General features: G+C 40.7%; 3 protein-coding genes across 4 annotated transcripts; all 3 read right to left on the reverse strand.

Annotated features, from left to right (window-relative positions):
- Window positions 1–8,643: 8,643 nt before the first annotated feature.
- micall2a (mical-like 2a) lies at window positions 8,644–20,266 on the reverse strand. Its single transcript, XM_071925725.2, has 17 exons — window positions 20,124–20,266; window positions 19,453–19,501; window positions 18,000–18,141; window positions 17,660–17,826; window positions 17,281–17,411; window positions 16,699–17,196; window positions 16,364–16,548; window positions 15,346–15,406; window positions 14,257–14,465; window positions 13,447–13,569; window positions 13,192–13,256; window positions 12,888–13,011; window positions 9,854–9,956; window positions 9,282–9,355; window positions 9,075–9,189; window positions 8,832–8,878; window positions 8,644–8,723 (listed from the first exon to the last, which is right to left on the reverse strand). The coding sequence occupies exons 1-17, from the start codon at window positions 20,264–20,266 to the stop codon at window positions 8,644–8,646; spliced, it is 2,316 nt and encodes a 771-aa protein (XP_071781826.2).
- A 4,457-nt stretch (window positions 20,267–24,723) lies between these two features.
- Window positions 24,724–26,025, reverse strand: LOC139932052 (visual system homeobox 2). Its single transcript, XM_071925726.2, has 3 exons — window positions 25,770–26,025; window positions 25,288–25,445; window positions 24,724–25,149 (listed from the first exon to the last, which is right to left on the reverse strand). The coding sequence occupies exons 1-3, from the start codon at window positions 26,008–26,010 to the stop codon at window positions 24,724–24,726; spliced, it is 825 nt and encodes a 274-aa protein (XP_071781827.1). The 5' UTR covers window positions 26,011–26,025.
- Window positions 26,026–34,437: 8,412 nt separating this feature from the next.
- Window positions 34,438–58,546, reverse strand: ints1 (integrator complex subunit 1). 2 transcript variants are annotated; one of them, XM_071925714.2, is made up of 47 exons: window positions 58,415–58,546; window positions 58,002–58,292; window positions 57,584–57,780; window positions 56,826–56,963; window positions 56,542–56,701; window positions 56,338–56,443; window positions 55,573–55,759; window positions 54,927–55,072; window positions 54,675–54,816; window positions 54,264–54,440; window positions 54,061–54,169; window positions 53,849–53,969; window positions 53,654–53,731; window positions 53,380–53,537; window positions 52,924–53,020; window positions 52,744–52,835; window positions 52,576–52,636; window positions 52,292–52,489; window positions 51,576–51,705; window positions 50,618–50,797; window positions 50,044–50,193; window positions 49,785–49,964; window positions 49,544–49,648; window positions 48,724–48,891; window positions 48,121–48,232; window positions 47,866–48,024; window positions 47,602–47,748; window positions 47,421–47,519; window positions 46,969–47,093; window positions 45,385–45,639; window positions 45,094–45,253; window positions 44,877–45,008; window positions 44,335–44,503; window positions 42,730–42,853; window positions 42,492–42,607; window positions 42,239–42,326; window positions 41,853–42,100; window positions 40,170–40,299; window positions 37,235–37,368; window positions 36,894–37,086; window positions 36,628–36,752; window positions 36,365–36,474; window positions 36,025–36,138; window positions 35,864–35,934; window positions 35,680–35,771; window positions 35,094–35,203; window positions 34,438–34,827 (listed from the first exon to the last, which is right to left on the reverse strand). In XM_071925714.2, the coding sequence occupies exons 1-47, from the start codon at window positions 58,467–58,469 to the stop codon at window positions 34,712–34,714; spliced, it is 6,555 nt and encodes a 2,184-aa protein (XP_071781815.1). In that variant the 5' UTR covers window positions 58,470–58,546; the 3' UTR covers window positions 34,438–34,711. The 2 variants fall into 2 exon arrangements, with proteins under 2 accessions (XP_071781815.1, XP_071781814.1); XM_071925713.2 differs by having other exon boundaries at window positions 42,730–42,856.
- Window positions 58,547–60,948: the final 2,402 nt, after the last annotated feature.

A 60,948-nucleotide genomic window follows, 5' to 3' on the forward strand; every position in this document is an offset into this window, starting at 1 on the left:
ACTTATGATTTCAAGTTCATCAATTCTAACTGGCAGAATATTGGGTTTTGGTGAGTTAGTGAACATTAATTGACCGATCAAGATTACTTCCAAGGTGATCTGGCTGGAATATGACAGTTACTTTTTCATATAATGCAAAGTTAATTGCAGAGTCACATTTCTAGACAAGTGTAATATTTTCAAATCAAATCAAGCTTATGCTGTACATTATTTCCTGTCTTTGCCATGACAAAGAAACAAGAAAGAGAACAGCAGTGACATGACATTACTTAATGTTTTCCTTTTGGGAAGTATATAATGTTACTGGAAGTGAATTGTGGGGAAACAACACTAAAATAACTAAAAAAAACAAAAACATTTTAGTCAAATGTCCCCTACTTCTCCAAATGATGCCAACATGCCACACACTCACACTCACACGGTTTCAGACTTGAAACACTTTTAACACCAGTAGTACAATGCACATTTTTCCTCTTAAGCCATGAGATTGTTAAGTCAGTTGTTAAAGTCAGCTCTCCCACTTGAGTCTTGCGCACTTTGCCCAATACATGTTAGTCTTTTTGAAGTCAGACACATACTGTATTGTTTGATTCTGCGTTTACTGGGAAGTGGGTCATATTATAGGCATCGCCGTGCTTATGCGGTAAAGCCTTCTTGATATTCAAATAGAAGATTATGTCACTGCATGTGATAAATGTCAAGTTACTACATCATTATGTATTTAGACTGATTGTTGAGGACCCAGGGGATCTCTCTCACACACACACACACACACACACACACCTCCGTTCAACACTCGTCACAAGTTGCAGGTAGAAAGCTTGATCCCAGATTCAGCTTAATGAATTACAGCATCAGTTTAACAGTGATCACTATTTGGCGATATAAAGTTTATTTACCCAATGAGTCTACTGTAAACTAAAGAAGATGTAGTGGCTGAGCCAAATATCATCCGTACTGCTAGAGCAGATTTTCCCACTAGCTCTGAAACTTATGTCTCTCTTGCACTGTTGATGCAGATATTCATCCATTACAAGACGGCCACTCTTATGGACTTCTTACAGTCAGTAAAGATGACCGACAAGCACTGGGAACATTAGTTCTGTGCCACAAGTCCCATACATCAACTGTCTAGTGCCGAGTAAGGGAGGGGATCAACATACTCTAAATGAGCAGACATAATCCCACTGAATGTGGAGTTAAGCCATTTCATAATTAGCAGATTTTCTAATGTATGCCAGGCTTTAATGACCTTTGCAAATGAGAATGGTTGTTTGAATTTCCATCCTTCACATCGTTTTATCCCTGCCATATCTGCCTGATAGAATGAGTGCACCAGCTGATGATATGCATAAGCTTAATGAACAAGTGCACACGCTTCTGAATGGAAACTGATGGGCTCAAGCCAGCGAGATTGGGAATGCATTTCCACACCTTGCATATCATCATGACCATAAGTGGTGTTGCTCTGACCCATTAACAATGCATTTCAAGCCTTTTCCTTCAATTAGGCACACTTCTCACTCAGATTTCTCTCATCAAATGGTTATTACCACACTGAAGCATATAGCATATAGGCTGCTATTGCACAGCATGGTAACTATGGCAAATTACTAAAAATGTGTATTCTTTCAACAGTGCAGATGGCAATCCAGGAACAGCAGATGAGAGTATTGCCTAGCCAGCTCATTATGTTACAGGAAAGTTTCAGAGATGTGTTACTTCAAATCAGCTGAAACTATCATACAAAACCAGTGCAAGCTCCGACTGGGAACAAATTGCCACTAACTATTAACAGTGAATATACCTGTTAACCCTGGTTTGAGAAGTGAATTTGAGTTTGGTATAAGATACACAGCCAGTAAGTGTGTCAGGAAGAGTAACACTGGTTTCTTCTGGAAGTTTTACAGTATGCGTCTCTGCGGCTGACTAAAAAGAAAGTTTCAATAATTGACAACATGGATGGATTTAATGTTCCGCAGTCACGCTGCCTAAGTCTGCCGTCGTCAGATGCCTGGTAAGAAGCCACGTGGTGGGCTCTGCTAAAAGCCATAGACATTCATCGTGGCTTTAATGCTATCAAACTCTAATCTGTCTGGGATTTCATGTGTGTTAACACAGCTACAAATGCAGAGAGCAAACACTTCAACAGCACTACATAAATGTCTCAATATATTAACTAGACAATAAACAACCTATTCAATTCCAGGGATTTGCATGAGAAATGTGAGCATTAGCGAACAGAGACAAGTCTTCTCTCTTTCTGAATCTACTTTGAGGGGAAGGATGGCTTCAAACATGATCCTTTGTGAGAGGGGATAGGGAAGAGGAGTACAGCCCAACACAGACAGACAAGCCTCTCCGTTTTGGCATATCTGGGCTCACAATGCCATAGATTAGTAACAGCCTGACCACAGAGCTGAAATAAGCTAATTGCTTAATTAGCTGACCCAATTCGATAAGCTTCTTTTAGCATATTAACAAGAGCTATGTAACAAATAGTTGTGATTCACGGAGACAGTGTTTATTTATGGAATTACAATAATGAGGATCAAATACAAAACATACGGTCAATGATGCTCCTTTTATGGAACCTCCGCTTTAGAAAATGAAAGCTTTCTTTTATTTCAGCAATATTTTGTGGTCCACAAATTTTGTATTCATTTAAAACGGCATGCAGTCTTTGTCCGATCCACATGCAAATGATCCCGGTGCTTATTTGTAATTGACATCAATTTTACGTCCGCTATTCTTCCATGTTTTTGTAGTTCTTTTAAACAATTAGGCTGCTTCGGGGAATGGTTTGACCGCCCTCTCAATAATTCTGGACATTTGAGCAACGAGGGACAAACGAGAGAAGGGAAAAAAAAATCTTATTAGATTGAATGATGATTGAAATGGATTAATTTACATTTTCTGCATGCATACTTTACATACATGATCTTTGCTCAGCACAGGGAGTTCTGGGCAAAAGAGCACTATTTGTATGAGATGAACTCATCTATATGCTAATTCATTGGCATGTAGACCTGCTTCATTTCTTCCATTCAGGACTGTTTACCTATTAGCTCTTATAGATGCAAAGGGAATTGGAATATTAAAACCAAAAAGCTAAGGAATACAGAGCATTAGCAGTACATCACCTGTTATTATATTTATATTAGGGTGGCATTCCTGCCCTTTGTTTAAGCTGTAACCAAAAGCCAACTTCCAAGACACTTATTACAAATAAAATAAGCCATCTCTTTCACTTAAGTGAGACTTGTTGCCCCTGACAAAGGCATAGCAGGTTTTCAGAAGTCCTTTAAAGGACCGGGCTAGACTGTTCCCTGCTGAAAACCATCTCAGGTTTAAATGAGGAGCAATCTGAGGCTGAAAGACTGAAAACAACTTTCATTTTTAGGCATTTCGCATGCATTTCCCAGGTTTTTAAAGCACTATAATATTCTTTTGTACCATACGCTACACAGAGTACGATTCATAACATTGCCGAGTAAAAAAAGAAATGAGTGAAATGTTGCACGGAAACACTAACATGACCTTATAAGGAGATGTTTGACAGATCGCATTACAAGTGAGGCCTAAATGCTAATGTAATTTCATATGAACCAGGCTGAAAGAGATGCAATCGACCATTCCTGATTCAGACGACTGTTGTGTTTAAGAGGATGACAACCCCTTTCTTATTGTCTATGTAATTCACCAAAATTGCCACTTACAGCCGCTAAGAGTAGGACGTTTCATCTCCAAGCTTCCTCTGGTCTTTGCTACTCATCCCATTTCTACTTCCTCCAAAAGTGCCACCACTTCATTAACCTTGCCAGGCATGAGATAAGAGAGGCAGTGCATCAAAGCTGCCTGCCCACAGAGAGAACAGAGCCCAGTCTCCACTACACAGCAGCCATCAGACACACTGGCAGACACACAGTCCACAACCCATCCAACACTCAGAAAGGACCTTTTGTGTTCCAAAACTGTCATTCATAAACGGATTTGTGAGCAGTAGATCATTATGTTTTAAATATGATTCGAAGTGGGGCGAAAACATTTAGTTGTTCCCAAGGTTTTTTATGGGAGGGCTTGATTGGGAAAGAATGCAGAATAATTGGTTTGGGTCAGACTAATGCAGAACTGTGATGTACGTGTATGTGGTTTCTCATGACACTGTTGTAAGGGGAGTTCAGGTATATAGCTTTGTCATCACTGTGACCTATACACTTAATACCTCGCATAAAAAAAACACTCAAGAAGAAAAGCATCAGAGACAACTTCAGCCAGATGAGTAACAACTTCTGACTTTCTCAAAGCACGAAAGTAGATGGTAGGAAATGTATTAACTGAGTCACAATATTGTTTTACTTGCACCACATACAAATCTCTCTGGTGCATTTAATCCCTCTACCCACAGTTTCTCAGAAAGGAGGATATAAATTATTTTCCTTTGGTGGAAACTGCAAATCCCTGTCTGGATTCTGTTAAAAGGCTTAAAATGTCACTAAATGCCAAGGCTGAGACTCCTGCTAACACGTAGGTCTTTAAGACAAGATGTTAAAGCGTTGAAAGTTACCTGAAATTGATGAGGTTAATATTCTTATCGCAAACTGAGGCTTCTGTGAAAGTGGATATTGAAAATAGCCAGGTAACCCTTCATATTAGAGGCTATCACAGGGATTAACAGTATAAACACCAATTACACATTTAATTGTTTATTGTCATAGTATTTAGAAAACATGCTACAATGCATAAATTAAAAGGATTGGAACACGCAGAGGGAGGCTTGCCACAATGTAGTATCACGATAAGTATACATATCAATGAAGAAACGCCTCGGAAACTGTAAAATACCACCGAATGAGAAAACGTCCCCAAAAATAACAAGTCAAACTGCTGAATGCTGTGCTGTAAATGAGTAATTTACCATGAATATCCCTCTCTATCCCTTTACCGCCATATGAATTTCCAAACGACGTTATAGTAGCATGGAGGGGTCTGTCACTGAAATTTGAAATAGAGGACAAAGGGCCACCAAGCAAATAGGTTTTTTAGACGCCAGCCTCTGAGTTCTCTGCCAATGTGAATCAGAGGTAAAATACAGTGCATTAAGTCGACCTCTGAGGCAGCACAGAGGAGGGTAGAGTGAGACATTCTGCTATCTATTAAGACTTGCGTTATGTATATATTGTGTTTGGAAGGAATTTTACTGATCCACAAAACCAGCAGGAACGGATAAGAGTGAGTCCCTAAGACCATGTGGTAAGCAACTGCAGTGCAGAATCTCAGGCAAGTTAAAAGTTGCTGTGCCGTTAAGGAGAAAGTCTGGCAGAATCCTGCATGCCCGCTGATAACATGGTTGGATTAAGGATGTTTAAGGGAAGTGAAAATTATTCATTTGAGATGGATGAAAGCTGCACTTGTCAAGTCTACCAGTCATGCACTTTATACATTTCATTTCCACTAGCCAGCATGCATAATTTCTCCTCAATGCAAATTTCTACACACTGAAATTGTGAGCATATTTACCCCGCTCCCTTAACACATTCTCTGACACAGAAAATGGATCATCTCTATTGAACAGGGAACAAAACAATGCAATTTTGTTTGCAGAGGTGTGAGAATCTAATTTTGTGCAGCGAGATAAAGTCACAAGACTTGGTAGAATACAAACAATAATAACTTTCATTTGAAATCATGCTTAAATCAAAGATCAGAATAAAGGGGCGTCGCTTCGTGCCCTGCTCATCAGAATGACATCTATGGAAATAATTTTAGCACATGCCCAATTATCTGTACAGTCTCCATGTCAGTCCACTATTAGGAGGGTAATTACTGGATTTAAGTCACAAAAGTCTCCTCTTGGCCTCAGTGTTGGTCTAAGAGCCTAGTAACTGAGTATATATATCTGTCTCTCTATACAAATATTATGATCTCTCTGATGAGAATTAAGTCTCCAGCCTGGATGGCCAATAAATTAGAGGCACGCTTCTCGTTTACTCATCAGAGCTAATGAGCCTGATAAAATTACCTCGAGGATCATAATTACAGGCTAGTGGCAGAGAGACTCTGGCACTCGGAATAAGACGACACACACACACACACACACACACACACACACACACAGAATTTAGATTGTGCAGCAAGTTTCAACACACAACAGCTAACCTACAAGATCACCAAGCGCTCCTGATGTCTTAATAGAATAACAGAAACAATATCAATGTGTACAAGCAAAGATGCATTGTACATTTTCATTTAGATATAAACAATAACAATTTATTCATTTAATCAGACATATAGGTTCTATATTTTTTGGCGTCATTACATAAAAAAAATAAAAAAAAATGACCAGAAATGTTATACTGTGAGGTGCTGAACGATATTACAATTTCCACCTTTCTGTCAGAGCAGTTCAAACAGATTTTTACCACCCTTTCATAAAGATTAAGCACTTCATGGGTAATGGCATATTTTAATGAACGATGGCAGCCTGGACACAAGAGCTCACCTCAGAGGATTCCATTTCATCACACATTCACAGGATGAATTGTTTTACTTATGAATATTAATGTCCCTCTAATTTGAGGCTGTTGTTAATGCTTGTCGCTAGGAGCTTGGCAAATCAGGTCCCATTCCTGTTAAAACCATGTATTAGACACCCCCCTGACACTAAGCCCTCGCCTTTGATTCTTAATTGCAGAAGTGCAAGCATTTGCAGTAGATGGGGCGCAAAGCTTTAATTAACTCTAATATCACACATATTCAGTCTTGACTGTCACCCACATCACGCATGGCATTCTGTACCAATATCATCCCCAGCTCTGCTCAGCTAGAAAGATTGTGTTCCAAGTTCATGATCACAATTTCATGCATCTCAAAATGAGGGATATGTAGTTTATAAGTAGCTGCAATATATTGACGCGAGTAAATTATCTTGATGCCGTCCTTAAAAACCCATATTAAATGCATATACTGATGCAGCTCCGTGAATGATCACTACACGGCTTTGATGCTACGGAGTCCCAACATTGTTGGTCTCCTGCTCAAAGTAAAGTCTGATCTCGGCTGTTGTTGCATCAACAGTCATTGGTGAAGCTTGTAATGTGGTTTATGCAATGATAAAAAGTTCAGAGGCATGTTTAAATTGAAGGAAGTGTGTCAAATGAAACCGTTATTAAGTAAATAATTCAACCTCTCAAACGTACTAATCTTCAAAGGATTTATTGGACAACAGAGTATAAGTTTAAAAATATTATAAATAGATACATTAAGTACACACCATTCATTATCACTTCTAAAACGCTATTACAGTACATTCCTTACAAATAGTGGGAATACCACTTTCACAGATGAGTGACTACGCACGTCAACAATGTTAAATTTAAACATTATAATAGCCCAGGTATGGAGCAATTCTTTAGCAGATATTAGTAAAGAGTAATGTTTAATTAAACCAGGTTCGAAGATAAAGAGCTCAATACAACCTATAGTTTATAAGCCTTCCCTGGCCATAAGCTACTGCTCTACCTAATCCTCTTTCACATAACATTATTGCATCAGCACAGCTGAACATTTTGCAGCATTTATAAAATTAGCAAAGAAATTAACTGTCTGTACTGTGGCAAATTGGATTTTCAAGTTCTCGCCTTCTGATACTGCATACCCAGGCTGCCACCTACAGTACAGCAGGAGAGGAACTACAGTCTGCAACAAGGGAGCTCAACATGTGTGGCTCTGGTATCCATTTTACACTAAAGCTATTCAAACTTAATTGTCAAGGTTTTTTCTCCTGTTAATATCCTTCAAGTAATTTTGTTAAAATCCATTAAATAAATATTGAAATAATTTCATTTTGGATCAACAGTATCAAAGAATTACATTTTTGTTCTTATATTTGCATGTGTAACAGCTAGCGTTTCCCCTGTATATTTTTATGACAGTGGTGGTCGAGGGTACGTTCAGATTTTGGCTCCACATCCTTTCTGTTTTTTGACCCAGTGCATGTTGGTTTGCTCAAACTATTAATTCGATACGTCACTACGATGAAGACAATTCTTCTAAATATTCGCCCCACAATCTGTAACAAACATTTCTATCAGTGGTGGCAATTTTTCTTGTGGCACGAGCCCACTGCTGTCTAATGAATAAAAGGGAAACGCTTGCAGATGCATTTCATTTCTATAATTTTAACCCTAACCCTTTTTTTAAACAGTGAAAAACCATGATGTGAAGAAAAAAAAAAAAGGACCTCTGCCAAAAAAAGAAATAAAATTAAACATAAGCACAGATGATTGAATCACAACTCCCCATATAACAAATTCTCACTTCACTTAAATAACACCAAACTAAGAATTCAAGGTGAATCTTTAAACCATAACATATTTTACCTAAACATTTATTCAGTCTGAAACATTCAGAAACAATAACCAGAAACAAAGATTTTAAATGAAACACGTGATTTGATCCATTACAGTTTGCTTTCTAATTTGACATCTCTCTCCTTGCCATAAAAAGACTTTTCTCGTTAGCACAATATGTACTGCTGTCCTTCCAGATAAAAAGCATTAAAAATAAGATCCACTGTGAATGAGAACATGATTCTCAGGTCCTGCAGCGAGGTGCGGCAGCTCAGTCAAATTCCCCCGAGGATCATTCCACTAGTCTTTTACTTCTTCGCCTGAACAGTTTTGAGATGGAGGATTTCCTCTTATTTTTGGCTCTCTTTACTCCTATTCATAACAAAAAAAAAAAAAAAAAGGTTTTTAACAAAGTATTAGAACGGTGCATCTAATGGGAAAAACTCATCTCAAAAGAAAAGCATTTTAAACAATACTTACCAAGATTCCTCATCATTTCATTCAACTGCTGATCCTCCTCCACCTCCCTGAAATTGATAAAAAAATAAAATAAACGGTACTCTCACTACAATTAAGCCTTTAGTCTCGTTTTCATCTCAAACTGTTCAAGTGAATAGAGTTAATTGTGCAATCCAAAACTATAGGCTACACATGAATGACTGTTTTGCATTAGCTATCACTCTAGTAATGTAAAAAATGAATTATGAAACGGCACTGTGTTACCTTAACCTGTCTTCATCCAACCCCTCCACAATGGCATTTCTACCATCCACAATCTCCACCAGTCTCTCCATCAGCCTCTTCTCCCGCTGCTGCTCCTCTCTGGACTTTAAATGATCTGTCGCACCAAGTTGACACAGTGACTTCAGTGTGGGACAAGGAAGTAATGGAGCTGATGGTGCAGGAGCAGGAGAGCCTGTGATCCCTTACCTGGCGTCTCCAGCAGCCTGCGAAGTTCCCCCTCCACACCTGGCTGCTGCTGCTCCAGGTCCTGAGTCCTGGCTCTGCATTCATTAATCATTCATTAATCATTCATTAATCACGGCTACTTTATGCACTTAAAAACCAGGCACAAAAAAAAGCAAGACCCGATTTATTATGTGCATCACGTCACACATATCCCAAAACTGTAAACAGTCTTGCACGAATCGATTTGGTTTGAGAGTTAATGAGTTTGAATTTGTCCCAAGTGATGTCACGCCGAGGACAATTGCGTGCTGTTAAATACAGTTTATTGGAATAATGACAATTGATAGAATGGCCTCCATTCTACTATTGGAAAACAGTTCAAGGTAGGAAGTTGTTTATTGTCTATTTTTAACGTTAGGAATAAAAAATCTATCCAATCTAAAGACCATAGTAAAAATCTTTCTGGGAGAATCGATTTACGCTGGAGGAAGAAACAAAAGAAGTTCAGATGTATTACAGATGAAGTGCCCATTTAATAATCTCATTATATATCTGGCATTCAGGTAATAAGCTATAGAGCAAGTAGAACTCACATGTAGACAAGCTCCGATTCCTTCCTAACGTACATCTGCTTCTTTTGGATGAGGTTGAACCAGTCAACCATCAGTGGGTCCATCAAAACGTCCCCTTCTCCCTCTGAAACACACACCGCCAAGTTTTAAAAAGCAATTAGTGATACATTATTAATGAGATAAGTGACTGCACATAAGGTTTTATTATGGTCAAGTTTGAACATGTGAGCATTGATGTACAGTACACACACTGGATGCTCTGATGGAGATTTAATGAATCAATTGTGATCAGTTTATTTATATTATTATATATATTTATATATTTTAGCCAATAACCCTCTGATACCTGTAGATTTTCTACAATCTGAATAAAAGTGCCATTATTAACCTTACGATGGTTTCTACTCTCTAATGCGACTCAAAAAAATAGACTAACTGCTTTGACTTGTGAGTATATCAGATCCTGTAGTGACACATTAAGCTCCAAGAATGTATTTGGATAGCAATAAAAAAAAAACATAAAAACAAATATTTTGGCTCTGTGCTCTTAGGACTGTGGATGATGTTAAATAACAAGTTGTAGAATAATTTTCAGGATACGTTAGATAAGGTTAGTTAAGAAAAACAAAATCTCAATTCATTTTACTTTCACAAGATTTTTGTCATCACCAGACTGCATTACTTACATGATGATGAAGTTGAATGTGATATCAAATGAAGTTGTTGGCTGACTGGGCTTGTACTGTATGCAGCAAGTTGATGGCAGCCCAGGTTTGTTGAGACAGAGGGTGTGCTCACCTCCTGGGACCCTGTCAAGACTTCACCTAGAGCGCTGCACTTTAATGTAGCCCCAAAACTACTCATCTAAATGATTAACTTTGGGGTAACTTTAACCAGATGGTAAAGCAGCGGTTTAATCCATCTTATTATAAATCACAGAGCCAACATATTGTAGATGGAGACTGTAGCTTATCATAAACCCAGTGCTTTAAACAGCAGGTCAGCATGAATGTTATAAATGTTGAAAAATATTGCCTCTTCATTGATAAGTCTGGTTAATTATTAGTTTCACTCACTGCTGAGGAATGTTCAAATAATGTTGCATGCATTTCTAATAGAGAACATGGCAACATTCCTTTATTTTCCCTGAAAGCTCCTGACAATATTTTATTTTGCCCTGGGTTCAGTTCAGCACAAGACATTTTATTACAGAGAAAACAGAGGAGCGCCAGTATCCATTCCTCATCTAGGGGAGAACAAATTAAGATCAAACCTTTTGACGAGTTAAATGGCCCCCCATTAACCAGGACAGAGGCTGTAGAGCAGCTCAGACGGGCTTCAGAACAAAGTGCAGATTGTCATCACAACTTATTTGACGACGACTTAGAGAAAATCCAACAGGGGTTAACTTTACCCTTAATACTTCTTGCACTCTGAAAGGGGAAAGACCATGTCCAAAAAGTGCTGTCATTTTTCACCTAATATTGAACACCCAAAGCACAGTGAAGCCGTCTGTACTTTATTTGACACCCAAAGTGACTAATATATAGATTTAAAATATCAAAAGAGGGCTGCTGTGTAAATATTTTCCTAACTCAGTGTAGATGGTAGTGATTTTTTTGCCCACTACTATGGTATGCACTGCAACACAGCGCTCGTCAGACCCAGGACTCGCATGGGTAGTCATGCCAACGGCTTTATTTTCTGCTTCACCAAGTCAGCTCAGAATACCTGAGTAGGTGGATCAATTGATTTTTAGAGTGAATACTTGCCGATACCAATTAGCGGCCAATTGATAAAAACATCAATAAACACTAACACACCCCAAAACACACTTGCAGTGAAGAATGGGCTGGACAGGGACTCAGGACGGGACTGTCCCATCACCAGAAGAAACATGCTTTCATTCTGAATTGAACCTGAGTGCCAAGGTTTAGTTTTACCGCTGCAAACTCCAGCTCAGAAGCATTTGATCTCCTAGGTGGTGTGGAATTGATGTCAAATTCTTGGCCAAAACGACGGCGCGCTCAGGCTTCCAGGGCAGCGCGTGGAAAAGGAGTAAGCAATCGAGCAGAATATATATTACTACGCCCAAGCCATGTTGACCTTGAGCAAAGCAATCAGAACCCCGACTCCCACTTCCTCAAAAGAGGAAGCAGCATCCCTGTGGGTTGTCTATGCCTCTCACCTCATTTGGTGATAGAAACAGTAATAGAAATAGCTGGTCAACCCCCCCACTCCCCTACCCACCCACCCACCCACCCAACCTCAGGCTGTAGTTGACTGTGTGTATGTGTGTGTGTGTGTGTGTGTCCAAGTGAAGTAACCATTTCACCATGAGAACAACTCGACACCAGAGATACACACAGAAAAATAAAAGGTGCGAACTGGAACTGAAAATGCTTCTTAGGAGTGATGCCATAGAAGAACCTTTTCTGGTTCCACAAAGAACCTTTCGGACCAAGGTTCTTCATGCTTGATGTTTTGCCCTCTAGTCTTGTTTACCTGCATTGTGTTTTTGTTTATCTGCCCTGGTATAGCCTCATTTGCAATTGCACAATATATACTATGGAGGCGTTTGGACATTTATGCCATCATCCACCATCCAATAACTAAGAATTAAGAACCTTTTAATATCCCAAAGAACCATATATTCTTTAAAAGGTTCCTGAAAGGTTCTTTGTGGAGCCAGAAATGGTTCTTCTATGGCGTCACTCCAAAGATGGTTCAAGTTCACACCTTTATTTTTCTGTGTGTGCTCACACTAAAGTAGTAGAGGGATTCAGCTGTTTACACAAATACAGTAAAATACTGACAAAGAAGTTTGTGTGGAAGTTGTTGCATGTCGCCAGGCGCAGAGATGGAAAATTAACCATCAAACTCATATTCTGCCTCAGCATCAGTCAGGTTCATTTTCAAAATAGCACGACTTGTTTTTGACACGTTACGATTCATTTTCTTTGCCCGCTTGAACGAGGAGGAGGGAGGAAGAGAGGGGAAGACGGGGAGTTGCGGGGGAGGAGCGATGATGACGCAGAGAGTGCAGGGAAAGTACCTTCCTCACAGCTGCGAAGTTTCTTCTCCAGCTCCACGCCTTCTTTTTCCAAGTCGCTCAAGTTTGTCTCAATATCGCTCAGCTCCTTCACAATCTGATCCGCTGGGATGTGATGAGCCTTAATCTGATTTAAAACAAAAAGAACTGAAGAGTCACAACACATGATAGAGAACTTTTTTTAAAAATTTTTTTAACTCCACTCTGACTTCGGCCACCGAAAAACGTAAAGAAGGTCGAATGTAATGAAAGCATATTTGTATAGCTGTTAATTAATCTCTTAAGAGACTTAATGGAGGGAACTTACAGAGGGTGACCTCATTTCAGTCCTGGAGGCGTTGGTGGGTGACAAATACTTTCCCTTTTTAGCACCTAAGAGGTAGATAAAATAGGATTAGATAGACCTTTTATGGCAGCTTTTCAGCACAGCATTGTCACATATGACTTCACCTGATTTATTTTCAGTTAACGCATTGCTCATAGGAAGAAACTAAAATATCAACAAGAAGGCTGAGGCCGCGTATCCGGCTTCGGTGATAAATGTAAAAAGCTGAGACCCAACCTGAGGGGCCGCCAGTCAACGGATTCCCATGATTGGCTGGAGCAGTTGTCGACGGGCCAATAGGCTCCACAGCTGGCCGTCTGGGTGGGGATTTTATAGGCGTGCAACCCCCAGGCTTCAAACCTAAAACAAGACAAGCAAAGTTAACATGCTCTAGGTCTGGAATACGTTTAATCTACAAAGCCCTCTTTGTTTTTTCCCAGTAAAAACAGAATTCAGATAATCACAGAAACACATTTATCACCATTGTGACCTGTCAGAGCAGCATGTGAACCTATATATATGTGTGTGTGTGTGAGACAAGTTAACACCATCATGTTTGTGTGGCCCTTTCCTTTGAAACAGCTGCATGATGCTGCTTCATATATTTCTGGTGTTTAAAATGTTTTGGCATAGATGTAGATTTGGCTGGACAAAATTCAGGACTTGATATTTGCTATATTCTTAATTATTTCCTCCTCCTCTTGTCATAGTGGAGGTTTGGTTCCAGTGTAGTCATTCAACATATAGATATGTATAGAGTTCAAGATGTTGACTTTTACGAGGTTTGGTTGCCTAGACAAGATCACAGGGCAAGTTCAAAAAAATTATTTTAAGCACAATAAGCACTATAATATGCACTATACTGGCTAGATCCAACAGTAATGAGGAGTGTAAACCCCAAACACCGGGCTCTTTGGTACCTAAAATGTGTTAAGGAATCACTGATGGGTACATTATAGCAATGAAATGCACAGTCAACATTTGACTGATACAAACTGACTGTATTGGTATAAAAATGTCTCTTTACCATGTAGAGAAAGAACTCACCCAGGTTTCCAGAGGCAGGGAGAGGTTTCTGGGGAGAGACTTCCCTGAACTGTGCAGGATCAAACGGAGGAGAGCCAACTGGAGATGCTACAGGTGTTGGAGCCGAGGGAGACTTTGTTGTACTGAAGGAGACATTAGAGGAAGGCGTGGAGATGAACTCAGGTTTATGCTGCTCAGTAGTGGCTGGTCCATCTCCAGCTTCAGGGTTTCTGTAACAATGACATAATCGAACATAAAGACATAATCAAAGAATGATATAATAAAATTGTTTTTAAAGGTGACCATTTAAAAACAGTCTGTATGAATGTTTAGTGTACATCTGACATAATGCACCATTAAGCTGAACATACTACACTACCAGTCAAAAGGACACACCTGATTGAATGCACTATGTTTTTCATTATCTTAAAGCCATTTTTGATCTAAAGGCTTCTGCTTAAATGCTTGAAATTTGTTTTTTAGACAAATATAAATAGTGAAGTTGATGCCTATGTATGGATTTCTTTCCAAAGCCTTTGCCTTTCCATCATGGCAGAGGGCGGCTACTTTAAAGAATCTAAAATATAAGATAGTTTTGATTTGTTTAACACTTTTTTGGTCACTGCATAATTCCATTTGTGTTATTTCATAGTTTTGATGTCTTTGCTATTATTCTAAAATGTGGAAAATAGTAAAGTAAGAAAAATGTGGTGTGTCCAAACTTTGTTAACTATGTTAATAGAATGCAAATGTACGAAAAGGCCTCACCTTATATTTTGCAATGATAAAAAGGTGGTGAAAACAATGGAGGAATCATCAGGAGGGATTAGAAATTAAGAATCTAGAGTAGGACTAGCTCAGGCGTGGCACTCCTTGGGACTTGTTAAGATGGGGGACAGAGACAGCGGCTGCACTCTGAGCCAGTCAACAATAACACAGATGGGCGAAGCAGGATGAAGCGGCATTCTGGAGAGTGAATAAGCTGAATGGTCAGGGTCTTAAAAAGGCAAACGTTTCAAGCCATTTTCTCCACCTGTGTGACTTTGCCCGCTTCCAGTTTAGTGAGTCAGAAAGTGATGGTGATTATAAAGATGGCTGAGCAGACTTTACCTCAGGCCCGGTGCAGTTTGGACAGGTTTGAGCTTCGATCTCCAGTCGTGACGGACTGGATCTGCAACCAAGGACAAACACATTTAGACAAGCGCTCCAAACAGCTGACTGCATGACTAACGAAAATTAAAAGCATGATGGCAACGCTGACTCATTACCATTTAATCTCCTTTACATGCATTCCCCAATTTAAAACCAATGGGAAGCGAGTGCATTCATTTTTATGTCTTGTCCTCTTTAGGGATGAGCTGTGCACTCAAAGCAGTTCCAGGCAGATCAGAAATCTGACTGCATGCTAAACACAAAATAGACTCCCTTGACTCTTCTCCTTGCCAATTCCACATACTCACACGAACAGCTGATAATGTGTCCAACTATTGGTTCTGCTGAGACCGTTGTTCATTATTTAACGTCACTCATAACGCTTCACTGTGTAACTCAATTTGAGCTCCACAACTGCATAAAAGACCCAGAATGATGGCCTAATCCAAGCACTAGACAAACATTTCCTTCAACCCCACAAATGCATAACTCCATCTGGATTGATAAGAAGTGATTCTGTTTTCAAAGACATGATGGGTCATGTCTATATTATAGGTAAAACATTCTGCAACAGAACGCTTGCATAAAAATGGTGCTCACATGGTGATAGATTTCTTTCAGAGCCGCTAATGAAGCGGTTTAACACTATTTTTTTAAACCAACAGTGTAGCAGAATTTGTTTCTGTCTGCAAAGCTGCAGCCTGACAGGACATTACACCCACTGCATGCACATCACTCCCCAAGAAGGTGACAGAAGTGAAACTACGAAAGTTTGAAGGGGAAATTAAAATGTCAGTTGCAAGTACAATATCCAACCACTGGCTAACTGCATGCTAGATGCTTTGACAGTAGAAATAGGGCCAACATGACAAAAGGGCTCCGCTTTCTATGAATGCTTGTTAAGGAGAGAAAAAAAAGAAATAAAAATGATAACAAATGGATTAAGAAAAACTGAAATCAATTCAATCACGCTTGCCTTTGGCATCTGTGTATACAGTTGTTGGCCTTGTGCCGTCTTTGTTGATGGCCTTCTGACATGGCGGTTCCGTATTGTTGGTCTGGCCGGTGGAGGGCCGTCCTGCCCGGCTTCCTGCTGGGCCTTGGCTGCATTTATCCTGTCTCAAACTGGGGCTGCCAGCTGAATTTGGCTCGTCTCCAAACCTGGGGAGAGAGAAAACCCTCACCATCAGCCTTAATAATGTAATCAACAAAAGTCATTCCAAACCTCTCAGACAGTTGTTAAGACTAGGTATATGAAAAAAGGACAAATCTATTCAAGGCCACAAAAAGTAGACAACGTGCTACGCTCACCTTCTCTCTGCTGATCGGATGGTGAACGGGCGGCTGTTGTTATTGTTGCAGTTTTCCTCTGCTAGTCTCTTGCCAGTCGTCGCCCTGGCGCTGCTCTTCTCTTCAGGACGCGGCCTCCCAGACACATCCGAGGGCTCAGAGGGCTTCCTGTTGCCGGTCGGGGCCGGTGCGACCGGAGCAGCGGCCTGGAAGAACCTCTGCCGGGCCGCCTGCGTCTTCTGGGCCGAGGTCGTCCAGGACTTGGAGGTTGGGGTGGGACTGACCGGCTTCAGGACAATATTCAGCGGGGTCAACAGTGCAGAAGAGGGGAGTAGAGGCGCAGGTTGGGTTTGGCTGGCACCATTTGGCCGCACAACCAAACTGCCAGGTCCGTTTTTGATCACAGCCTCAGAGGAGGAAGGTTTGCAGCCGTTCTGGTGGCCGTTACAGATGAAAGTGTCCGGCTCCTTCCCGGCTTTATAGGCTCCAGCGTGGAGCGCACCGGAGCATTCACTGCATCTGGTAGTCAAGTTTTAACATGCAATTACTAGCACTGTATATAACCTGAAAGGAGGACTCATCAAGAGAAGATTAAACTCTTACTTGAAGCAGCTTCTGTGATAGAGCTTCCCATCCACAAAATGCCTCTGAACCAGATGAACGTGGTTCTTGCATGCAACACATTTACTGTTGAGAGTCCCACTTTTATTGGAGTTTTCAGCCAGAACCGCCTTCTGCGAATGGAAGAAAACTCAAACTCAGGTGACCCTCTGTATGAAGGCATATTCTTACATTTTCTTAACCTACTAAAAATGAGCCAAAACCTGCTCAGTCTTAAAAAACAACAACAATTCAGCCACAAATATTGATCAGATGTTACAGTGCAAGACAACTGGGATGTATTGTAAACACAGCCACAGCTATACCTTCAGATGCTGTGATAATATGTGTGATAATATGTTCCCTGACATCTAATACTAACCTGAACTGCAGCTCTGGCCAGTTTGGGTGAGGTCTGAGCTCTGAGCGTGGGAGGTAAACGATTCTCAATGGCTGTTTTAGACACAAAGGTTTTGGCAACCACCGGGAGATTCTTCTTCTCTGATGGCTCCTCCTTGGAGCCCTCTGCTGGCCTTTTTACACCTCCCACTGAGGGGGGAAAGTAATATTACTATCAAAACATCACACAGCAGCACAAGAGAGAAACAATAGAACTTCCCTAAACCAGAAATACTTAAGGAAATCACTGAGTAAAATAAGGACGAGGGACTCAGACTAATCTACAAAGTAGCTTAAGACATTTGAGCCAGCCATATTCTCACTGGGAGAGCGTCCGTTGAAGTAATTGTAGTACTGGGAGACGTAGGTAAGAATGCTCAGTCTGTCTGGGATCCTCAAAGCGACCATGTCTTCTGCATCTAGTAAGGCTGGTATCCCCAACTTCTCCTCTGCAACCCGAAACGCCTGGGCAGAAGAAGAAAACAAGACATTTAATAGCAGCGCATGATGGACCAAGTAAGCCCATTTCAAAGTCGTTTCACTCTAAATAAATATGGAATTCACTGGCCACAGTAACGTCTGCTCCTACAATTACAGTATGTGTAAAAACGTCAGACAATACGATTTCCTATAAATAGAAAAGCAGCACAGCAGTAAGTCTGGACGGCTGTATAATGAATAGCATGTTTCCTGTGCTCTCACACTCAGGGATAAGAAAGAGGATGGAGGGAGCAGGATATCGGGGCATTGTTTAGGATCAGCCTGGACATGCTCATTAAAATCACCAGCAAAGCCTTGCTGAATACCAAGTCTGCCAATGTGACAGAAGAGGACAAAAAATAAAGAAGTGTCTGGATTTGTGAGGTGGGACCCTGTCTGAAAGCTAAAGAGGGTTTTTGCTGCAAACATACAAAGACACAAATTCTTATTTGACAACAACTGAAAGAACCACCTGTAAGAAATATGACACCGTTCATGAAATATAGATGGGTGGGATTGTGGATAATATTACTGCTCACCGCTCACACATGTCTCAATATAGGGAACATAACAGTTGATTAAAAGTTAAACCCAATCAAACACACTATGCCCTTATGTGTTCTCTTACGACACAAATGAGGTGTAAAATTCCTCTTCTTACATAACCTTCCACATGTATACCATGACACCATCTAAAAGTGAACCTTTATCGTGAGGATCGAGTGGCCGATGACAGTAAGCCTCATTCAAAATGAATAGCCTGGAGAGCCTCTCCTGAGCTCAGGTTCGTCGCCGGCACTGTCAGGATCATCCAGACAACTGGCAAGTACAGGCCCTTCATAGCACTGTGCTGCAGCACGCTGTGGGGCCTGTAATCCTCAGAGGAAGCCAGGGAAATGGAGGACTAAATAATGGAAAGGTCCCAGCTGTGCTGTTTGGGTCATTTCGGGGTTAACAAAATAAATTAGGTCAAATGGACAGGGGCGGTGTGAAGATTATGAATATTTCAATTTGAAGAGTCTAGAATTCATTGTGTGAGATGGAGTTTCTACCAGTTGGCTTCTGCATAGACTGCTGTGCTATTAATAATTCAACCAGTCTAGCCTACTGTATAAAAGCAAGAAAACTTTGACTTCTTAACAGCAAGTTATCCTGTCCTGAGTTTGCCTTCATGCGTCAGTGGTTAATGGACAGGATGTGTTATGCTACATCATTATTTACAGGTGGAGGCTGTTGGCGCTCCACTCAAAATACAAGAAGGGTGAAGGTGAAGGGTTCAACAACTTTCCATCTTACCAAACTGTTGTTCTCAAACACATCCTCTTTACTGAGTGAGTCATAGTCTCTGGGAAGACAAAGAAACACAACAGACATTAGAGAGAATAAGTCATATATATATATATTTATAGGTGAAAATTGAATCCCCAAACTGTGTAGATCAGAACTCTTCTGGTGATTCCAACTATCTAGAAAAAGGTTCAGCTGGCATTAACCAAAACCAGCTACATTTCCTTAGGCATCATTTTTTTTTTTTTTTTACATATTTTGCATAAGAAGATGGCAATTAATTTTTTAATTAACTACAGATGCTTGCCACCCTACTACACAGAAATAACTACAGTAGGTAATCCTGAAATTGAATTAGAAGGATACTAACTACACACATAACAGTAAAACTTTAAAATATCATGCTGCTTTTATACGTCAAAAACGATACCACAGAAACACGTATAGTAATACTATAGGAGATTAGAAAACACAACACAACAAAAATACGATGAGATCACTATTGTGCATCACTATAAATCCGAGTAGCCTATTATAGGAATATTATAGTCATTTTTCGTTCGGGACAGCCTGCTGCAACACATTTCACTGTTCATCCGCGATGCCAATCACGTACTAAATCCCAGCAGAACCCCCCAGACAGCTACACTGTAACCAGTCCTCTACGGTTAAATGCTCACATCAGGTCCGGTCTGTACTTGTGGATCAGCGCGCAGAAAGCCAGTCCGCTCCTGAATGAAGTAGTCATGTTGGTGACGGCGACGTCTCGGTAGCCCTCGCACTGCAGTTTGCACCACTGCTCCAAAGCCTTGATGGCAGCCATGCTCCTTCTTCCCGGTGCGACAAATACACACAGCGACCGCCAGCAGACCTACAGTGTGGACGAGCCGGAGGAAAGAGTGATAAAAAAATAAAAAAAAACCGTCCGTCTGTCTTCTGGGTTTGACCGTGAACTGCGGCGCTGCCTGCAGCTGCGTCCTGTTTCCTCCTTCCACCTGAAAATGACCAGTGGGCTGCAGGACGCGTTAGCTGCTGGTGTCGTGTGGGTTTCTCGGCTCATTAGACTAATTGACAGTGAGTGCCGATTCGTCATTCACAACAGTTGATTAAAAGTCACCGAGCAGCGAGGCGAATGATGTTGGCGGTGTTCAAAGTTCAGTGTTTAATCCCATAAAGTGAATCCTGCAAAGTTACATCAGCCCAGTCCAGAGTTTCAGTGGGGATGGATAGGGTCAAATAATACTCCATGGTGTTGAGTTTACTGTTACAGTTTGTCTGTGGGAAATAGGCAGCAGGGGTGTAATCCACCTCAACTCAGTTTAAACTCAGTTTGTAGATTGATATGAACCTTTATGATGTGAAATTCAGAGTATGCATGATAGTAGCCTAACTGGTATCAGACTGGTGTAATTTATAAGAGTATACAGTCCTGAAAAGAAAGAAAAAATGCTTTTCTGAAAATATAATTGATTTCTGTGGTTGGTGGTTGTTTGCCTTATAATGATCAGGGACTGGAGGTCATATAGTTTACCCGCCTTTTTATTCACCACATCACTGGAAAGAGGCCTATGCTTTAAGCTTACAGCTTTTAGATCTCATCATCTTGAAGTATAAGCATACTCTATTGTACAAATATGTGAAATTGGGATGAACACCCTTCCAAGGATCATAGGCTATGCGAATGCTCATCTTGCATTTTAGATCTTATTTGAATTTTTGATCCGTTTCTGTTTGCATTCCGTTAGCAAACATGAAAGATCTATGGAGCAGAAATGACACGACTGGAGTAAAGTAGACTTTAATTGGTCAGAGTTTGGGATTGAAGCTCTGGTCATATATAAATGAGACTAATGTGACCATTATTCTGTATCAAAAACAAAAACCCATGGCAAAACCCTTCACAGGCCTCAAACTGCACACAGTGCCACAAGTGTGTGGGTTTCTCACTCAACAGCCCCACTATGAAATGTTAATGTCTCTTTAAAGTCTCCCTGATTGATTTGATTGATTGATTTGATTGCTCCTTAATTTTTGCTTCTGATTATTAATCACCCCCTCCCACACACACACACACACACCCCTCCATGCACACCGCTTTAACCTAGAGCCATCTGGATTTCCTGAAAATGAAATGTAAGTGACTTGTGGCATCCATATGGCCACAGTCAATCAATTTGAGAGTGAAAAATGTCTCTATAATCCTATGTTTTGTTTGGGTTTTTTTTTTTTACCTCTTTGTTCATGTTGGGATTCCAGACTAGGGCTTATTTGATAGAATAGATAGGCTATAGGCCGCTAATGAGCCGCTGTATTGTATTCTGACAAAGGATGCTGCTGTCCTTTTTTTCTCTCATTTGCATTCTGTGTTGGAATCTCATCTCAGGACAAAAGCTCCAACCACCATTTCCATCGGTTATGGAACATTTACAATAATGTTTCATTAAAAGCCTCATGTAGCTCATCTGCTTGGGGTACACAGCAACCAAACTGAAGATGTTCTCACTAAAGATGGAAGACACTTAAGTTGTCTGATAGTTTATTGGTAGCTTAGTCTGTTTATTGATGTAACTAAACACCAAAGTTGTCGTCCCAGCCACTGTATCAAGGTCAGTGTGCTCCAGGAAGGATATGCGAACATATGACAGAATCTATGACATCCGTTTTCACCTCACTCTTCTTTGTGTGGGGCCTAATTGAGGCCTAATTGAGGCCAACTATTGTGAAATAAAGTCTTTGACCTAATTAGCCCCAATTAGGCTGTCCCGCAAAATTTTTTGAAGAAACTTGTACCACTGTTTTTGTCAGCAACTTTTATAGTAACCTGATCATGAAGAATTAGACAACTTTGCTAAATTAGTTCAAGAAATCCGTCAGAAAACTTAGAGTCCCTTCCACCTTAACAGGAAACACCGCTAATCTTCAAAAGTGCTTCAATGACCCATTTCGAAAAGCAGTTTCAAATTTGACCCACAGACCCAATCAGCGAGCTTTCAAACCCCTGACATGGGGAATGTAATTAGTGCGAGACTGGAGTTGAACTTGATCGTCTCTCTGAAATGTGAGTGTGACCCGCGCTGACCTCATTCACTGAAATGGGGCACAAATAAGACATGAATTGTTTATTTGTCACCGCCAGTGGGCCTGAGAGAAATGACACAAAGCAACATCATTCTGAAAGTTTCACACAACAAATGAGTGATGTGTGTTCATACATTGGAATAAGAAATGAAACGTGCATTAGAAAACTCATATATTGTCCTCTCTGAACTTTGGGAGGGCGTCTTCATGTCCAGAGGGGGGCACTGTCAGACTGCACTGCTAAAAGTCTGTCTCACCACTCCATGTCTGGGGTCAAATTCATAAACAATGCAAGCACACAAGCAATATTAGTATATCCTTATTTTCCATGCAGAACGTCAGGGAAAAAAAACTTGATTTAGAACTTTACAACTAAATGAAATCAGTCATTTTGTATGGAATTTGGACAAAGTAGAGATTGAAGATGTTGTCCTGGAAATAAGCAATTTTCATGAGAATTTTCATCAGAAAACTGATTTGTTGCCATTATTTCTATTTCCTTATGATGAGATGATTTGTATTGTTTGTTGTTATATTTGTATATGAATAAAGATTTCAGTGAATTGTTGGCGATTCCCTTTTCTACTCTGATTTTCTTTTCACTATTTTCAGAGACACAAAAACTGAAAACTGCTTTTGTTTTTTTGTAAAACACCAATTTGCAGCTAAGAGTTCTGTGTGTTGAATTATGTTAATGGGGTAAAACTCTTAAAAACTAAATATTGTAAAATACTGTGTACAGTATTTTGAGACACAAACATGGGGTTTTGAAACGCTTCCACAATCCAAGTTTAAAGTTTAAACTCGATTAACCTCTAGACCTGAAGTATGTTTTTGAGACCAATTTTCACCTGTCAGGGAGCACTGACTGTGCGTTCTGAATGATAAAAGTAAACTTTAACACTTGAAAATCACTAAGCATTTACTTCCAAATTAGTTCTTATTCATGGTGTCTGGTGTTTCAAGACCTAGAGGATAAAGTAGAGTATTTTAAAGAGTTTTCATACCCCAAATTCAGTATAGTTACTGTGATTGATGGGCTTCGGTGCGCTACCTTTGTTTTTTCAGAATCAGATAAAGGGTGTTTCGAAACACTTTACTGTATATCTAAGTAACATTTCCTTTCCTCCCCATTTATATACCCAGGTATACAACAGTACCATGGCTAATTTGCTGTATTTGCAGATAATTTAAGTCACTTCAGCCATAAAAATCACAACTCAAAATTTCTTGTCTTTAGCTTTACAACTTTCTTTATGGAATCCACGTCAATATCAATTGGGCAAATTTATTCTTTTTCAATAAGTAATATGGTTTCTTTGATTATGCACACAGTATTAAGTTGTGCAGTATTGGGGAAAAAAATCAGCAAGACATATTTATCATGTAATCTTTATAGACTCACTGTTTGTGATTTCATTTTTCAGCTATTTCCATTGTTTCCTGTGAGGACTTGTTGCTGCATGCCGACATCCTGCTTCTGTCTGTGGAGGTAACAGGATAGGTCAGGGATGAACCTGTCATCAGTGAAATCATTGGGAAATGAGCTGAGTGTATCTCATTTCCCATCCCAGTTCTGCCCTGATGTAATAGTTAAGCGGACCGCATTTGTTACAAGAAGAACATGAGGATGCTGACTATTAAAGACCAGCATTATATACCATCCAGTCAGAGTGGAAAAACTAAATCGCATTACATTGTGTTAAAAATGTATTCAAAATATATACATATCAGATTATCAACCAGTTGTTGAAGGAAAGAAAGTAGGCTACAGAGATGTTTTTACACTGTGACATATTTGTATTGAAACAAAATATGAAAAAAAATAGTGATACACATTTTGACCACTTCATAATCTTCGGCAAGAAATTCCATTTAAATCAAAATGTCTCCCAGAAACTGTCATGAAAGAAACTAATTGAAATGTACGACAGAATATTTTAAAACACTGTGACTATAGATAACCCCTCGTTTTTCATTTGATAGAAAACTGTACAGGAAATGAAAGGCATCTCAACACACTCTGCTTATTATAACATATTACAAAAAATGTTAAAATAATGATAGCTACATAATTCAGTATGATAATGAAGCTCCTCTTAGTTCCCCAAAGAACATTCAAAAAGTATGTTGTTCCATATTGATAATGCTTCTGCTATTTTTTCGTGTTATTCTCTGTATAAACAGGAAGAAGGAAACCTATCAGTCATTCTGTGTGGCATCGGCTTCCTGTGTTTGCGTCTGTGTGTCCCCTCCTGACTTGTTTACGGTGCTGTGGATCTCGGCCTCGTGCTCCCTGGCTTTGGCCCGCAGCTTGGCGATGCTGCAGGAGCGGAGTTCCTCTGAGCTCGGCCCCTCTGGCCCCTCTGGCCCCTCCCACTTCCCCGACCCCTGGATCACAGGCTGCGGATGCTGGGTCAACGTGGCGCTCAGAGCTTTTGTCCACGGATAGTTTTCTCCTTCCTGTCGCCTCTCCCAGTGTTCGCTGTCGGAGCCGTCTGCCTGCTGTAAACTCCTGTTTGCTTTCTCCGCTGTTTCGTCACTGTCCTTTTTCACATAAGGCCCCGCCAGCTGGCCTTGGAGCTTCAGCTGTCGCCGCATCTTGGCACGCCGGTTTTGAAACCACACCTGGCAAAAAAACAAAACAATAAAAAAATGTTGACAAAAAAAAGATAGAAGACAGCAATATACCTTAATTTGTACAATCAATATTAGTTGCGTGAGTGAAAGGTGAATATTTCCAGAAGGAGTAGGTGTGTAAATGACCTGTACTCGGGCCTCGATGAGGTCCAGTCTGAGGGCCAGGGCCTCCCTCATGAAGATGTCTGGGTAGTGTGTGGTCTCGAAGGCCTTCTCCAGCTCCTCCAGCTGCCAGCTGCTGTAGTTGGCCCGGGCACGACGCTGCTTCACTGGCCTCTGTTCATCTGGAAAGCACAGCACAAGCACCAATTACACAATCGCCAACGGGTGACAAGGAACTAATGGCTCTAGATTGGATAATTAGCGCCGCGTTCATTAGGCCCACTTTAACATTGCTTGGTAATTGATTGTTAGTTACGAGCTGTTAGCCAATCTTTTGTAAACATTTGCACTGCAATCAGATGGCACTCACCGACTGTCTTAGAGACTGTTGGTCCAGCAGTATCAGTCTGGTTGTTACACACGCACTATCTGCACTAGACGCTAGTTTTCTGTTGTAGGAACTGACCCTCCTAGGCTACAGTAGCTGTGGTTTGAACTCGACTCACCTATGCCCTCCGTGAGCTGCCCCATCCCTGCTGCCTGTGTGGCGAGGAGCAAAGCCTCCTTGCATGGTTCTGGCTGCAGATAATTCCTCAAGGATTCATAGCTGATAAAAGGCCCTGGGATCAGAATCTGTTGGAGAGTTGGAGAGCCCAGTCTTGTTGGGAATGCAGGGAAAAAGTGAGCTGCAGGTGAGTGGAAAACCGCTGGCAAGAGAGTAGATACCAGTTGCCCGGGGCCAAACATGTCCAAGCTATTAGAGTCCAGTCTTAAGCTTCAGTCCTCTGAAAAAGGGCCAGGTGGAGCCCTACAGGGATGATGAGGGAATGGCGAAATGCATCACAACGTCCGAAGGGAAAAAAATAAAAATGAAAAGCATTATAATAAAACCACTCGTCCAATAGATATACACAGGGGGAGCAGTTATCAGCCCCGACGCCAATCAATCCAGCTGGTTGCCTGAAGAGTTATAGCTGCTGTATGCGGCGGAGGAGCTCAGCTGAGGTGCAAGGTGTTGGCTGGAGAGTCAAGGTAAGACTTCAGTGGTGGAGGTGGTCTCACCTTAGCCTGCTGTGGCTCTCCTCCCATCCCCCTCGACCCCCCCTCCCTCCCTTCCCAGTCACATGACTTCCAAGCCTTTCAGACACACAGCAGGGCTTGGCTTATAGGACGAAGGTGAAAATCCAACCTGTGATTCATCCTCTCGGTGGTGTATCGATCCGTGCTGTTATTCCATCAGTGTTCGCTGAATACATCATTATTTTCCCAAACACATATATATCGGAAATGTCCTACAATCGAATTTTCAGTTGGCCTACATTATAGTGACATGGTATATTTCCTCTCAATTTCTCTCTCTGCTTACCTTGGACAAGTTAAGACACCTTTGGCTCCTGAAATTTCAATCAGTGAGATGGATGTGTGGAAACTGAATTGCGAAGATGTGAATGTTCAGTTAGACACGTACACCTTCAAAAGGTTAAAGACTCCTGTCTGACTTTTTTTTAAACAGTTGTCAAGTATGATAACAACAAATTATTCCAATAGAGACATAATGGAAACAGAGGTTGTTCAGTCCTGTGGGAGTGAGAGGAGGGAGGAAAACAGACGCTGAGCCACTGGTTCCAGGATAAACACATTCTTCTTGATAACAAAGTGACAAACTTGAAAGCTCATTTGCTGAATGTTTTCTTTCTTCTCATTCCCTATAACCCTGTACGGTTACCCTGTTTAATTTACTCCACTGTTGATTTAATTTTATTGTTTTTCTAAAACGGGGATGTTTTATTTTCTATTTCACCAAGACAGGGTGTGTATAAAGTATGATGGAAATGCTGTCAAAACTTAAAGCAATCAGTTTGACAAGTAGAGGCAGAATAAGTACACAAATCTTTTCCTTAAGTAAAAATAGAAATACCCTAATAGAATATTAATCTGTTAGAAGCCCTGCAATCAAAACTCTATACCAGTAAAATAATGAAGCAACTGCAGTTAAATGTACTGTAAGTAATGTTAGTATCAAAAGTTAAAATATGCCATCTACATGCCATACTTCTATTTCAGACTTTGGGAGCATTCAGTCCTTGATGTATTATTTTCTTAGGCTCATGTTAAGTTTTGAAGGTGGTATTGATTGATATTGATTTCCGTGGCGTGGGTCTATTGTCATGAAACTGAATTATAATTACTACGATGTGACTCGCGGTTTACAGGTGTGATCACCTACATGTGTGCTACCGGATGTGATTTAAAGTTGAACGGTCACTATCATAACACCCTGAAGAAGGCATATTGTCAAAAACATGTGGGTGAGATAATAAACATTCTTTATTTGTATGGTGAGAAAACTGTATTTTTCATTATTTCTTTTATGTTTTATGAATGGAAAAATGCACCGTTTTTGGGCCGTGTGTGCTGTTTTGAGAGATTATCAAACTTTGAAACAGCATAACATTCAAAATGTCAAATACTTTCTACTAAGTAACCTGTAACTGTAGTTGTCAGATGTAATTCAGTTAAAAGGACATTTTCCAAGAATCAACTACCATAAACAGAAATGGAACCACAAAAGTACATGCGTAAATGTTCTTACACTGCAGAAAAGTACCATCTAAATGAAACTTTCATTACATTTAAATACTGAAGTAATATAAAATTCAGTAAATTTAAATGTATTGAACTTAGGGAAGTTATTTAAATTTAGATTATTTTGGCTATGAGTGGCGTATGATTTATAGTATATTTTGGTGCAGACAAATTGTCCAAGGTACCACTTTGTGAAGGCTAGCTAACATGCTAACTAGTGAGGTTGTCACACAAACTTAATCTCAGTGGGACAAGGTGTAGTTTATGACTAGATAACTAGTCATAAACATTCATACTGTAAGATGCTTCTACTTATAATTCATTGTCAGTTATATAATTTATGTTTTATGAGTGCTGACAGAATACATCAGTTAGCATTATGCATTCTTATGGTCATGAGGTATTTTGAGTGCATTCAAATTCCTTATAATGCACTATAGATACGGTAGTCATAGAAAGTGTTACCAAACCTTCTGCACAGGACTCAGTGTCTCAAAGTGTAGCCTACACCTCAACACATTAAGATCCGAGACAGGAAGATTATTAACACTTTTTTTTTTTTTTTGAACAAGGCAGCTGTAGCTTAGTGTTGACGGATCACTGATGAGATGATCATGAGCAGTGTCTCCGTGAATGAAGCCCAGGTGTGTCAATTAATCCGAAGATACATATCACCTAACAACACTTTTCGCTAACTGCTCGTCAGTTCAGACGGCAGCAAAAACAAGCCGCTGTCAGTGGTGTCACCGCTGAACCGGCGGGCTGAGGCGGCTTTGATCAGCCCAGGACCGCAGCAGGAGCCAGCTGGTCAGAGATGTTGCTCAGACCTGAGTGAATCACAGGCTGGTCATTCCGCCGCTGCAGCGAGGACAGCAACCGCCTCACCTGTGGCCCTTTCATCTGCACCTGTTCAAACACTAAATTAATGCCCTCGTCGAGGTAATAAAGAGGTCAGGTTTAGGGTTCGACCGATATGGGCTTTTGAAAGCCGATGCCGGGACTGATACCTCTGGAATGAAACTGCTGATGGCCGACATTTTGTGACGATATTCAGTATACAATGTTTGTAAATTTGACCATTTTCATGCCAAAAATTACAAGGATTCAGTGTTTCCGCCAGAATTTGATTATTGGCAGTGTAAAGCCTCTGAAACAGCATTTAGACCATGTGACACTAAAACTCCATTGAAACTCATACTTTTAGGGTTAGCAGCTCTTAAGGCAGGGTGACCCACCCCACCCATTCAGTGGTAAGTGAACTTGAAATGAAGAATTAATTTACAAAAAAAAATTATGCTCCATTAATTGAATAAATGAAATGTGCAAAGACAATAAAATGTAATTGCAGCTTTTACAAACTGTTTTTCTATAGCTGTGTCGTATCAGAGGTGAACGACATGACTGACCGATAACTGATATTTAATAAAAGGCCAATATCAGCCTGATTGCAAATCCATATATTGGTCTAATCCCAGTCAGGATGCAATCATGTTTGTGTGTATGCATGTGTGTGTGATAGAGACAAAAAGAGAGAGAGAGAGAGAGAGACAGAGAGAGAGAGAGAAATCATTTCTTGGCTTTGGTAGCTCTGCGGGAAACAGGGAAATAGATTAAAAGTGTCTCGTTTGAGCGGTGGCTAAATAAACACTGTGTGTGGTGGGACTGACGACTGAATAGCCATCTCCGTTTGTCCCTGGCACACAGGTAGACACAGGGATTTCTGGCATGTCTGATAGTAGACACCCCCCCCACACACACACACACACACACCCTGCTGTGTTTGTCTGTGCCTGGGTCCTTTAATGCCCATTGATCCAGATAATCAGGGCCGAAATTGGTGAAAAACCGGTGGGGGCGGTTCTGACATTAGTTGCAGACCCTTGTTCAAAAGAGCTGCTTGTGGATAATTGAAGGGGGCATTAAGACAACAATAGTAATGGATAATGCCAGGCCTTATTGGCCTCTCAGGTATTTCTAGCTCCCTGGATGACAAGGCAACATTTGAGATCCTCAGCTTAAATGACAATCATAGTATCATTAGCAGACCTTAAACTGGAGGGACAAAATGCACATTATCCTCGGGTTTAACAAGCCACCAGTGGGCTGCCCTTTATCCATTACTGGCTTTAGCTTGAAATGGACTTGTTTGAGCTTGTATTCGTTCATTAAGAACTAGAGGGAAAGGGACATCTGAAATCCCCCTGGAATAGGATGTGACATGTTGTCGGATCTCAGGTAACATAATGATTCTCAAGTTTGAAAACACCTAACAGGAAAAAAAAAAAGGTAATTACTTCTCATAAGAGTTAAAGCTAGATCTAACCTCATTTGTACAGGATAAACTATTAGAAGATTATAGTGCCACATTTCTGCACTAAAACATAGTTGGTGATGCCCTGATGATTTCCCAAACTGTTACCAAGTTTCATGTAATTATGTAGAAATCATTTGCTCTTGTAAAATTCTTGCAGGACAAACACTTTGAATGAGTTGAAATTTGAATTATATTCTAATGTATATGTATGATGAGAGATATTTTACCCCCTTTTCTCCTTGAAGCACATGGCTGAAGTGTCTTAACTATCACATTCTACCTTGGCTTTGTTCAGATACGACCTGACATAATACAGATGGTGAACAGTGCGCAGTATCGTTCTTACTCATCCACTAGACTGGCACTTGAGCTCATAAAACAAGAGTTCTGCCAAATGTCACGCGAAGATGGATGATTATCGTTAGTTCCACTGTCATGGGAATATATCTATCTGGTGTAATTTGCAGGCTGCAACAGCAATGAGCACAGATAAGATCAATATTTAATGAAAGTATAAGTGAAGCTTAAGGGTTGTCACTTGTGCCTCTGCTGTTAATGACATGTCACATTATCATACTTATCAGATTGGGTCAATCTCAACTGCAATTACTAGCCTCATTTCTTTTTAATTCATTACAAATGTTGAGCACTTTCAGTCTTCCACCTCTGTGCAAACACACCGGGAATACTCTCTGGCTGCTTGCACATGTATTTTAGTGTCAATGGCCAGCACAAACTTCACACTAAAATCTATTAATGGTTTCATGAATCGGTATAATTCAATCATCACATCTGAAATGTGTTTGTAACTCGGGTAAGACAAAGAATAGTGTATTTCATGGCTGAGGAAGCCCCTATGCTCGGTGCCTCACTCTCCCTGGTAATAGTATCCCACAGTGAGCAGGCTGATTGTTTTAGTCCTGGATCACTGGCCATGGGATAAACCTGAGAGCCCAGCCTGCTTTTCATGTCAAAACCTTCAAGGGAAAGCGGCCACAATCCAAGAGCAATCACACTTCAGACATCAAAGTGCCAGGGAGAAGAGAGGCGAGAGACGGTCCACATTTTTTCCACGCAAGCCAAGTGCAACTCAAGCGTGGAGGAAGAGGAGATGATCTAAGGCGAGGGTGCCATTGAGAGGAAGACGGAGAGCAGACAGATGTGCGCGGGCAGGTAGCAGCACATCGGGGCCCCTCCTATAGCTGAGCGAGACACCAGGAACCCTCCGCTGGTCGCATTCCTACTCACTCCGCATTCATTGTCCACTTTTACATGAGCAGGAAGACCAGGATAAAGCAGTGGGAACCGTGCACCGGCCCTTCAAGTATTTGAGAAAGAGGATTTTACAAACCAACAAACCCATGGCTGCCTCAAAAAGTTGTACCATGAAGATAACTGATAGAAAGCGTACATGACGGAAAAAATGGCCGATCGAGGTGGAGGCTCTTGGCAGCTGCCTTTGTGGGCATCCAAACTGGTATGATGAATCAAGGCAGAGGTTGTTAACTTGTCAGTGGTCCATCAGACCGCTCAGCGACAGCCTGCCCCCCTCCCACCACTTCCTCGTTAGCTGTCACTCATCTCTGTTCCGCCTCACTGCTGCCCAGCCAATGGGATGCTGGCGCCTGACCAAGAGCCCAGGCTGCTAGGACTTGTGTAGTAAGTTGATGGATAACCATAAACAGAGCTTTCAGCTAGTTATAGGACACCTTACAGGTGCAATTAACACATCGCCCAGAAACAGCAGTTGGAGGCTGTTGACGGTTAGGGCAGGATGTATCATATTGAATTTACACATGACAAAATTAAACATACAAATGAATGTATGAATAAATATTTATTAAAGGAGATTTGGGGTCATCATGGGATATCATGGTTTTGAATCCCTCTCATGACCGTTGTCACGTCATTCCTCCTCTCTCCCATCATTCTTCCTGACAAACTAATAGAGCAGAAACACCTGAAACTAATGTTATTCGTACTTTCTGTTGCTTAAATAGGTGAAAGGCGGTTTTCATTTTGCATTCTTATACTTCACAAAGAAGCAGGCAGCGAACAGGCAGTTTTTCAAAGTTTTGAAGCATTTCCCACTTCTAGCCTCAGTTACTGTATGGCATTTTAAAAGGAAGGAGAGCTGCAGAGAGGCAGCGCTGCCCTCGCTGAGACAGACTGCTCTCAACGGTCCAGTCAGCGCAGCTTATTGAGTGCCTGTTAGTCCTGAATGACAGATTCCACTGACCCACCAGTGTGGGCATGTCTCACCCTCACTGAGGATCCAACCTTCACCATACAGCGGCTTCATCTCCACATTCTCTCATGTAACAAAACACCACCAACAGTCTCTGTGCTGTAAAATGGCCTGCCCACATCACGTCTTCAAAGGGCCCTTTGGTCTGTGTGATTGAACAATTACCGCCATGGTTAATTTACCATAAATAGGAATGTCCACTTTCCTGGTTTACCGGCATGCCTGCACATTGTTTAACTTATCCCTTTGACTCCATCAAGAGGTTTTCAGATGAAGTCAGTGGCACTGGGCAAAACAACTCACACTTTCATGGCAAAATGGTTTCCATCACAGCATGCGCATCATGCCTTTAATTTGTCTGCTACACCCCAGTGAAAAGCAAGCGCACCTATGACAGCTGTTTCCAGTTTTATCAGGATCCAAGAATTATTGGAATGAAATGAAAGGGCACAAGGCCTTGCTCCATTTATTTTTTCCCCATCCGTCTTGTTTGAGGTGCTGAAATATTAATATGAAGGGTAATAATTGGTTCTTGTGAAATTTCCGTGCTTTTACTATACAATTTCAACACTAAACTGCTTTCGAAATTAAGCAGTGATAAAACTTCCACAGTGAATCATTGAGCCACAGTGGTAATTATCGGAATTTGTAACATCATTCACTTATCAATAATGAACACAAAATAAAAAAAAACTTCCAAAAGCTTTTTTTTATTCAATGCATATCACAGTTGTTTACAGGCGGTATTCAGGTTACGGTGAACAATATGACTGTATTGCACAAGGCTCAAGTAACTTCCATTTCAGCCGTTGAAGGAATTCACAAATACATACAGTGAGTTTCATACGTATTAGCACAGCAACACATATTTTTGTTTTGGCTTCAGACTCTTAATTATTTGAATGTTAAATAAAACACTGACTCAACTTTAAATGCCAATTGTCCAATTTCAATTTGAGGGAATTCACGGCCATATAGGATGAACAGTTAAAAAATTACAGCCCTTTGTTTATAGTACACCATTTAGGTGTGCCAATGGTATTATTTTTTGTATTTAGGTGAATTCTTACAGTGTATGGACTTCTGAAAGTCATAAACATTAGAGACAATTATTGGAGAACAAAAGTGCTACACTACTGATGCCAGAACCACTACCATGAGATGGGATGATCAAAAACATTTAGATGTTCCAATTAAGCTAAAAATGAATTGCACAATTTGCCCTTTAGTCCTATAATGATGTCATTTCACATCCAAAATATGAAGCCAAACTAAAAAGTGTGCCACTGTCCAAATACACATGGAGCTCTGTAGCAACTGATAATGTAATTACTTCCAAGTAATGTAATAACTTGTACAAATGTAATTAAAATTTCCCTCTAAAAAGGTTGAAAATGTATTAAAAGTCAATTAGTTTTAGATTGTGCATTCCCCCTTTTTTTTTGTTGATACATGTGTATGTAAGTGGATATGTATGCATATAGATGTGTGTCTAAATGCACGTATATGTGCATTAAACTGAATGTTGTACTCGTGTTTCTTTTTATATGCTGTTGCTTTTGTTTGCTTTGTTTTGTACATCTGCTAACTTTTTGTTGTGGGTCTTTGGTTTATTTGGACTTTTATCTTTATAAGCATATAAATATATACTCAAAAAGGAGAAAAAGTCACACTGAAGGGAAAATACATGGCTGAAAATGAATGACTGTCCTCTAGCTGTGGGTGCCTCAATGTGACAATAAAGTATATAAAAAAAGTTTATGTAATAAATTACATGATCACATTACATTAACCAGCAACTATTACTCCAAAAGGGGTGTAACATTTTTAACTGGTGATGTTATGTATAATAATTATGTGTAATAATGTTGACTAATGTACCAACTCCAGTTATTACATTCGTCTTATATTTCTTATTTCATTATTTGTCAATATTATTATTATTATATGATCAGTTAAAAATATGTTACACCCCTTATGAAGTAATAAATGCTGTAATAATGTGATGTTACTGCATTATCCAGGTTTTTATTTGATTTTCAACTCATTTAGAGGGACATTTTATTACATTCTTACAAGTTATTAAATTATCCAGCAGTTATTACACCATCAGTTGCTACAGGCTCAGTGGAGGGTCCTTCAATCAATACAACTTAAGAGCCACAGTTTCCATCAATCTGCCATGATAAAATTACAGAACAGGTTGAGCTAAAGGCATTAAAAAAAATAAGTCTATCTCTGGAATGCAAAAAATGTAATGACACCGCTTCTAGTCAGATGTGGAGTTGTACTCTTCTTGTTTATGTTGTTGCTTCCATATGAAGGACCTTCATCGACTCTGAGATCATTGAACTGGTGTCAATTTGTCCATAGATGCCCACTAAAAACGCCTTGTGGAGCAAGATGTCTGCATGTTCTGGAGAAAAAAACAAAAAACACAATTACAACATACAGGTATGGATGTGTAACCTACTTTGATCATGGTTACTCAATATACTTCAACAAAACACACATACACTCACAGTTAGGTTGCATGTTTTGCTAAAACGCATTTACCTGCTGAACAATAAGGGGTTGTTGTCTGACTATAATGTAGGACAAGCATAGCAGCTGCTTGCTACCAGTGTCTGTTTCCTACCAAACCACTGTCCCCCAGTATGTGATTAAAGAGTCTATTCTTACCTTGACAGAGAAGCACATATTCTGGAAGATTCCTGAGAGCAGTCTGCACCACGTCAAAGTTACCGCTGCCCATACAGTACATGAAAGTGGGCAGGAAGTCTGTTGCCAGGCTGCGCCAGAGAAAACACACAGTATTACTTACCGACAATACAGTGAAAGGTAGCAAACGAAAGTAGTGCGGTGGCTTCTGGTCAGACAGCCGGAGATCTGTTCCAACCAGCAACTTTTTCCAAACATGCCTCTTTTTGAAAAACAGAATTTGACTATTTCTGGCGCATTACTCTAATGTGGAAATTACCTAGACCAGATGCACAAAATCTGAAAAAAACATAATATTTTCATTCATTTCCTATGCCAGTTCTGGCCGGTTAGTTTGGAAAGCTTAGAGTCTCCTTTTTTTTCTTTGGCATTTCACATTACAACATATCACTGAAGCATTAATACCAAAAAACAAAAAACACCAGCAAGATGAAAATCTGTCTTTTTCTCTCTCTTTTCTCTCCGCACATGCCGTCGTAGTTCCACCATGCCTTCCATAGGTGGCGTGTCTCAAATTGAGAACAGCGTTAGAGTGCTGTGAACTTACCAGGGATTGTTCTGGATACAGCGCAGCGCCAGGCTGAAGGCCATGTTCCGACACAGCTCCTCAGAGGAAGCCATTAGTCTCTGGAGATCGTTCTACAAACAGTAACAAAGGGTGGTGTTAGACATGTTACACAACACAGAGGTAATTGACCTTTTTGTTTTTTTTGCTGTTGTTCATGACTCACAATGAAGTACTGGATGATCTCTGGACTCCTCCTAGACTTCTCATCCACCTCCGTCAACACCTCCAGCACATCTATAGCAGATGGCAGATAAAAATCAGCATAGTGCTCATCGTCATTCTGGATTTGTACATGTGAAATTGCTGAGGCGGTGTGTTAGTTACCCTCGACTGCCTCTCCTCTGGACATCTTTTTCAGGTACAAAGTCATGTCAGCTGCAGTCAGTGACACAGACGCCGATATGTTGACGAGGGGCAGGGAGCCAGCGGACGAGTCGTCTGACAAAAAGGAAAAAACATAAAGAATCACTGAGCAAAATATATGCTTCTGTAGAAATTGTAGAGTTTGTGGAGCCCACAAAGGACAGTACAGCAGACGGTCTGTGGGTTTAATGTTTACATACCCAAAATGTGACCATGTAACACGCTTTAAATGTTCTGATGTTTCAGCTATACATGTGCGCACAAGCTTTCAACGCGCTGATATGGGAGTGGCGCTGCTTACCATCTCTGTCTTCAGCAGTAATCTCCGCAGAAGAGCTCTTCACTGGTAAAGTGAGTCCAGCCAGCAGAGACTTCAGCTGGACCAGGTCTGGGTTTTCCGAGCACAGAGCCCTGGTAGCAGAAACAGCAAAACAAAAAGCTCATGTCACCTCTTGAAATTTGTTGCAGTAAGTAATATAAAAAGTAACTCATTCATGGATTCATTTTTTACTTTCGCAAAAGGTATCAGTCAAAACATACATATTGCTGCACTGATAAACTTACTGCAAGATGTCAGAGTGCTTCTGTAGATAGGGAATGGCGGCAGCTGCATCATGGGTAATGTACTTTTGCGTGAACTGGAGAAACTTATTGATGAAGACCAGTGGAGAACGACTCCTCTGAAAGTTCTGCAAGACGCATGTGGCACAAACATCAATCAACGTTACTGTAGACCTCTGATTTGAAAAACTCATAGAAACAGATATCTATGTCTAAACTCGACCCTAAATCCTCCGGAGTCGGTTTGAAATTAGGTGTGAGCCACCCACCTGAAGGACCTTCATGAAGGAGAGAAGGCAGTCTTGCAGTGCCCTCTGGTGGTCGCTGTGGAAAACAAGCGGCTGCAGCAGCTCCAGGATGGCCAGAGCGTTGGTGAAGAACGTCAGGTGGTTTTGCTGCCGAAACTCCCGCAGGTTGAGGTGAATGCGACCGTGTAGGAGACCCGCAATCATGGGCAGGTGTCTGAAAGAACAGAAAGGCAAAAGAGTCAGCAGGTTGAACCCCGCCACTAAGGCAAAAAACATGAGTAAGTTTGTAGATTGAGCCACAAAAACTGAAAAAATAGGAACATAAATGCCTACTACCTAGTTTTCATTCCTATCTAATTCACCTGAGCAGAAGGACAGGGTGGGACACAGCCAGCTTCCTGCAGGCGAGGTTGGCGTCAGACATTCGGCTCTCAGCAGACTTTGAGTCTCCTGTATCAGCAAGCAATGTGACCAGGCGATGGACCAGGACGTCAAGCTGAGAAAACAAACATAAAGCAAGTAAAGACTCTGTAAAGCCCCACGGCGCATTCATGGTCTTAAGTAATGCATTTCCAATAGTATAAAAAAAAGTATAAAACACACAAGGGAGATTGTGTTTTCTTTGTGTAGTCAGAGATACGGCAGACGGAATAGTTCTTTCTGAATACGAGAAGCGGATTGTGACAGTTGTGTGAAAATTCAAAGCCAAGGTGTGAAGAATCATAGTTGAGGTTAAATTTCCACTAGAACAAAACATTTACTTTCTTATATTAAGTTGATGCGGCACAATAAACATCACACATGATTTGTAGTAAATGATTTTCTCCAGTGCTGTAAATCGTGAACTTCGACACAGCCCAGGTACAGAGGAGTGACGTGTTTGACAACTGATGGACTGAGCTGGATTTGCATCTTGATGCCCATGGCGCCATAGCGACAGTACTGAGGTAAAAAAGACAGTAATTTACCACCACCATTAAAGCCACTGGAAAGATGATGAGTAATGGCCTGTTTTAATATCAGCTGAGTATCTTGTTAACATTCCACCAAGGTAAGAATGACAAAAAGGCCAATTAAAAACGTATATAAAAACGTGATTTCTGAAGTATACCGATTTTTTTTTTTTTATCTGTCTAACCTTTTCATTGGTTTGAGCTTGTTCCTGATCTGACATGGCAAACCCTCATGGTTGCAGTTGCTGGAGACTTAATCTAACAAAAGACTCAACAGTGTGGGGTCAGAAGTGATTTTAAGCATTCTGTGATTCAGTTGCTGCACTATCTTCGCTGCCAAGCAATATTAGCCAAAACTTTGCTTTATTGCAGGAGCTCTACTGTTCACCAGCAGAGTTCGGCAACACCAGCTTAATGAATATTCTATCAGGAAGTAGAACTGCACAGTATCTACAAATAAATATCACTTTGAGATCATAAAAAATTATATATCAGTCTATCAACTAGGCTATAGCCTATTTTTAAAGGTTCCCGCACTGGCTGAAGCATTTAAACTAATACAACTAAACAATACAGAATTAGACATACCATTTATTTAGCTGGAAATATACACCAACTTTTGTGCCAATATGACTGACAGTGTGGATGATATGGCCTTTTAAATGCTTATTTTACCCTCATTAATACCTCCTTCAGGATGAGTGACGTACTGAACAAGAACCTGGGAGGTAGGCTACTATCCTCTATTGTCTCTAGCATGTTGTGTCTCACAGGAAATTGATATAGATTTAAAAAAAAAAAACACACACACTTAAATCAATTTGAACAAACTTAATGTACTGATTAATACTTGCTCCAATAGCATACTTTCTAGAAACTTAGCACACCATGTTCTTCCACATTGGTTCTTATTCTTCTTCCACCCAAGTTTTATCCTCTATCTACTTCTGCATACTTAAAGCTAGAAACATTCAAACAAAAGAATCTAAGCAAATCTAAGCCATATCTTTTATACTTTTTAAGATATTTAACTTTTATTTCAAATTATTTTGCAATACACACTAATGGTGGAATGTTCAGAGCAGGTGATGTCGTTAACAGCCACAGAACACTGGCCCCAGTGTGCTGCTCTCACACACACACACACACACACACACACACACACACACACACACACACACACACACAAACACTAGGTCTCCCTCTCCCTTCACCTCCTACAACTCCTCCTACTAATGCTACTGCTACTATTACAACTGCTATTTTACTGCTACTACAACTACTACCACTGCAATTACTACTTCAAATACTTCAATTAATATTGCAACTACAACAGCTACTTGAAAACTTCTACTACTGCAACTACGACTACAAGTAGTACTGCAACTATCACTCCTGCGGCAACTACTTCAACCACTACTGTACTACTACTACCATAAACTACTACCACCTACTTCCACCACTAAACACTTAGCAACCATCTAGCAACACCTCAACAACCATCTAGTAACACCTAGCAACCAAGTTGTAACACCCTAGCAAATACCTAGCAACACCCTAGCAACCACTAGAATTTGTTTAACCAACCGCCTACTCAAAGAGGTCATGGCTTTGTCAGCAAGCACACATGTTTTCTTCACACAACTAATCTAATTTTAGATGGACATTTTCTAATATTAAACCAAATTCAGAATTATATTATATTATTTTTTTCTTTTCTCTGTGTCAAAGTAATATCGGTAATTTGGCAATTTTAGTAATTTGTAATTATCCAGTATATCATGGCAGTAAAATTAGGGGGAAAAAAAATCAGTTCCAGTTATGGATAAGAATTCCTGGGGCAGCTGGATATAGACTGTCCATAAACTCACTGAGGTATGCATGTTTAAACAAGAGGCACTTGAGCTGCCTAATGTCTTGCCATAATTACCATGATATATTAAACATAACTACTTATGCTAATTAGGTAATTAATTAAGCTAATTAAAGCATTAATTATCAAATATTTCTATGTCAACATACTTGTCCTCACATAACACACAGGCGGTATTATTATAGTACCTTCAAGAAAATCAGTTTTTCCTCATTAATATGCAAATTTATGCATCAAGGAGCTCCAATATCAGATCATCTACTCTATAGGGGGAACCTGTGGTGTGAGTGTGAAGTTTCGTTCATGTATTGTTCTTGAATTATTGTGTTCACAAGAATGAGTCTACACACAGACAGACGGACAGACAGATGCCATCGTACCGTGGTGGAGGGACATAAAAATGCAGATGTCACTTTCATTCTGGAGTTGGCAAGAACTATGTAGTCTGTGAAACATGCAAGAAAGCTTTACCTTGCAGCTGCTGCCGTCTGCAGCCCCCCCGCTACTGAAGGTGGTGTCAGGCAGGGTCACATGCTGGATGACCTCAGGGAAGTGCAGGTAGATCTGGAGCAGCAGGTTCTGGCACCGCTTACTCATTGCACTGAAAAAAACAAAAGTAGATGCTATAGTTTAGAGAGAAGCCACCAACTACAGGAATTTGCCAGTCACTACAACACACAACAATTTACATGTTATTAGCTTAGGACTGTTCAATTGTTGTTTGTGAATATGACCTATTCCCTCGTAAAGCTAGCAGCTTAGTAACAAAATAATCAAGACTCTAATCCCTGATGTCATTGAGTTGTGTAGCCTGGAGCCGTTTTATTGACAGTGACTGGTTGGCTGATTTTGTGGACCTACAGAAAGTTTGTTAGAGCTTTTACACCCAAGTGAGCTTTACTGCATAGCGGTACTAATGTTGTAAAGCAGATAATGTTCCCACGTTCCCAGAAAATTACCCTGGGTATTGTCACAATCACTTCCTCCATCTCTTCCAACTGATTATCAATAGAGCAGTATATTGATATGAGATCACAGATTAGGGAGCATGACAAAGCATTTCACTATCGTCTATAAAGGGACAGTAGTTGATGTTCATTAATCCAAACTGGGCACATTGAATAACGTATTTGAATAATGAAATTCAGAGGTATCAAGGTTTCAAGTCACTGCGGTTTCATAAAATCCTCTTACTAGCTAAGGCTCTTGTCAGGCTCAAATGATGCACTCTCTACAAACTAAAGAGTTTATTACAGCAATGCCTTAAGCAAATCACAACGACCTTGACCAAGAGTAAAGATTCCACTCCTTGTTCAATAGTTGATGTGTAATTGGAATAAACACCAGCTTATCTGGCAGTGAGCTTTTGCAAGAAGAATGCTTAACATACAATCAAGTGTTTATTCAGCACAAGGCCAAACCCTTTACTTTCAACATGTTTTTTATCCAACCATGTTTTCAGTAGCAACCATTTTACCAGACAGCTTAGCTGTACTTAAAATATTGTAATTCGGAAGCTAATTTTGCTTGACCTTGGCCAAAGTTTCCTCATTAAAGTGGTTTAATAACCAGAGACATATTCATGAAAGGAGGTTTTGCCTCCACAAAGAGTTGCACCCTGATCTCTGACAGCTAAGTCAGAGCAGGAATTCACAACACAGGCAAGTTTAGAGCTTCAGCCTTAATCCTCTTGGCTTCATTATAATACACTGAGCTTTTAAAGAGATCACAGTACAGACGACTTCTGCTGGTTTTAATTTCACACCAATAGACCTAATTATCGAGTTTTCCCTGGTCCACAGCATTGTGGCTGACAGAGGAAGTCTGAAAAGTTCATCTGCACTGAGAAGGAAAATCTAGTGTGATTTACCCCAAGTTTATCAGCGCACCATAACAGGAAAAAAAGACATTCAGTATTCGGGCTAATTAGAAAGAACAAAACAATGTGTCGGACTGGATGGCCTGTGGGCATTTTGGTGAACCTTGGAGGATAAGATATGTTGAGCGTATGTGTCTTTAACTATGGAGGGACAGGACAGAGGAGAGAGAAGTGGAAAAAAAAAGAGACAGCAATACAAAGGTGTCTGTCTAGGATTAGTTAAAACGATGAATTTATGTATTGTTATACTAGCTGACAACTAGTATACAGCTTACCTGTCCTCCCATTTCTTTGTGCAATTGATGAGGTACTCTGAGAGTTTCTTGATGTTTTCCAGATCTCCGTTGCAGCAGGAGTGAAGCAGGGGCAGCCTGGACTGGATGAGGGAGCAGGAGGCCTGGTCCAGGGTGCTTTTGTCGAGGGGTGAGTCGCGACCATTCAGCTCCGACTCTGATAGAATCAAGTCCACCAGGCTGATGAGCTCCTCCGGGTTCAGCCGCAGCACAAACTTCTCTGTTTTCTTCTGCGGAGACGAAAAGGGAAATGCATGAGGCATCGGCTTCATTAGAATGAACTCCCTCTGACTCTAGATTTATGTCTCATTAAAAATGCAGGGAAAAGTGTGACAACTTGAACTTTGTGTGTGGGCTTTTCATCCTACTTGAGGGATCTTCTGGTCACGTCCCTGCCAGATACGCGGGATGTGGCTGCAAGCCCACAGGAAATCCAGGGCTGATGACGGGTCCAGTCTGACAAACGTTACACAGCCATTAAAAAGTAATCTCTCACAGTAGCAAATATTATGTTCAATAAAGTATCATCAGAACCAGAACAAACTATTGCTGAGTAATTACGTTAATCTATTAAAAGCACACAAGACAGCGACTAAGAGAGGTTTTGATAAAATTATGCACCTCTGGTCTCTGCGCTTGCTGAGAAGAGCGCTGATGCACTGCAGGAGGGTCGTCCAGTTCGACTGATGGGTAAGCAAGGCTAACAGGTAGGGTCTGTAGGCAGGGGAGCCTCGTCCCTGAAATGAAGAAACAGTAAGAAATGATGCATGATCACATTACTAACACCACGCAAACACCGACTTCAGTGTGATAAGGCAAGAGACCTACATCATCTGCTAAGTATCAATGCTTATCCTACCTTGTTGAGGGCAAACAGCAGTTTCTGTTGAAGGTCTGGACACACCGAAGTGACCTCAGGGTCGAGATGTTCCAGCCAATCAACCAGCAGCCCAGAACTCAGTCCTGTCCTCGTCACCTCAGAGCTGCTGAAAAAGGTGAAACTGAAAGGTTACCAATGTACAACTTTTAACTACATCTATTGAATTCCTACAGCATTCAAGACCTCAGAAAAAAGATATTGTGCAATACGTCCACTATACATAAGAGCCATAGACCTTCTGCACAATTAGAAATGCTTGGACAAAAATTTTTTGGGGTTCTTTAAAACAAGAGAATCCACACTTCAAGGGGTTGCAAAAACAATTTACTTTGTGCCACCTGGAACCTGGTTTGGTTGTTTTTCCATCTGCTGTTAGCCCTTCATAATAAGTTGTCTGTAACAGCATGATACAGATGATCAATTTGAAGTTACTGTGTGATATGCTTCAGCTCAGACAATAGTAGAATGCTTTCTGCAGTTACAGTAAGATACCAAGATACAGTATTTTGTCACAATGCATGGACATAAACAAGAGACTTCATGCATAATTTGTAAACATCTAACAAACAATATTAACAAAAAAATATTTGACCATCCTAACATACTAATGACTTGTGAGCTTGAGCATAACAAAAGCACACTGCAGTAGGCCTATAAGCCAAGTATTCTCATGTGTTATGTTCATGACCATTGCCAGTATCGATTCACTGAAATATAGAGATTAAACGGCAGGTAAAAAAAAAAACACTGAGGACTGGGAATTTCTGGTCATCTAATTGTGATGGAGTTCCCATTTGCTTTTATAACCGTTATGTGAAATCCTTGCTTTCCAAATACTAGTGTCAATGTTTCCTGCCCAACTCCTTCCCATGCGGTATAACCTGCATAATGCAAATATACATTTAATTTAAACTGCGCACTCCCCTAGCAAAGAAGCTTTAGATAGACCCAGTGTGAAATGTCACTGTTCTCCTCACTGGACGATTACATGTATTACATTTTTGGGCTCCTCTGTTCAGAACAGTACAACTGAGAAATTATTTTTGTTCTTCAGGCCTGGTTTCAGCTGAGGATGTAACAGTCAATGGTTGCTGAAATATTACACTGTCTATTATGTCATGTGGGCTCACACAGTGCATGAAAACAATCCAAAATCTATCTCTGAAAGAGTAAGTTAATCGGGTGTGTTTAGCCTATTCAGCTATGCTATCAAATCACGTAAACGTGTGAAGTTTGACTTGTTTTCAAAGGGAGTTATGAGTGTCCTATTTGCAGTAGCTCTCAGTATGTACTTGCCTGACAACGTTGCTGTGATTTCACTGTCAAAGGCAACATAGTGAGGATTCTGCGGAGTGTTGTATGATTTTTCCCAAGCCCAATGTGTGTACAGTCAGTGGAAAGTCGCAAAACCAATCAAAGATTTCCAAACCAAATCTAATATGAGTCTACAAGCAGGTACAAGGCCACAGACAACAAGTGCTGTTTTGCTATTTTTGTCGTGGCCAGCCATGTTTGTCATTTAGTCCTCTCAAATATAAATGTTTCTTGCATGACTTGAGAGGGAAATAGAATTGCGGTACTCACTTGTTAGAATCGACTTCCTTTTTCACAGCTCGCTCCTCACTCTCCTGAAGCAGCAGTGAAATCACCATGGCAACAGGGCCAGCTGTCCCATTCTGTGTACCAATAGTCATCAACAGAGACAGCAGCTCCTCCAAGTAAGGCGACTTCACCTCCATCAGCCCCTGTAACACTGAGAAACAAACAACATGCTTAATAATAGGTTTTGGACTGCTGTTATTGCATCCTTGTGTAACCAAGTCAAAAGTTAAATGTGGCAACATCTTTTCTGGCTTAGTGGCAGCATAGTGCACATAATGGACATACTGTATATGCAAGTTCAAAGAGGTCAAAGCCAGTCACTGCTAAGGCTGGTCTTGTTTAGTATCAAGGAAGACTTCTAAAATGATATGGAATGATATACAAAAGGGGGAAAAAAATACCTTGAAAATGCAGAAACAACATAAGCGGTTCTGAGGCTACTGTGCCAGTTCTGACACTCAGTTCATACTGAATCAAGGCACATTCACATACACACCATGACACCAGTAATAAAGACTTAATACCTTTGCCAATGAGCTCAGCCTCTGCATTACATCTCTCTCCGGCCTTTAGCATTGCAATGACGGCTCTCACTGGCACCTCAGTGTCCCTGCGATATGCCAGAGCCTCAGCCAGGTGGAGGAAACCTGTACGCACTGCAGGGCAGAGACGCTCGTCACTCATCCTTAATATGCAGTGAATTAATCAGCATCTAAAAAGGTAAGTGGTAGGGCTACTCACCGTCACTGAGCCTGTGTTTGTGAGAATACTGGCCAGCAAAGGATTTGAGAAGCGTCTTTAGTGGCCCTGCCTCCACAGGTGGGTTCTCTAACCAGGTCAACATTTCCACAATGACTTTGAGGAACAGTGAGGAGAAAGCAAGGTCCTGGGACACGAGGCGCTGGGAAGCACAGACATCAAGCAGGAGAAAGGGGAGGAAGGAAGAAAGAAAGATAAATATTACAATCCAGTTATATCTCTGTTTGATGAATTAATGTCTTATGCAATTTTCAGATTATCACTATGCCATACCTGGTAGAGGTGGAGTTGGCGCATCAGAGGACAGGAGAGGGCGTGGTTGCGGTGCATTGCCATGACGATGGGCCCTGCATGGGCAGAGGTGAGCAGGGCTGCTATGGCCTGTAGGAGGCGAATTGCCAACCCGCCCTGCTGAATGTGGCCCTGCTTGGCCCGGATCAGCTCTTTAGCCAGTGCCTGCTGCAAGGCCAGGGAGAGCTGGTTGGGAGGAGGGCCGTGCCAGCGAGCGTCCACCTTTAAGGGGAATATCTGTGGAAGCAGAGGCAACATACAGAGGTCACTCACTGCAAGACCTTAAATCAGTTAGGGAAACAAATCAGTTAACCAGTTAAAGTGATAAGCCACAACATTTTCATATAAATGAATGTCCGTTTTGCTACTCACTATCGCCGATTGAGACATGCAATAGTGATTCAACCTACAGCCAGTTCATGAAAGCTTTTACATTTGATGTTCTAAACACCCGGTGTCAGGTCGGTCTTTTCCAGGAAAAACCCTTTGCTGCACAGGATGTGATACGTTTTATGTTTCCGGTTTGTTTGGACTAAACAGAATAACTGGGTAGTTAGCATGAGCAGCGATATTCACCATGGCTGAACAGACAAAGAAAACAGCGCCACCTACAGAAACTCAAACTTCATCAACAGAAAATCCAAGGAAAAAGTCGTCACAATATTGGAAACACTGTTTGATTGACCAGTGATCTCTGGGAAGGGCAGACCAGAAACACCACAGTAATGATCGCTTAGCACCAAAGATGTTGCCATAATAAGAATACAGGATCTCACGGATTACCCTTTAAGGAGGAAAAAAATTGTTTGCTTTCAAAGCAGATCAAGAGAAATTGAATATTTCAGTTTTTTTAATCTAATCTCGTGTTACCAGTCACTGCTCTCAGAAAGCCTTAACAGGATCGCATTTTCATAGTAATATTCAACTTTCTGACAATTTGTGGCAATTCTCTCAAATTATCAGCACTGTGTGCATAATATTCAACTTGGTATTATAATGCACAATACAATATTATAATACAGTGCTATATATGTTACAGTCCAGCATTACTTTAACTGTTAAATGACACAAGCTTTAGATGACAGCAGACACAGTGAATTTTGATGTTTCAGCTTTATCTTTCTTGTGCCGTGTTGAGTTATTGAAGAAGTCTAACGCATCGAAATCTATATTGATCATTCCAAATCGCTGCATAATTTCTCATATGAACAGATAAGGAGATGATTCAAAAACAAGGCTGTCTTAAAGGTTTCAATGCAATGCCTTGAGGCTACTGAGTGAAATATTTGCAGATGTAACTAAACCTTAACAGCAGCCACTCTGTCTTTCTATTGCCACTTTCTATTTAGCTGTATTAACCCAGCCTTTAGTTTGGGGGTGAAAAATACAATAACTTAAATATCTTGTAATTAAAACATGGGATTTTAAACAAAAGATTTCTAACAAGAATGTCAGCACAATGCTGATATATTTTCTAATCATAGATCAATTCAAGCTTTTTACACCATGTTATCAAAACAAGCTAAAAAGAGAAAAAATAAAGAAAAAAGAGCTAAAAGTTCCAACCTGAAGCATCATGCCAGTGAGGTCATCTTCAGGCCCGATCACAGGAATCTGATTGGCTGCCCTCATCTTCACAGAGCTATGGGGGGTTTCCACGGTAACTTTGGACTTACTCACTTCAGAAGAATCTTTAATGGGAGACACAGTTAACACATACAGACTGAGGTGAAGCATTACATAAGACGTGCAGGTATAGAAACTACTAAAACTAGCAAATTTAGACCATTTACATAATTTTTGGAGGGATTTTTTTGTCAGCTGCCTTTTGTACACCCCCATCCAATGTCAGATTATGTCTAAGCATAAACAGATATGTGTTATTATTGTAAAAAAACATTTGCAAAACCATTATAAGGATTAGATTACTCAACATAAAGGCAATTCATTAAATGTCTAGCGTCATATATTGGTTTAAGTGGCACACAGTCCACCTCTTGGGGGATAAAGACACTGACCTCTGTGTGGAGGCAGAGAGGAGCTGAGTAGTGTGTGGAAAGTGTGCCCCCCAGTGGCACCTCGCTCATGCTGCACCTCAACCAGATGGGCCATGTAGTCTGTTGCAGAAGAAACACAAAATGAGATTATACAATATAAAAAATTTGTGAGAGCAGCAGAATATCTTCGGCAGACTCTTACGCTTGTCCATGATGTTCTGTTCCAGTGTCTGTGGATCATGGGAGACAGCCTGGTCCAGGTACTGCAGTAGTTTACTCATGCTGGATACTGGGATGCCAAAGGACTGCACAAACAGTAGCAGCTGCTGAGGCTCCAGGTCTTGCAAAGCTAGGGGAAATACATAAATTGTATCATAAATAAACAAAAAATCATATATATATAGATTATATAGCGAGCAACACATTGTCTGTGCATTGTGAAAGTTTTGTACTGTGAAGGTTGTACCTGCATCGACCAATCGTGAAACCTCTGATCGGATCATCCTCAGTTTCAACCAATCAGGTAGCAGAAGGGCCTCCTCTGAGGTGTCAACCAGGAAGGCGGTGGGGAGAGGCTTCTTGTCGGGAAACCAAATGTCCAAAAGAGAGTAGAAGTCACTCTCTCCTGGAAATGACACATAGAAACACATAGTACTAAAACATGTTCTCACAATCGCCTTAAACAATGTAAACGTTGAACTGTAGCAGTAAGCAGGTCTACCTTTGGGCGGCCCCAGAGTCAGCAGGATGACCATGGCATGGACTACCAGGATGTGCATCGTGGCTGTCTCTCCTGTAGTCCAGCGCAGAAACACCTGGTCCTGAGATTCTGACTGGGAAAAAAAAAAAAAAAAAAGTATTTTTCAAATAAACAAACTTTTCGCCATGGTTACATTTCCCCATTAAATTTACCATAGTCTTTAAACACAGATGAATCTTCAGTCGCAAAAGAAACTTCCGTTGTAGACTGAAAACTTTTTAAAACGTACCACACGTTGCCCTCATCGCACTGAATGATTTACCCTCTCTACTCACCACTCATGTTAAAATGAAAAACCCTTCTATCCTCCTTCACTCTTATTCCATTTCTTTTCTCCTGCAGTCACTCAAACAAGATTGTTTTATGGTCACGGGGGACTAAGGCTATGACCTTTGCACTAATTTTTGGTTGCTTGTACTTTTGGGGGATATAGGACTTGAAGCTTATTGAAATGTTCCACTCATTGTGAGTCACTCTGGATAAGAGCATCAGCTACATACCTAGCTGTAATGTAAATGATAATGTAGATCAATTAGTAACGTAAAGTAACTAGCCAGTGCTCACCCAGCTGTAGAGGTCCTCTCCCTCCTTGGTCTTCCTCATCCTCCTGATGTAGGAAGAGAAGATGGTGAGGAAAGCAGAGAGCACAGCGTCAGACTCAGGCCTGCAGGAGTGCTTGGAGAACAGGTTGTTCATGATGGTGGAACGCTCCACGATTAGCCGAGCCACATCCTGCAGAGTGCAAAAGAAAAAACAGATCAGTCTCAGCTAGGGATGTTCATGAACAATTGATACACAAATGTTTGTTGTTGTGTAATAATCTAGATCAAGCTTGTCGAATGAAACAAATTGACATATCAGTATATGGGGTGGTGATGAACTCATCTCTAGCAGGCCTTTATTGAAGGGTAACTGCTATATTTCAAATGGCCACAAGAGGGAGACACAGGCTACAGCTTTCTGAGGGGGATGTATGTATAGGTCTAAATAAACACTGGAGAAAATGAAGCGAACAAGCTTAATTTCTGTCTGGATGTTCAACATATAGTGCTGCAGTCAGTGTTTTATTCTCTTAGGCTCTTATTTGTAATAGGTTTGAAAATATTATCAGCAATATACAGTACTAGACATTCAATTTGTATTATGCTGAATTTCTTCTGTTTCAATTTCTAAGGCTACACATGCCATCTCAATGGTGGAAAACAAGTTTTTTTGTTTGTTTTTTTCAATTGTGAAGCAGTTGCACATTTATAACAGATTTGGGTCCAGCAAACATCAATCATTTGTTCATTAACTTGAGTATAAGTCGAGGAAGAAAAATCTTTTAAATGTGCATCCCTAGTCTCAGCATTGCTCCATGAAGGTGATGAAAACTTTAGCTTACCAGAGCCAGATCATTATGCGCAGCCTGCTCTTCCACTGGTGCATGCTGGGATAGATAGATGAGATAGGCACTGATCGTCTGTGGATCTGTCTCCATGTGAATAGCCTAGGGAACAACAGACAGACAACACACATGCTTTATATGCAAAGTAACAAATACTTGCTCACTAAAACGTATTAAATAAGTTCACATTTAATGCCAAATATTGACAGGGCAGTTCATTGTTGGGACAGACACTGACCTGCTGCAGGGCGGTGGACGTCATGCCCCTGACGCTGTCAAACAGGGGAAGCTTCGGCAGGTCTTGCAGCAGCCACTGGTAACCTGGTAAGAGCTCAGCATCTGCAGAGTCTTCCTCCATGGGCTGGTCCCGCTCCTCTCCATCCTTAAGACCTCCTTCACTCAGCACCAAAGACAAACCCTGCACACACAAGTATAATGTAAACACAATGCTAATGCTTACAGAGTCCGTATGGTGTTTCCCGCTTCCCATACTGTACCTTCATAGCCAGGACTCTCGATGCCACCTGAGAAGAGCTGAGACGACGCAGAAAGTAGTCCAGCACTTCGCATGTTGTCTGTTCGTCAGCCTTAGGACCCAACAACAGATCCTGGAGCCGTCCAAGAAGCTGCCTTTGCTTTTGCTGTCTCTAACAGGAGGAGAAAAAATTCTTTAAGATCGGTCAAGACTAAGTTCTATTTTTTAACCAGCTGCAAATAGCTCAAATGTCCCTAGCCAATAATGAATAGAACTGTAATGCATCAGAATGAAGATGCATTTAGTCAGAGCATAAATCTAAACTTGTGTGTAACTGATTTTATCATGCAGCATGTTCATTTTGACAACCAAAAGAGAGGTAAAGATGAATCACTGAGAGATATTAAACAATTCTCTCAATACTAATTATGACCTGGTTTGTCTTGATCAAATACTAAAACAAAACTTTAATATAAAAAAAAAAAAATCAAAAATAATATCATGGCAGGACAATTTCGTCAAATGCTGATTGTCATTTTTTCTGTCCATCTAAATAATCAGTTGAACAGTAAGCTATGATGCTTAAACCAACATACTTGTCTCTTCTTGGCCTTCTGCTCTTTGCTCTCTCCTTCGTCCTCATCCTCAATTGGCAGGCTGTCATCCGCAGCATCATGGAGAAGGAATTCACACAGGCACTGCACGGGCAGCACATCCAAGGACCCCTCGCTGGACTGGACCAAGTCAGCCAGCCATGGCATGGACTGAGAGGACGCCTGTGGAGGAGAGAGAATGCACCACAGCTGTAGAACCCAACCTGACAGCCTGTTTCACAAAGAACAGTGCGATAGTTCCTCTCACTTAAGCCGGGCGCACACTACACGGGTTCAGGCCCGATTTAGCTGTGTTTCTGTGATCTGAGACAGAATCCCCATGTTGAAGGCAACTCGGAGAACACGGCTGTCACCAAAGCTTGTTAAGTTTGAGTGGGTCAGAGTCAGTCTTTGAGCTGTCTCAGACATCCGGAGATTTTCAAACGCGTTTGATTTTGTCTGCAACACTCTTGTAGTGTGATGTGTAAAGACAAGTTTTGAGAACAGTGAGCAGCAATAGCCAAAGAGAGGTCGCTATGAACATCAAACAATGCAGAGTCTAGCTATTTTGATTGGACTTTGATTAGACTCTCTCTACAGAAAAAGACAACCCATGGTGCCCACATCTAATCAACCATTCTCCCGGCATCTAACCTTCTTTTTCCACACACCTGATTGCACACACATTAAGTGATGTGAGCTGCTCTTCCCTCCCAAGCTCCATTTTAGCGCAATCAGGTGAAAAACAAAGTCACATTTTGGATTTGTTTTCTCTAGACAGCAAGGTATCCGCCACAACCAAATCCAAGAGCAGAACCTTTTAATATGTGACCAATCCTCTGAGCCACATAATTTAGTGAGCACACCGCTATGTCTATGAGACAAGAAACTACATGAAAGAAGGTTGTTTGTTGTGAGCAGCACAGAGATCTCAGGTTTTTGACAGTCGTGTAGACATTACCTGTCTCTGGATGATGTTGAGCAGGAAGTCTGGGTTGCGGCTGCGGCAGAGGAGATGGCCCAGGCGCAGAGACTGGTTGAGGGTTTTCACCTGCTCCTGGACCGCAGGTGGAGGTCGACGAGGAGGCCCCCTGGAACACAAGACAAAAACACATGAGTCCACCTTAAAGTCACGCGACAAAACAATTTAATAGTGTTTCAAGATTTTAAAAGCTCAAGTGCTGGTATAAGATTAGTGACCAGGCGCCTTGATCACTTTCTACATTATGGTCTCAACTTTATTTTATAGTTGTACTAGTTTCATATAACCGTATGCTGCATAAAAATTAGGATGGACTCAAACTGAGATCTCACAAGTTAGTAGTGTTTTTCTACATAATACTACTAGGCTCTCAACTTATTACAGGGTGGTCTAACTAAATTAAATCAAACAGGATGAAAATATTACTTATTAGCCTATTTTTCAGTCACATAGTAGGCTGGCATGAGGGCATATTGTTTAAAATCTTGCAATATGAAGAGACTGTCAAAAGAGACAGAGAAAATGAAGGCGCCATTGGTCAATTTTGCGCATATAAATACTGTTTTCCAGCCAAGTAAACAATTCAAAAATGGCTGTTTTATAATCACAAATCCATCACAGTAAGATGGATTTACGTTAAATCATGTGCATAAGGTAATTCCCCTTAGAGGCACAGTGTGCCCCAAGTCTCTTACTGTGGGTCCAGACTGGTGAGCTGGGACAACAGCAAGCTGTTGCTTTCTGTGATGGTCTGTTTGGTGGAAGCTGCTGCCAAGTGGCTCTCAAAGGCCAGGATTTCTTGTTTCTCCCTTTGGGAGATCTGCAGCTCGCGGTTGATCATCTCCGTCTTTGTGTCCTCATCCGCAATGGTGCAAGGAGGGTAGGAATAGTTACTATAAAAAGGCACAGAGATATGTAGATTAGTTGTTCAGTCTTATAACTTTGGAATTAGTTTATCACATGCAATAATCTTACTTACTTTGTCATAACCATCTCCATGAGCATTTTCAGTGTGGGATAGCCATCCCACGCAGCCAAACCTAAAGGAAAAAAATGTCAGACATTAGTTGTTGAAAATATTTTGTGGCTTTGAATATAGATAATAACTACTGTTATGTAGGCATGCATAGACAACTGACTGTCATACCTATCTTCTGTGGATTGAATGCAGCCACCACAAGCAACAGAAGCCATGCCTTCCAATACAGCGTGGATATAGCCAAATTTGGCGGCTGATACCTTCAACAGGAACAGTTATTTGTTATTTTAAAATACCAATTGCATAGTCTATACATGTTTTAAAATACCAGTAGAGACATGTAAGTACCCTGCAGGCAGCTGAATGTTCTCTGGGTGGTGGTATGTACACAGGTTCAGCACTGCGTCGATGAGTTGGATCCTCTCCACTCTCAAAACATCTAGATCTGTTTAACAAGAAAGAGTCAGTCAGCTTTATGGCTTCTGTTTAAACAGAAAATTCACTTTATAGAACATTTTCAGTTTTCTGCATGTAGAGCCCAATACCAGCTTGTGAAGAGTCAACTGCTAACCACTGGCTACTCCAGCTATCTGTATTGATGTTGTGCACTTCCATTTCATTTTGAAAATGTAGTACAAATCATCCAAAAAAGCATATATATCACAAAAGTAACACCTTGGATGCTGATGGCGACTATGGACTCCTGGGGAGGTTGATTGCTCATTATAGGGAGTCACAAATATATAGCTTTATATGTGAACACAAACAGTTCACATTTAAGAGCCCAAGTAGCTCTTCACACACCATCAGATTGAACTCCAGCAGCCCTCTTAACCAGGTGATCTGCAAGCTCCATGGCATCAGCTGGGCCCAGGGGCAAATCACGCGACAGCCCAATCACCAGAATGCGCATCAGCGTGTCCTCCAGCAGGGGCACCTCGGAGCAGAGGCGAAGGAAGAAACTGGGGAAATTAAAAACCATCTTTGTAAAACTCAAAATGCCACAGGCAGTCAGACAATCAGAGCAAAAAATTTTCAATTCTTTTTTTTTTTTTTTTAAATATTGGGGTAGGCTTACTTTCTGTCGCTCTCAGGTGGCCAGTTGTCCCACTTGTAATAGGTCTCAGGTTGCTCTGTGAAAAGCACTTTGTGAAGGCTAGGGACATGGGAAAAGAGAGATGAGATACATCATGCATAATGTGAGTAGCTCATAATATGATTACCTCATGCAATTTGAGTAATAGAAACTGCTCAGATACGGGCTGATACTCACCAGTGGACGTAGTCTTTTGCGCCAACTTTGCTGATAGTGGGAACCACGGTGTGAAGCCACCACACGGCGTCTCTCTGGATGGCAGCTATCTGATTCTGAAACGACCTCAGGCCCTCCAGATCTGAAACAAACCAGGCAGATGTTCAAGGCAACTGTACACATCCACTCTATGGTTAACAAATATGGCATGTGAACAAATACAAAGCACTCACTCTTCTTCTCTCCTTTGTCCCATGCAATGCCAGCTTCTTTGACCTGGGCAGTGATGCCCAGCATCATGGAGACAGTTAGCAAATCTGTCACCTGGATAACAAAACGCTCCTATGGGAGAGACAAGGAAAACAGTTCAGACCCAAATGTAAATACCTTAAGATTACAGCTGAAATGGGACTGAGAGATTTCCATATGCACTTACTTTGAACTCCATGTCCACATAGGTGGCCTCCTTTCTCTCCTGCATTAAACCCAAGCAGAAGGACTGGAAGTTGATCTCATGCTTGGTCTGTTTGATGATCTCTCTCAGCAGCGCTCGGGAGGCACGGAGGTAATCATCTTTATTTGTTAGCAGGTCCTGGAACACCATGGCCAAGAACTGGAGAGAGGGCGGGAGAAGGGAACAACATTGAATTTGAGTAAACAATGTAAGCAAAGTATGGAATTTAATAGCAAAAAAAAAAACACAACAAAAACAAAAGCAAACTAGCATCTTTTCTAGACTTCTCATGAAAAAAAAGGTAATATTATTTGCAAATGACTATCTGTATAAGCAATTCTAAAATGTCTTCTTTTCCCCAGACACGAATGTCAGAATAGAGACTAGTTTCACCTTTGGAGCCTGCTCTGGGCTGTGCTGCAGCACTGTGTGGAGGACTTGCATGTTGTTGGGATTCCTGGCATTGGACAGCTCATTGAAGATCACCAGCTTCACCATGGTGCCCAGGTTGTCTCTGTGTGCATTTAGCAGCTCCCTGGAGAATCACACCCAAGGTAACAGTTACTGCAAGTCACTGAGTGTAACATTAAGATAGAAATTTAAAAGATTTCATTGATGACTACACACAAAAGGGACTTGACACACCTGACACAGAGCATGTAGTGATTAAGGAGGACTTTGGGTTTTAGTCGGATCTTGATCAGGTTGGAGATCACCTCCATGTCATCTGCCCCATGGGTGTTGCAGTTCATACATAGAGACATGAGAAGGTCTTGAGCTGGTCGAGTCAGCTGTAGACACAGAAACAAAGGAACCAATGAAACAATCTCATTCCTATCTTAATACTTCAAATTAATTCTAATGATCAAACTATTCATGCTCATTTTACATTTTTCAGCAAGAAAACACAGATTTAGGAGAGAGGTAAAAGAAACGACAAAGGAGTTACACTGGACATATTTAACTGTTAGCTTAAGATGCTAACAAAGCAACATGTTTATCAGAACAGAATACACTAACTACGGTTTCATTTTCATGAGAAATATTAAAATTGACCTGTGTTTAGTGAAAACGTTTCTGAAAATTTTCATTTGCATATGTTTTATTTTAATACAATTTGCAGACAGAAAATAGCAACTGAAGAAACACTGTGGTTGAAACACCAGTTCCAAAGAACAGTTTCTTAAAAGCAGTACCTCAGAACACTAGTTTAAAGTGAGATATGAAGTAAGACATTGCAGGTGTTTGTTATTATCTAAAGAGGTTATCCCCTGTGTGTTACGCCTCTCACCTTTGGGTTCTGGAGCCACATCTCAAGCCTCTGCACAGCCATGAGTCGTGCCTCCTTGTAGCCGCAGGTGGCTGTGAGCAGACGGAGCAGGTTTCGGGACACGTTGTCCATCGGCTGCCTGCGGTTCAGCTGATCCCTGAGGACGTCCAGCACATAGTCTTCCACGCTCTCAGCCAGTTCCTCATACCTACAGTGTGCCAGAGGGTAAGACAAAAGACAAAAGAGAAAATGATCCATCATTTGCTAGGAATGAAAATATTCAAATAACGCAATGAAATGTGTGACTCATATGCTGAAGGATAAAGGATTAGAGCCGCTCTGACTGAGGTTATAAAGAACAGCTGCTGACAGTGATCTATTATGAAAAAGAGACATGCTTTCATGTGTTTCAGTTCGCCTTTTGTATTGTTATTTAAAGATAACTCTTGCAGGATCTTGATATCACTGTGAAATTAATTCAGTGCTGTGATCTACAGCCCCTTTGAACAGGGGAACACACAGGAAAATCAAATGAAAGCATAAAAAGCAAGTAATCAGGATTTGTAACAGCGAGACACAATTTTTTTGCTAACATTAGCATGTTTTATCATAACTAATTTCATGATGATAGATTAATTAAAAATCTAAATCCTATATCTGGGATAAAAATGAAAATCTGATTTATAGTCTCAATTATATCTAGGACTAAAATGGCAAATCCGGCAACTTCAATCAGTGTTCATTCGCCTCTAGCAGCCCTCACATCTATATGGGTCATTTTTATACCTCGGCATAACCTGCCCATCGTCCTCAGGACTCAGTTTCTCCTCTGCTATCAGCAATTCAGTCTGGCTGTCATCCTCGTCTGGGGTTGAGGGATGAGGGCTGCTACCTGGAAACCAAACATTTAAGGCAGCATAATCAATCACCATTCATCTCCTGTATGAACTAACTTTTGCCCCACTAAGCCAGAGTGTCTTGTCAATGTACCTGCGCTGAGATCTCCACCAGAGCGCCCAGTGTCAGCCTGCAGTAGCATACTCTTTGGGGGCATCTTGGTGCCAAAAGCAGTCTGGATGTTGTCAACAAAATTCTTACAATGAGAACTGTCCACCCAGATTCTTTCCCCCAGAGAGTCCTCAATGTACACCTGGAAATACAACATTTTAGATTGAGACAAATTTCAAACAGAGTTCATTATATATGGCTAAAATGCAGCATAACAAAAAGGAATAAACAAAAATGTATTTGTATTTTTTTAGGGAGGTTCTCACTTTGACAAAGATCTCAGGCCAGTTCTCGTCCTCCTCGTAGGCGGCCATCAGCAGATTGCAAGCAAGTACAGAAACGAGGCTGTTGCCCTTTGCTTTGAAGTTGATAGAAGCATCCCGACGCAGGAGGCTGCACAAGGCCTGGTGACAGAGGGTGACAGGAAGAAAGTCATAAAAATCCAGTCAAGTTCCAAAATCTGTGAGGTTCACCATAAGACATTATGACAGTGATGCTCAAAGTTGGAAACTGCTGAGTTTTTAGTTTCTGTGGGAAACATTTAATTGCAAAGCACATTTCCTTAGCAGGGTCAACAACATCTGTAGTCGATACCAAAAGTGTAATTGGAAAAGTTTGAGAGTTGAAATTCAACAACTCCAACCACTATTCCACTTTTTATTCTAGGGATTCTGTTTTTAACAAACTCTCCAATTAGTTCTCAAGGATGCAGAATTAAATCTATACAAGCATATTGACCCAAGAAGTTTTTAAGTTTCTGTTGATTCATAAATATATCACCATTAGCAAGTTGAAATCAAAGCATGGTGGAATGCAAATTATTAAATCAATGACTAACACATGGCTAGTTCGATATTTTCCTTGTTTGCATATTTCAAAACTACCCAACTCTGCCATTTTGTGAATAAAAATGAGTATTTAAAACAAATCCCCAAAAAATAGTATATTACATTTATTGGATCCCTGTCATTTTCCCCTAGGCTAAACTATTTGAGCATCACTGCATTGTAGTGTTTATTCTTACCTCAATAATTCCTTCAGTGGCAAATACATTGGGCTTGATTTTGGCCAGGAACATGAGACTGAGGTACAGTGTGATGTCAGGCTTGGCCCGGTTCATCTTGAGCTGTTTGACTGCTCCACACAGCAGTCCCTCAATGCGATCATCATTTCCTTCAGACTCTGCAGCCTCAATCTCATCCAGCAGCACTGCTGGTGGAACTATCATAAAAAAAGAGACATTTTTAACTCTCCTTGCAAACCACAAGCTTGTAGATTATACAGCACACTATTCTTAGGATAGCATTCTTCCTATCTTTAAAAAGATCTGAGGTAGTATTTAAATAAGCCAAAGGACCTCCACATTCAGATAAACAGAGTTCTGGTGCATTTCAAGCTTTTTAATGTCTTTCACAAAAGTAGACAAAAAGACATGGATTTACCTTCAATAGGTACCACTGATGGCTCCTTAATGGAGGGCGATATTGCCCTCTTGTCCACAGCTGCAACATCAGCGAGTCGTCCCAGGGCGCTCACTGGAGGGGTGGAGGACAGTTTGGGACGCTTGGTTAGGCTTGACAGACCCGATGAGGAGGGCAGAGTGGAGGAAGTCTCTCTCTTACGGTCAGCAGGTAACCCTGTGGATGCTGGCTTCAGGAGGACCGCTGGTGCTTTGGACTCTCCACCTTGACTTTTTGATCCTAGAGCTATGAAATCTCCTGGGGGAGGATGGCCTGGCAAGAGGACGTTACAGTTAATTATGATTTTCTTACGCTTAGTTTGCGACTATTATCAATATGATCTGACTGAAATGATATCAAGACGTATCTAGGATTGTCTAATTAACGATACATACCTGATGGTTTGGCAGCACTAGGGCGCCTGAGTGTTGTTGGCTTTGGACGATTCATCGTTACTAAATGGCACAACTCAAAATCAGACTCAGGGCAGGTTGAGCAGGTGACATTACCTGGCTTAGACAACTCTGTGCATGAGGAAAAGACGGAGAAACATTAGCTAGAAGAATTAGCAAACGTAAGCACACAAACTGAGCCTAACATAGCTAGCTAACAGCTAAAGCTAACATGTCGAGCTAAACATTATGGCTAGTAAATTAGATTGAGATATCTTGTTAGCAAAAGTAAAATGGCATTAAGCGTTACAACACAAAGGTAGCAAGAACACTGTGTTCTATCTCAAGTGACAGACTACGGCAGCCAAAACATGCTGTTACTGAAATTTGTGCTACAATCAATGAATAAGGATAGCTAACAACTCTAACATGAACAATGATAACGTTAGCGATTAAACAGTGTTAGCAACTTCAGCTAAAGCTACCAAGCGTAAGCACTGACAATGAACTAATTAGCCGTCAAATAAATAAACTTAGGTTCAAGGTGGCTTACGTGTTTTTCAGTTTCATAAAACTAATTGTGGTTAGCCTGAATGCTGCACTTGAAATTAGCTATCAAAGCTATCAGATTGTGCCATGATCGCTTCTTCTTCTTTGAGTTTGAAGGGTTCGCAAATCAACATGAAAGTGCATACCGCCACCTACTGTCACTAGGTAACAGTTACCATACAGTCTAGTCATCACAGAGATTCAAAATTAAGTCTCTTCTTCATCTTCTTCTTCTTCTTCTTCTTCTTCTTCTTCTTCTAATGATAATAATAATAATAAAAAAAATAATAATATATAATTTACACCCCGCTCCTTCAGACTAATCCAGTCTACTGACCATCCTTGAGCCTAAAATGAGAAGAATGCCTGCTCTGCTTCAGCTTAGCCCCCTTCTCTCGTATTTAACCGCTCTCTCCTTATTCATGTGTGGACACTGTTCTATGATTTGATCTATGACTTGCCACTGTAGACACACTTGTTCTTCCCTCGGATGACAATTCTTCACTCTATCTCTTCCACATCTATCAGAAATAGTAGAAGCAACAAGTCCTGACACCTATAGTGGAGATCTTACATACAATGTTATCCTACTCACAGACCCCAGCTCTCCAGTCACTTTTACAGGGCCGGAAGGTGTGTGTATGACCACTTTGTACGCAAAAACTTTTAATAATACATGGTGTAATAAGCCTGTAATTAACAGAATAATAGATGAATAATATATGGGTGATATGCAAACGTTTGGTTCCAAACGTTGCCCTTTACACAGATTACCATCCATGAGATTAATTATATGCACCACTCATCCATTTTCTAATTATTCCATTATCCATTTTCTATTTTAGATATTTATAGTCAAAGCTTGAGACAGCTTGCGGCGTACAAGCTAGCTTTACTACTTAAATCTAAAATTGAATGAAAAAGATATAGAAAAATCACACTGGTACAGGAAAATAATGCAGACAGTATTGTGTCTTGTATCTGAAGTAAAATTTGTATGAGCCTTACACTGAATGAAAATGTAGGACAGTCTCATCAAGTAATCTGTTTCTAATATCCTCCACAAAATAATCATTCCTGAACACAAGAAAGATTATAAATCCAGTATGTGTGTTGTTTATCTTACTGCATACTTCAACCCATTTAGATTTAAAGATGAATCACTTGCTGTGCTCCTGCTAGACAAAATAAAACCACAAAGAGGAGCAATAAAAAGAGATTAAAACATGACAACAAGCCTCATACATCAAAGAAGGGTATAAGTTAGTTATCAGAGAAAAACCAGTGCCAATAATAACTCAACAAATTGCATGCCGGCTTACAAGATTCAATTCCAGTGATTTAACACAGGGGGGCAGTAGTCTACATCTACTGCACTGAGCTGACAAAGTTATCACTATCTCCCCAAGGTAGCTTCTTAATGAATGGACATAAATTAACATGAATTAATGATAGAGGAGTAAACTCAATGCCCAGGCAAAGTGTGACCTCATGGGAAATAGCCAGCTTTCTGGACAGGATTAACATACAATAGGTATTCTATACCTGGTTGCATCTATTCTTCAATGCATGTGTGTTTGTGTTTGTTAATGTATGTGTACTGTCAGTGACCCATAGGAAGTTATGTCCTCTTTGTTTTCAGTGGGTTTATCATTTGTGCAAGTGAAACAGCAAAACTTAGACTAAACCTTACAAAGCAAGACCTAAACCTAAAGGGAATCATCGGCTGTGATAAAGGTATGATTTGCAGTGCTGGCTTCGTTAAAGCCCGCTCAGCAGAACAGGAATAAGACCGGACAGACACAGGAACAGCAACTTTATCATTTAACGTTGCACATACAGTACATTTCCATACAGCCCATAACACAATAAATTGAAAGTCCATTCAATCGTGACACAAAAGTACACCATCAAATCTAAACCAAAAGGAGGAAGACGCAGATTTTCTTAGTCATATTTCCTCAGGCAATTTCTAAAGTCTGGGGACT

Source organism: Centroberyx gerrardi, chromosome 7 (assembly GCF_048128805.1).
Source record: "Centroberyx gerrardi isolate f3 chromosome 7, fCenGer3.hap1.cur.20231027, whole genome shotgun sequence".
Lineage (NCBI taxonomy): Eukaryota > Metazoa > Chordata > Actinopteri > Beryciformes > Berycidae > Centroberyx > Centroberyx gerrardi.

Excerpts from the sequence above, each read along its gene's own strand:
- micall2a (XM_071925725.2), bottom strand. The coding sequence starts at position 20,266 with ATGGCTGCCATCAAGGCTTTGGAGCAGTGGTGCAAACTGCAGTGCGAG. Across the intron at positions 18,142-19,452 it reads TGTTTGAGAACAACAGTTTG|GCGTTTCGGGTTGCAGAGGA; the intron begins GTAAGATGGAAA and ends TCTTCTGCCCAG. Across the intron at positions 13,257-13,446 it reads GTTGACTGGCGGCCCCTCAG|GTGCTAAAAAGGGAAAGTAT; the intron begins GTTGGGTCTCAG and ends TCTACCTCTTAG.
- ints1 (XM_071925713.2), bottom strand. The coding sequence starts at position 58,469 with ATGAATCGTCCAAAGCCAACAACACTCAGGCGCCCTAGTGCTGCCAAA. Across the intron at positions 58,293-58,414 it reads TAGTGCTGCCAAACCATCAG|GCCATCCTCCCCCAGGAGAT; the intron begins GTATGTATCGTT and ends TCCTCTTGCCAG. Across the intron at positions 47,749-47,865 it reads TTCACGATTGGTCGATGCAG|CTTTGCAAGACCTGGAGCCT; the intron begins GTACAACCTTCA and ends TATTTCCCCTAG.
- LOC139932052 (XM_071925726.2), bottom strand. The coding sequence starts at position 26,010 with ATGTTTGGCCCCGGGCAACTGGTATCTACTCTCTTGCCAGCGGTTTTC. Across the intron at positions 25,446-25,769 it reads GCAGCTCACGGAGGGCATAG|ATGAACAGAGGCCAGTGAAG; the intron begins GTGAGTCGAGTT and ends TGTGCTTTCCAG. Across the intron at positions 25,150-25,287 it reads TCATCGAGGCCCGAGTACAG|GTGTGGTTTCAAAACCGGCG; the intron begins GTCATTTACACA and ends TTTTTTTGCCAG.